This window comes from Vicia villosa, linkage group LG1 (assembly GCF_029867415.1).
Source record: "Vicia villosa cultivar HV-30 ecotype Madison, WI linkage group LG1, Vvil1.0, whole genome shotgun sequence".
In the NCBI taxonomy this organism is placed as follows: Eukaryota; Viridiplantae; Streptophyta; class Magnoliopsida; order Fabales; family Fabaceae; genus Vicia; species Vicia villosa.
Window position 1 is genome coordinate 224,445,471 of NC_081180.1, and position 72,089 is coordinate 224,517,559.

General features: G+C 35.1%; 2 protein-coding genes, 1 non-coding gene and 1 pseudogene across 3 annotated transcripts; 3 read left to right on the top strand and 1 right to left on the bottom strand.

The window, feature by feature from the left end:
- Window positions 1-19,730: 19,730 nt before the first annotated feature.
- Window positions 19,731-20,277, top strand: LOC131623087 (uncharacterized). The gene is made up of 2 exons (XM_058894113.1): window positions 19,731-19,849; window positions 19,998-20,277. Exons 1-2 carry the CDS (start codon window positions 19,758-19,760, stop codon window positions 20,245-20,247), a joined length of 342 nt encoding a protein of 113 aa, XP_058750096.1. The 5' UTR covers window positions 19,731-19,757; the 3' UTR covers window positions 20,248-20,277.
- A 1,185-nt stretch (window positions 20,278-21,462) lies between these two features.
- LOC131623095 (large ribosomal subunit protein bL34c-like) lies at window positions 21,463-23,381 on the bottom strand. The gene is made up of 2 exons (XM_058894119.1): window positions 23,163-23,381; window positions 21,463-21,853 (listed from the first exon to the last, which is right to left on the bottom strand). The coding sequence occupies exons 1-2, from the start codon at window positions 23,344-23,346 to the stop codon at window positions 21,600-21,602; spliced, it is 438 nt and encodes a 145-aa protein (XP_058750102.1). The 5' UTR covers window positions 23,347-23,381; the 3' UTR covers window positions 21,463-21,599.
- Window positions 23,382-23,462: 81 nt separating this feature from the next.
- Window positions 23,463-23,535, top strand: TRNAA-UGC (transfer RNA alanine (anticodon UGC)). The gene has a single exon. It is a non-coding gene; the product is annotated as a tRNA-Ala (tRNA).
- Window positions 23,536-31,492: 7,957 nt separating this feature from the next.
- On the top strand, window positions 31,493-34,371 carry LOC131595796 (uncharacterized; annotated as a pseudogene).
- The last annotated feature ends 37,718 nt before the right edge of the window (window positions 34,372-72,089 follow it).

Genomic DNA, 72,089 nt, shown 5'->3' on the forward strand with positions numbered 1-72,089 from the left:
TTTGTTGAGTTTATGCAAGAAACATACTTGCTGAATTTTTATGATGTTTGAATGCAAAAACCTTATGGTTGCATGATTTTGGTTGTTTACGAATTTGTTAAACTAATTTACTTTCCGCTGCAAATTAATAGGTTATTTTATACTCAGATAAACAAACAAGTTATTGTCGTCGGTTCGTCCGTACGTGCTATGTATTTTATGAAAAATTTGACAGGTGTATGTTTTGTTTCTTGGTTGAAAATGTGACATCTCTATTGATGAACTCTGATTTTATTTAATTATCCGTTGGGTAGAAAATGGGTGTTATATTAGTGGTATCAGAGCAAGTCGTTCCGTCCGACCAAGTCATCGAGTCAGTCGTCGTGTCTAACAATCGAGTATTGTTATTTGTGAGATCTGACTGTTGTTTTGTTGCAGTTTTTAGTTGAAATAGCTGGAAGGAATGATGCTGCGATTGCTGCTGCTCTGCAAGCTATGGCTAATGCAATGGAGAATCAGCCTAACCCTGCTGGGGATGCTGGAACTCGCAGCTTGGCAACGTTCCAGCGAGAGAAGCCGCCTACCTTCAAGGGTAAGCATGATCCTGATGGTGCACTAGACTGGTTGAAAGAAATTGACCGAATCTTTTGTGTGATGGATTGCACACCAGATCAGAAGGTTCGTTATGGGACTCATATGTTGGCAGTCGAAGCTGATGACTGGTGGCTAGAGACCTGTCCAATATTAGAAGCTGCAGGTGAAGAGATTACTTGGGATGTGTTCCGTAGAGAATTCCTGGGGAAGTATTATCCGGAAAGTGTCTGTGGCAAGAAGGAGATTGAGTACCTTGAGCTGAAGCAAGGGAATATGTCGATTACTGAATATACTGCAAACTGCTGAGTTCTCTAGATGTGTGAAATTTGAGAACGGGTTGAAATCTGACATCAAGAAAGCAATTGGGTATCAGAGAATCCGCAACTTGGATTCGTTGGTTGAAAGCTGTAGGATTTATGAAGAAGATAGCACTGCTCATTATAAGCTGATGAATGAGAGGAGAGGTAAGTCACATCAGAATCGTGGCAAGCCTTATGATCCTCTAGTTGGTAGAGGAAAACAGAGACCAAATGATAACAAAAGGACTAGTAGGGGGGATGCTCCTGTTGGTATTGTTTGTCATAATTGTGGAAAACCTGGTCACAAGAGTAATGTGTGCAGAACTGGTGTTGTGAAATGTTACCGATGCGGTGAACCAGGACATATTGCTATTGACTGCAAGCGTAAGGGAGTGGTTTGTTTCAATTATGGTGAAGAAGGACATACGCGTGACAAATGCCAGAAGCCGAAGAAGAATCAGACCAGTGGGACAGTGTTTGATTTAGCTGGGAATCAAGCTTCTAGTGATGACAGACTCATTCAAGGTACTTGTTTCATTAATAGCACTCCTTTACTTTCTATTGTTGATACTGGTGCTTCACAATAATGACTTCTTTAATTTAAAAACATGTTCTAGAGACTTAGAGTCTTCAAAACCAGGAGGTTGATGGACATAGACTTCTTCATCTATATAACCATTTAAAAAGGCACTCTTAACATCCATCTGATATAGAGTGATGTTGTTTTGAGTGGCAAAAGAAATTAATAAGCGAATAGATTCTAACCTGGCCACTGGTGCAAAGGTTTCGGTATAGTCAATACCTTCTTGCTGACTATAGCCCTGAGCAACCAGTCTGGCTTTGTTTCTCAGTACTTCTCCTTTTTTGCTTAGCTTGTTTCTGAAGACCCACTTAGTTTCAATGATGTTAAATCCTTATGGTCTTGGAACCAGATCCCAAACATCATTCCTTGTAAACTGATTTTGTTATTCTTGCATGGCAATTATCCAGTCAGCATCTTCCAGAGCTTGATCAACAGAAGTTGGCTCGATCAGAGATATTAGACCAAATTGACATTCAGCATTGTTCTTAGGGAATGCTCTTGTTCTGATGGGATCATCTTTCTTTCCAATGATAACATCTTCTGAGTGAGCAGAATTGAGTCTAGAAGATCTTCTAATTGTTGGCTCTTCAGAAATTCTGAGATTCTCTAATGAAGCAACAACTTGATCTTCTGAAACTTTGCTGCTGAGTTCTTCATGATCTGAATTAGAGATTTCTATATCTACAAAATTCTCAAACTGCTTTGGCTTTTCAAGACCAAGCTTATCATCAAATCTGATATTCATTGATTCTTCAACAATCAATGTTTCAGTATTGTATACTCTGTAGCCTTTTGAGTGTTCAGAATATCCAAGAAGGAAACACTTCTATGCCTTAGAATCAAACTTATGCAGATGATCTTTAGTATTCAGAATATAGCATACGCATCCAAATGGATGGAAATATGAAATGTTGGGCTTTCTGTTCTTCCACAATTCATAAGGAGTCTTATTAAGAATAGGTCTTAAGGAGATTCTATTCTGAATATAACATGCAGTGTTAATTGCTTCTGCCCAAAAATGCTTAGCCATATTGGTTTCATTGATCATGGTTCTGGCCATTTCTTGTAGAGTCCTATTCTTTCGTTCTACAACTCCATTTTGCTGTGGAGTTCTAGGACAAGAGAAATCATGGGCAATACCATTTTCTTTGAAATAAATCTCAAAGAATCTGTTCTCAAATTCACCACCATGATCACTTCTAACCTTTATGATTTTACACTCTTTCTCAAATTGGATCCGAGTGCAAAAGTCAAAGAACACGGTATGTGACTCATCCTTGTGTTTCAAGAACTTTACCCACGTCCATCTGCTATAGTCGTCTACAATGACTAATCCATATTTATTCCCCCTGATTGATGCTTTTTTTACTGGGCCAAAATGTAACACCCCCTTACTAACCCCGCGGCAATTTAAACAAGTATCCAGAGTACATGAGAATAAGGGTGCCACAATTCATAATAAATAAACATCATTCACTCATGTCATGCATTCACTGAGGTAATCATCATAAATTAAAACGTTTCATGTTAACACAACGGAAATTAAATCAAACGGACTTAGTTTAACATCTTTAAAACTTATCCTTCAAAACATCAAAACATAACTAGAGTTATCAAACATAAACTCTAAACATCGTGTCCCCAGTGTTACAACTATCAGAGCATGACACCTGACGCTAACTAAATAACTGACTCATGAGCTAATCCTCACCGAGTCGAACAGCCGCTATCCTCAATCTGAAAATGATAACATGTAAGGGTGAGTCTCATCATAATTAACAAATGTTATAAGGTTATAAAGCAGTGACACATCACAGTTGAATTATTCACCCAATTGTTTCATAAACAGACATTCAAAACAAGTATCATCATCACAAACAAACAACCGACACATCATCAAATTTACAACACTAGAATACATCCAATCATGTTATAAAATTATGCATATGTATGAACTGACACTATGCATGTGGTACCAACCTCATCAAAAGGGAATAATCCATGACCGATCCAACATCATCAAGATACGGCCCTGCCAGCACAGATTCCACACAATGGGAATCATGCCCTTCACTGATCCAACACATCATCATGGATACAATATCATCAATGAACATGAATGAATGCAACATATACAATATACTTATACCATCATCATCATCATCAATATCATCATCATCATCGAATATGTTCATATATATTAACATCATTCAATCACAATTCCCTCATCATCATATAGAAAACATACACGTATTTACACCAATCATCATCATCAATAAGAAAATAGCATACATGTATTTTCATCATTCTAAAACCAATCACTCATCATCAAATAGATTATGTTATAAGGTTCGTTTAGCTCGAAACGGCACATCAAACGGACCAACAGTTAAAAAGTTATGCATCGTTAAACTTTTTAAAATGTCCCAAACATCAACAGCACACGGCGCCATCTTGGTTCGCGACGCGAATTGAGCATCTCAAAAATCCCTGGCTCTCTGCCAAGCTATTCGCGGCGCAAACATCTGCACGCGGTGCGAAGCGAGAAAAAGTTACGCCTTCGCGGTGCCAACACGGGTACGCGGCGCGACCTGTGCGTATCACAACTTCTAGGCATTTTGCCCATCTGTTCGCGGCGCAACCTACGTACGCGGCGTGAAACGGTAACTTTTGAAACCCCAACCTGCAGAAAACAACATTCTACACATTCCAAACTCACTCAATTAATACTAGTACGAACTTACGAAAATGGAATGCACAAACAACACGAAATACACCTCATAATACACTAATTACGCATTAATTGAGACCATAACAACACAAACATCATGGATTCAAACATAGGGATCAAACGTCATACAATTTGACTAAATCCCTAAATCTATCATATGACTCAATCGACCCGAATTCTACATCTATTCAGTATTATCAACCCCTAACCCGATAATAGATGATAATCAGATAAGTCCCCCCCTTACCTTAGCCAAATTCTTGAATTGGTTCCTCTTCCTCTTTGGTTCTCCTTCAGTTCTTCAGTTCCTCTTCTCACAGCTTCTGGTTTTCACGTTCTAATTTTCCTCCTCCTCTTGTTTTCCCTTATTTTATGAAAAACATAAAATAAAAATGGGCTCCTACACAATTACACCCCCACCTTACTAATTCCACCGCATGGCCCGATAACTTAACATTTTATATTTTTCCACATAATTCGATAAAATGTTAATTTCCAATTATTAATTTAAAACTTGATTAAATTAATTAAATAAGAATTTTCTGGATGTTACACAAAAAGGTCAATGTGCAGAAGTTCTAGCGGCCTAGAGGAAGAGACAACATTCTTAGACTTGAATGCATGTTTTGAAAACTTCCCTTTCTAATATGCTTCGCAAAGAGCATATGATTTGTATTTCAGATTAGGGAGTCCTCTGACGAGATTAAGTTTGTTAATCTGAGAAATCTTTCTCAAACTAGCATGACCTAATCTTCTGTGCCAGACCCACTGCTCCTCACTAACAGAAAGAAGTCAAGTAACCTTTTGATTCTGAAGATCTGTAAGATCAAGCTTATAAATGTTGTTCTTTCTCTTGCTTGTAAATAGAATTGAGCCATCCTTCTGACTAATAGCTTTACAAGACTTTTGATTAAAGATTATGTCATAACCATTGTCACTTAATTAACTTATAGACAATAAGTGATGAGCTAATCCATCTACTAGCAGAACATTAGTTATAGAGGGAGAATTACCAATGCTTATGGTTCCAGAGCCAATTATCATGCCATTCTGGTTCCCTCCAAACTTTACTTCTCCAGCATATTTAAGCACTAAGTCTTGGAACATAGACCTTTTTCCCGTCATGTGTCGCGGGCACCCAGAGTCCAGGTACCATGACATGTTTTCCTTTTTCTTCTTTGCTGCCAAGGATATCTGCAACAGGAATTTGGAGGATAGAAAAACACTTAGAAAGGGGGGGTTTGAATAAGTGTGACTTTAAAAACTCTTAAGATAAAAACAATTGCACAATGATTTTTGAATGCAGTCACCATAGGACCCCATCTTCTTGGCAAGCTTTTGATGATTTTCTTGACGTGATCAGCCTTTGTGTATCCCTTGTCAATAACTCTTAATCCAGCAGTTAGAGTTTGAAATCTTGAGAACATTGTTTCAATGTTTTCATCATCCTCCATCTTGAAGGCTTCATATTTCTGGATTAAAGCAAAAGCTTTAGTCTCCTTGACTTGGGCATTTCCTTTATGAGTCATTTTCAATGATTCATATATGTCATGGGAAGTTTCCCTGTTAGATATCTTTTCATATTCAGCGTGAGAGATAGCATTCAGCAAAACAGTTCTTGACTTGTGATGATTTTTGAATTGCTTCTTTTGATCATCACTCATTTCTTTTCTTGTCAGCTTTACTCCACTAGCTTTCACAGGATGTTTGTAACCATCCACCAAAAGATCCCATAAGTCACCATCTAATCCAAGAAAGTAACTTTCGAGTTTATCTTTGTAATATTCAAAGTTTTCACCATCGAAAACTGGTGGTCTAGTGTAGCCATTGTTACCATTTCCATTGTATTGCTTAGTAGAGCCAGATGTAGATGTAGGTGGTGGAGTTTCAACCATCTTGACTTAGTGTTTTTCTCTTCCTGAATCTTTTCTAAACACGGTTAAGTGCTTGCACCTTAGAACCGGCGCTCTGATGCCAATTGAAGGATAGAAAAACACTTAGAAGGGGGGGGGGTTGAATAAGTGTGACTTTAAAAACTCAGTCAACGTAGCCTGTCATCTTGTACTTGCTTCTGATTTGATCTTTGTAGATACAACGTTTGAATTAATCAGAGTCAAACAGCTTGGTGCAGAGCATCTTCTTGTCTTTTGACTTTGAAGTGCTTCTAGCGTGATACCATAAGAACTTCAGTGCTTCTGCTTCTAAACTCAAGTTCTTCTGATGCTTCAATAGACCATGTTCTGATTCTGCTTGACCATCTTCGGATGTCTTGCGAGAGCATGTTCTGATGTTGCATACTTGAACCTTCTGAGTCAGTGCTTCTTGCGCTGAATTGTGCATACTCTTTATATATTTCTTGAAATGGAAAATGCATAGGATTAGAGTACCACATTGCCTTATACAAAATTCATATACATTGTTATCATCAAAACTAAGAATATTGATCTGAAAAATTCTTGTTCTAACAATCTCCCCCTTTTTGATGATGACAAAAACATATATAATTGATATGAATTTGCAATCAGAATATCATATGACCAAAGACAATTACATAGTTATAGCATAAGCATATAACCATAGTGTATGAATATGTCTCCCCCTAATATTAACAATCTCCCCCTGAGATTAACAATCTCCCCCTGAAATAAATACCGAAAGAATTTATAAATAAAAGACTTCCTTGAGTATTTTCCATTTCATTCGAGACGTTCACATTTGCCTAGAACTTCAGAACATTCAGAGCTTCTCCTTCTTGCTTCCATAGGACAGCTTCAGAGCTTTGAATTTCTTCTTGAATCATAGCATGCTTGATTGTATCAAAACATTCTTGAATGTATTAGAGCATCATCAGAGCATCTTTACATTCTGAAATGTTTCAAAGAAAACTAGACGACAAAAGTCAGAGCATGAATGAATCAGAACATTCTTTTAAGAAAGAACATGTATCAGAGCAATGCTAAAAAATATTAGAGAAAACTTTGATAAGTTCTTAAAAGAAATATGTATCAGAACATATGAGAGATAAGAATGTGTTAGAGCATATTCTGTCACGAGAATATCAGAACATTCTTCCTTCTTGCTTCTGATTTTGAAGCTTCACAGCACTAAGCTTGCTTCAAATTCCAAGAACATGCTTCTTTATAGAATTGCTTTTCCCCATGTATTTGCTTCTGATGTTGAGCTTTTTCAGAATATCTTCAATCCTGCAAAAAAATCTCAAAGACATAGAACTTGCAAATAATGTTAGGAATGTTGAAACTTAATCCCAGTAACTGATATAGTAAACCAAATCAATTATCATGTTTCTCCCCCTTTTTGTCATAACATCAAAAAGCATTTAAAATATTCAGATGAAAAACAATATGAGTGAAGAAGATAATATTTCATTGATTCAATAAAATATCAGAAGTACAAAAGATAGAAGCAGATGCAAGAAACAGATGCAAGAAATAAGAAAACAACTAAGACCAAGAAACAATACGACTAGCCTAGCTTAGAAACTATTTTGGCTAGAAGCTTTTGAATCTCATAAGTGCTTTCTGACCGCGTCTTCATGAATGAGCGAAACTCATTGTGAGTATCCTCATGCTTATCCAAACAAGAAGCAAGATCAACTTGATTCTTTTGAAGAGCCTTCATGGCATTCACCAGAAATAAAAGGTTCATCAGAAGAAGCTTCACAACTATCATTAAAAGGAGTAGCATGCTCAACACCAGCATCTATCATGAGAACATCATCTTGATTTTCCTGAACAGGAAGTATATCAGCAGGATGATTCTCAGCATCAGCTTCTGACATAGAATCATCTTCAGCATATTCTGGAACAGGGATATCAGAATCAGAATTATCAAGATCCTGAAGGATCTCAGCCAGATTCCTTAGAGGTGTGGGAGCAGCAACTTCTGATGGGTATTCAACAGCTGGATATACCATATCTGGTGCTTTCTCTGAGGGATTCTCCCTTAGCTAGTTGAACAATGACTGAAAGTCTCTAGTCAGAACAATGAATTGAGGCTTCCATACAACCAATGCAAGGCATGGTTCATATTCAAGCTCATCTACAAACTTCTTTTCCTCAAGACAATACCTGCACTTGAGAGGACTGATCCAGAATTCTTCAAAGGGCCTGATAAATCTAAGAGGACCTAGAGCTTCTGCTTCACACGCCTTCTGAAGCTTCAGAAACTCAGAGTTCATCTTTCTTCTGAAGGTCCTCCAGAGATTTCTTAAAGCAACATCATCCATCCGGGCCTGATGTGCTTCCTTCAAGGCTTCTAACCCTGTCTGCATCTTTAGTTTTAACAATTCAAAACATACACCAACAGAAAATTCCCGGCGGGATTTGAGTCTGGTGATGGCAGAATCTGGGTGTAGAATGAAGTAAGGAGCAGATTCTCTATCAAGAGAGAAGGATGATTCTGCTTCATTCTCAGATTCTAACACAACCAGCTCAGGTTCAGGACGAGGTTTTGGTGTGAAGTTGCAGTCACGAAACAATTGTTCTAATGAATCAGAATTTGGAGGTTCTGATGCAATGGGATTATTTTGGGTAGGGGACAAAATAGGTTCATAGTTTAAGTGAGGAGGAGGTTAAGAAGTGGAGATATTTGTATGAGGGGGAAGGAGAGTTTGAAGGGGTTAAACATCAAGAATGGTTTCAGAAACAGGGTGGTCAGAAACAATAAGGGTTTTGGGTGAAGAATGAGGGGTGAGAACTTTGGTGGTTGATGGTGATTTAGTGGAGGCTATTTATGGTTGAATATCTGGTTGAGAAGGTATAGGAACTTCTGTTGGTACATAATTTGAACTTAAAACTGATACAGAGTTAGGTTCAGAAATATGAATACCTGAAGAGCTTCTCTTCTGTAGCCTCTCAGAATCAGCTTCCATAGTCTTTCGCTTCTTCTTCTCATAAACATCCTTTACCTTTTCTAGAGAAATTTCTCTCTTTCTGACAGCTTCCTTATTTTCCTCTTCCTTATTCACTTCTTCTTGATTCACTTCTTCTTCTGATATCTTTTCTACTTCAACAACTTTCTTTTTCTTCTTCTTATTTTTCTTCTTCTTCTTCTCTATGTCCTTCTCATCATTCTTCTCATCATTTCTTTCTTTTCATTCTTAGCTTTCTTCTTCTTCTTTCTTCTCTCAACATCTTCTTGTTCTTCTTTTTCATTTTCAACAATAACCACTTCATCAACTTCAGCAGTAGCTTCTTCTTGATTTCTCCTCTCTTGACTGATAGAAGGAAGATCTAGCATGCGCTTTGTTCTTCTTTCCTGATGATGATCAGCTTCTGGGACAACTTTTGATACTTTAGTCTTGTAAGTAGGAAATCGACTTACTCCAGTAGGAGCATCAATAGCACCACCTTCCCTGAGAACTTTAAGATAGTGAACCTTAACTTCTGGTAGTTCATTTCTGAAAAACATTTTGAACTCAGCTAGCACATGACCTCTTCTGTTTCTAACTCTTGGAATAGGTTGAGGAGCATTTCCAATAACTTGAATAAGATTCATCTTCCTCAAGGTATTTTCATTCAAGAAACTTCCAGTGATAGTAACAGGATCCTTGATAACTACAGCAGCTTCCAGTTGTTCAACCATCTTGGTTTAAACCAGAAGATTGGTAATGATTCTCCCAAAGGGAATAACATTTCCTTTCTTCGTTCTGTTCACATCTCTAGTATCTCTTACAGCATTCCACATATGATTGAAAATGTTGTAAGGAACATCAACCTTCTTCTGCGTCCCAATACAATACATGATGTATTGCTGGTCTTTATTGACGAAGTTGGATGAGCAGGTCGCTTTCCTGTGATAGAAACAACCTAGAAGATTCTTAGTCTAGACTTTGTAAATGTCCTTCAAATCATTGACATTCTTGGTTTTCATCACATCTGGATATAGTTCAGCAAGAACATCATCCCAGTTTGCTCTACGAGAAAGTTCAAAAGCACCAACAGGATCTCTCAAGTCAAACAACATTCTCAATAGTTCTTCAGTGATTGAGAAGAATCTTCCATGAAAAAAAGAAACTATCGCTTTAGGAATGACGAAAGCATAAGCCCAGAATTCCTTTACCAGTTCAGGGTAAACTGGTCTACAGAATTCAAGAAATAAGGATTGCCATTTCTGGAAGACCATATTATCTTTGATGTGAATTCCATGTTCTTCAAGATTATCAACGTCAACCATCAACACACAAATCACCTCTAACTCATCCCGAGGAATCGAGCAAGTGACTGGTGGAATAAAAGATTGTTCTTCTTCTTGTTGATGTTGTTGAGAAGAGGAACCGGCGTATTGAGATGAAGAAGCAGCCATTTGCACACAACTGAGATTTCTAGGTTTCTTCTTGTGTTTAGGTTTAGGGTTAGATAAAATGGCGAACAAATTGCAGAAATACATACAAGGAGAGAGAGAAAATGAATGTGTAAAAAAAGAGAGAATGATATGATGAGATGTGTTTATATAGATACGGATTTGAAAACAAAATGCAATGAAATTATGAGAATGAACAGTTACAGAATCAATAAAATCAAATGCATTTAATGATGAAATGACGTTAGGAGGGATAACGTGAAATTTGAAATGATTTGCACAGTTACCTAGGGCGGCGTCTCATCAGTTGCACGCATGCTTGTCCAAATAGAGGGAACACGTGTTCAACTTCTGGAAAAGCTGGTGACAGCTGTTTTGCTTTAACTTTGATTCTGAAAGAGTTAGAACTTATCATCTTCTCATTCTGATCATAAGTCCGTACTGATTTTCTTCAGAAAAGATCTTGTTCTGATGGGATATTCTTTCTTTCCAAGAATGACATCTTCTGAGTGAGCCGAGTTGAGTCTAGAAGATCTTCTGACTGTTTGCTCTTCAGAAATTCTGAGATTCTCTAAAGAAGCAGCAAATTGATCTTCTGATCCTTTGCTTCTGGGTTCTTCGGCTTCTTATACTTTGCTTCTTGGTTCTTCAGCTTTTGAAATTGAGATATCTATATCTGCAAAGTTCTCAAACTGCTTTGGCTTTTCAAGACCAAGCTTATCATCAAATCTGATATTGATTGATTCTTCAACAATCAATGTTTCAGTATTGTATACTCTGTATCCTTTAGAGCGTTTAGAATATCCAAGAAGGAAACACTTCTGTGCCTTAGAATCAAACTTAATCAGATGATCTTTATTATTCAGAATAAAACAAACACATCCAAAAGGATGAAAATATGAAATATTGGGCTTTCTGTTCTTCCACAATTCATAAGGAGTCTTATTAAGAATAGGTCTTATAGAGATTCTATTCTGAATATAACATGCAGTGTTTATTGCTTTTGCCCAGAAATGCTTAGCCATATTGGTTTCGTTGATCATGGTTCTGGCCATTTCTTGTAGGGTCCTATTCTTTCGCTCTACAACTCCATTTTGCTGTGGAGTTCTAGGGCAAGAGAAATCATGGGCAATACCATTTTCTTTGAAGTAAACCTCAAAGAATCTGTTCTCAAATTCACCACCATGATCACTTCTGACCTTTATGATTTTACACTCTTTCTCAGATTGGATCTGAGTGCAGAATTCAAAGAACACTGAATGAGACTTATCCTTGTGTTTCAAGAACTTTACCCATGTCCAGCGACTATAATCATCTACGATGACTAATCCATATTTCTTCCTTATGACAGATGTTGTTTTGACTGGGCCAAACAGATCAATGTATAGAAGTTCTAGCGGCCTAGAGGAAGAGATAACATTCTTAGACTTGCTTGTAAATAGGATTGAGCCATCCTTCTGACTTACAGCCTTACAAGACTATTGATCAAATATTATTTCATAACCATTGTCACTTAATTGACTTATGGACAATAAGTTATGAGCTAATCTATCTACCAGAAGAACATTAGTTATAGAAGGAGAGTTACCAGTACTTATGGTTCCTGAGCCAATTATCTTGCCCTTCTGATCTCCTCCAAACTTAATTTCTCCAACAGATTTAAGCACCAGGTCTTGGAACATAGACCTTTTCCCGTCATGTGCCGCGAGCACCCAGAGTCCGGGTACCATGACATGTTTTGCTTTGTCTTCTTTGCAGCCAAGGATATCTGCAACAGGAATAATCTTTTCCTTAGGTACCCACATTTTCTTGGATCCTTTCTTGTTAGTTCTCCTCAAGTTCTAATTGAAATTGGGTTTAGCATGATAATCAACAGGAGGTAAATCGTGATATTCCTTAGGTTGAGCAACATGATATTTTCTAGGTTGTGTCACATGCTTCTTAGTGTGTGTAATGTGAAAGCTTTTAGCATGTGATGTGAGCCTAATATCATGGGAGTGACCATACTTGAACTGATCATACAATGGCTTATATGTTATTTTCATATCATCTACAGGTTCAAGTTTGTATGGGGTATCACCCTCATAGCCTATGCCAACTTTCTTGTTTCCACTAACAACATATATCATAGAGGCAAGTTGACTTCTTCCAATACCTCTAGATAAGAACTTCCTAAAGCTCAAGTCATATTCTTTACGACTATGGTTCAGACTAGGAATAGACTTTTCTGAGTCAGAAGGAGATCCAACATCTTTGGATAATTTTAAAACTTTTTCCTTCAGTTCGGAATTTTCTACTTCCAGCTTCTTAGTTTCAGATTCAAATAGCTTTTTCAGATTTTTGAATTTGATACTAAGATGAGCCTTGAGTTCCAGAAGTTCTATTAAACTAGAAACTAACTCTTCTCTAGATAGTTCAAAAAATACCTCTTCAGAATCTAATTCTGATGTAGATTCTGATCCATCATCAACTGTGGCCATCAGCGCAATGTTTGCCTACTCGCCTTCAGAGTCTGATTCTGATTCTGATGAATCTGAATCATCCCAAGTTGCCATAAGACCTTTCTTCTTATGAAACTTCTTTTTGGGCTTTTCCTTCTGAAGCTTTGGACTCTCTCTCTTAATGTCCTGGCTCATTGCACTCAAAGCATGTGACCTTCTTCTTGTCATATCTTCTGCTTCCAGAAGATTCTCCTTTTTCAAGCTTCTTAGAACTTTTGAAGTTCTTGAACTTCCTATGCTTGCTTTTCCAGAGTTGATTTACCCTTCTGGAGATCATGGACAGTTCATCTTCTTCTTCTGATTCTGATTCTTCAGAATCTTCTTCTTCAGCCTGAAATGCGTTAGTACATTTTTTATAATTAGATTTTAACGCAATAGACTTACCTTTCTTCTGAGGTTTATCAGCATCCAGCTCTATTTCATGACTCCTCAGAGCACTGATCAACTCTTCAAGAGAGACTTCATTCAGGTTCTTGGCAATTTTGAATGCAGTCACCATAGGACCCCATCTTCTTGGCAAGCTTTTGATGATTTTCTTGACGTGATCAGCCTTTGTGTATCCCTTGTCAATAACTCTTAATCCAGCAGTTAGAGTTTGAAATCTTGAGAACATTGTTTCAATGTTTTCATCATCCTCCATCTTGAAGGCTTCATATTTCTGGATTAAAGCAAAAGCTTTAGTCTCCTTGACTTGGGCATTTCCTTTATGAGTCATTTTCAATGATTCATATATGTCATGGGAAGTTTCCCTGTTAGATATCTTTTCATATTCAGCGTGAGAGATAGCATTCAGCAAAACAGTTCTTGACTTGTGATGATTTTTGAATTGCTTCTTTTGATCATCACTCATTTCTTTTCTTGTCAGCTTTACTCCACTAGCTTTCACAGGATGTTTGTAACCATCCACCAAAAGATCCCATAAGTCACCATCTAATCCAAGAAAGTAACTTTCGAGTTTATCTTTGTAATATTCAAAGTTTTCACCATCGAAAACTGGTGGTCTAGTGTAGCCATTGTTACCATTTCCATTGTATTGCTTAGTAGAGCCAGATGTAGATGTAGGTGGTGGAGTTTCAACCATCTTGACTTAGTGTTTTTCTCTTCCTGAATCTTTTCTAAACACGGTTAAGTGCTTGCACCTTAGAACCGGCGCTCTGATGCCAATTGAAGGATAGAAAAACACTTAGAAGGGGGGGGGTTGAATAAGTGTGACTTTAAAAACTCTTAAGATAAAAACAATTGCACAATGATTTTTGTCCTAGTTCGTTGTTAACGAAACTACTCCAGTCCACCCCCTTAGAGTGATTTACCTCACCTGAGGATTTAATCCACTAATCAACCTTGATTACAATGGTTTTCCACTAAGATACCCTCTAAGTCTTCTAGAGTATTTTGATCACACCTTGATCATTCTAGGAACCTTTTACAAATTAATGTAAACAAATTCTTTCAAGAGTATTACAATGCTTCTTAATTAGCTATAATCACAACTGTGATATTTATCTTAAGTTCTAAGCTTAAATCTCACTAAGATATTACAAATGAAGTGAGGTTGAAGATGAAGTTTGATAGCTTTTGATTCACGAGCGTTTCAGCAAGATTGAAAGAGTTGTTCGTAAATTCGTTAACCTTGCTTCTGATCAGAACTTCACTACTTATAGGCGTTTTGAAAAGATGACCGTTGGGAGCATTTAATGCTTTGCGTGATCCATACAGCATTGCATTTAATGTTTCACTCTTTTGTCAACTACCTCGAGCCTTGCTTTTCCTGCTTTAAATGACTTTGCTTTTAATAGCTTCTAACGTTCCTTTTGTCAGTCAGCGTAGCCTGTCATCTTGTACTTGCTTCTGATATGATCTTTGTAGATACAACGTTTGAATTAATCAGAGTCAAACAGCTTGGTGCAGAGCATCTTCTTGTCTTCTGACTTTGAAGTGCTTCTAGCGTGATACCATAAGAACTTCAGTGCTTCTGCTTCTGAACTCAAGTTCTTCTGATGCTTCAATAGACCATGTTCTGATTCTGCTTGACCATCTTCTGATGTCTTGCGAGAGCATGTTCTGATGTTGCATACTTGAACCTTCTGAGTCAGTGCTTCTTGCCCTGAATTGTGCATACTCTTTATATATTTTCTGAAACGGAAATTGCATAGGATTAGAGTACCACATTGTCTTATACAAAATTCATATACATTGTTATCATCAAAACTAAGAATATTGATCAGAACAATTCTTGTTCTAACATAATTATCTTCTCCTTAGGTACCCATATTCTTTTGGGTCATTTTTGGTTAGTCTTCCTCAAGTTCTGATTGAACCGAGGCTTAGCACGAAAATTAACAGGAGGTACAGCTTGATATTCCCTATTCTAAATAACATGATATTTTCTAGGATGTGTATCATGCTTCTTGGTGTGTGTTATGTGGAAACTCTTAGCATGTGATGTGAGCCTAATATCATGGGAGTGGCCATACTTGAATTGATCATACAGAGGTTTGTATGTGATTTTCATCTCATCAACAGATTCAAGTTTATATGGGGTTTCACCCTCATATCCTATGCCAACTCTCTTGTTTCCACTAACTGCATATCTCATAGAGGCTAGCTGACTTCTGTCAATACCTCTAGATAGAAACTTTCTAAAACTCAAGTCATATTCCTTAAGAATATTGTTCATGCTTGGAATAGACTTTTCTGAACTAGAAGATGATTCAACATATTTGGATAATTTTAAAACATTTTCCTTAAGTTCAAAATTTTCTAATTCAAGCTTCTTAGTTTCAGATTCAAAAAGCTTCTTCAGCTTTTTGTATTTGATACTAAGCTGAGCCTTGATTTCCTGAAGTTCAGTTAGACTATAAACTAACTTTTCTCTAAAAAGTTCAGAGAATACCTCTTCAGAATCCGAGTCTGATGTAGATTCTGATTGTTCATCAATGGTGGCCATTAATGCTATGTTTGCTTGCTCATCTTCAGAGTCTGATTCTTGGTCAGAAGAATCTGATTCATCCCAAGTAACCATCAAGCCTTTCTTCTTTTCAAACTTCTTCTTGGGCTTTTCCCTCTGAAGCTTTGGACACTCATTCTTGTAATGTCCTGGCTCTTTGCATTCATAACACGTCACCTTCTTTTTGTCAGATCTTCTGTGTCCAGAAGATTATCCTCTTTCAGGCCTTTTGGAACTTCTGAAGTTCTTGAACTTTCTTTACTTACTCTTCCAGACTTGATTTACTCTTCTTGAGATCATATAAAGCTCATCTTCTTCTTCTTCTTCTTCTTCTTCTTCTTCTTCTTCTTCTTCTTCTTCTGATTCTGACTCTTCAGAATCTTCTTCTTCAGCCTGAAAAGCGTTAGTGCGTTTTTTATTATTAGATTTTAATACAATTGACTTACCTTTCTTTTGAGGTTCATTTGCATCCAGCTCTATTTCATGACTCCTCAGGGTACTGATTAGCTTTACAAGAGAGACTTCATTCAGATTCTTAGCAATCTTGAATGCAGTCACCATTGGGCCCTATCTTCTGCGCAAGCTTCTGATGATCTTCTTGACATGATCAGCCTTTGTATATCCCTTGTCAAGCACTCTTAATCCAGCAGTCAGAGTCTGGAATCTTAAGAATATTGCTTCAATGTTTTCATCTTCCTCCATCTTGAAAGCTTCATACTTCTGGATTAAAGCAAGAGCTTTTGTCTCCTTGACTTGGGCATTACCTTCATGAGTCATCTTCAAGGATTCAAAGATGTCATAAGTAGTTTCTCTATTTGATATTTTCTCATATTCAGCATGAGAAATAGAATTCAGCAGAATAGTCCTTGACTTGTGATGATTTTTGAATTGTTTCTTTTGGTCATCACTCATTTCTTGTCTTGACATCTTTACTCCACGAGAATTTACAGGATGTCTGTAACCATCCAAGACTAGATCCCATAAGTCACCATCTTAACCAAGAAAGTAACTTTCTACTCTATCTTTCTAGTACTCAAAGTTTTCACCATCAAAAACTGGTGGTCTAGTGTAGCCATTTAAACCACTGTTTCCATTACCATTGTTGTTTTGTTAAGTAGGAACAGATGTAGATGTTGTATCTCCCATGTTGACTTTGTATTTTTCTCCCTAAAACTTTTGTCTAACACGGTTAAGTGCTTGCACCTAGAACCGGCGCTCTGATGCCAATTGAAGGATAGAAAAACACTTAGAAAGTGGGGGTTTGAATAAGTGTGACTTTAAAAACTTGTAAGATAAAAACAATGAACACAATTATTTTTATCCTGGTTCGTTGTTAACGGAACTACTCCAGTCCACCCCCTTAGAGTGATTTACCTCAACTGAGGATTTAATCCACTAATCCAAGTGATTACAATGGTTATCCACTTAGAAAACTTCTATGTCTTCTAGTGTATACTGATCACAACTTGATCACTCTAGGAATTCACCACTTAGAAAACTTCTAAGTCTTCTAGAGTCTAAAGATCACAACTTGATCACTCTAGGAACCTTTTACAATCAATGTAAAATAATGTTTACAAGAGTAAGATTGCTTCTTATAAAGCTATAATCACAACTGTGATATTTCTATAATGTTCTAAGCTTAACACTCACTAAAATATTACAAGATTTTGTGAGGTTGAAGATGAAGTTCATGAGCTTTGATTTTGACAGCATTTTGGTATTTTGCGCAAGTGTTGTGTATACTGCTTCTGATTAGAACTTCAATATATAGGCGTTTTGAGAAGATGATTGTTGGGTTGCATTTAATGTTTCACACTTTTGTCAACTACCTCGAGCCATGCTTTTGCTGCTTTTACTGACTTTGCCTTTTGTAGCTTCTAACGTTCCTTTTTTTAGTCAGAGATTAGACTTAGTAGCATGTCATCTTGTACTTTCTTATGAACTCATATTATAGATAACAACGTTTGAATATCAGAGTCAAACAGCTTGGTGCAGAGCATCTTCTTGTCTTCCGACTTTGAAGAGCTTGAGCGTGATACCATTCAGAACTTCAGTGCTTCTGCTTTTGACTTCATGTTCTTCTGATGCTTCATAGTTCATGTTCTGATTCTTCTTGACCATCTTCTGATGTCTTTCCAGAGCATGTTCTGATGTAGCCATCCAGAACCTTTTGGGTCATAGCTTCTGAGCGATGATTTGTGCATACTCTTTATATATTTCCTGAAATGGAAAATGAAAAGGATTAGAGTACCACATTGTCTTATACAAAATTCATATATAATGTTATCATCAAAACATTGAATATTGATCAGAGCAAATCTTGTTCTAACAGCTGCTTCAATAGTTCATGGTGGTTTAGTTGATGAAGCAAACCTGTAAAAGTAGTTTTCTTTTTTTCTTCCACTATTTCATGTAGACCTACAGTGAGTTTGACTAAATAATGTCTAAATGAAAACAAAATAGGTTTTTTTTCAAACCAACCAATGAAGTGTATAATTGTTCTAACATGCCTTCATTGTATAATCCAATCATTTATTTTTCTTTTTTTGACTTTTTATCTTCTACCATTTACTCATCAAAGTTTGAAGTGAAAATACTATCCACGTTATAAGCTTCATTTTACCTGAGGTCCACCCATCATGGTGAAATCTTGGGTAGTTAAAATCTTGGTCATTGCCATATTGGGTGCATTTACCTTAGCAAGCATTGTGAGTTACTTAAGAAATTAAATATTAAATTTCAGAAAGATCTTTCTGGAAAATATCATTTTCTCTATCCTTTTTTATTCAGAAAAGAACTTATATCTTCCTGTGCGTGAAACTTTGAAGATATTGTTGAATGGTTGGTTTTTACATATCTTAGCTTATATGAATTGATTTTGCGTATCTTGCTCCATAACACTACAGATATCTAGAGCATCATTGGTACCAAAGTCAAGCTACATTGCCAAGCCTACTTCCTCGTGGCTTGATGATTTCCTTGTATGGGTATCACCTGAAGCTTTTACTTGCTGTCAGAAATTCACAAGTGAATCATATTGTCCACCTAATGATCAAGTTTGTTCTTCTCATATGTTTGAATATAAAACTCGCGTGCAGCTTGCTTGATTTTTCTTCTCTTCTACAAACTTTGAAACTATATTCATGGACATGGTATTTGTACGTGTTTCCGCATCATGTTTTTTTTTCTTCTTTTTCCTGCCTAATTTTCTAATTGCAACTATTGTTTGAAGTATTAATCTGATAAGATATTGCTCCCTGTACAATCATAATAGTAATTATATGTCCAAATTTGTTTGATTAGAGTTGACAAATGGGAACTCCTGCAGGTTATGCAGAAAAGAACTCTAGCAGTAGTAAGTCCATTGCTGGTACTGGTAGAGATGAGATGAGGCCAACAGGTGAAGAATTTGTCTGATCTTCTTTTGCTTCTTTTAATTTTATTGTATAAATGACTAGGGATGCAACCTTCTGAGGTGCATAAGTTAAATCCAGAAAGAGAAAGTGGCATCTGGAATTGATATATTTTTTCCTTTTATCCTGAAAGAGCTGAAGACAAACCTAGTAGTTCGAGTACAAGGCCAAAATAAGGTGATTCCTTTGCTTCTTTTTGTATAAATGATACAGTAATCTTGAGGAGCATCTAAAATAAAATCCAGAAAGAATAAGTTTCATTTGTATTTGATTGATTTGTTTCTTCAATAACTTTTTGTTGCTTGGAATGGTATTGGCTTTTCACTATGATGCATAAGTACGGATACGGTATATTAAAAAATGAGGACGCCAACTATGAATATGAGATGATGTGGGATGTAGAAGGCTCAATGCATCTTATAAAGAAACCTTTGAAGACATCCTCTTCAAATTCTAATGAAAGAAGCTTAGGAGAAAGGTAAACTTATCACATGTCATCATTGGTTAAAAATAGCTTATACATAAGCACTTATATAGTAAGTTGATTATCTAAATAGGCAACAACTCTGATAAATATTGGAGAAATAAACCTAATACATCTCCCTGTGTTTTTTATCGTCTGGCAGGGGTAATGTTGTAATGCGGCCAACTGCTAGAAAAAATACTGGTCAAGAAGGAGAATTCTCGATGAATATGGATATGGCTTCAAGCACCGGGCCTGATCCTCTAGCAAGAATACCTCCCAGAACAGGCAAATCAATGACAACAATTATAATCCAAAGATTACTACGCATGCTGCGAATGCTAATCGTTATTGTTGCAGTCAACGTTCCTCTTTACATGATGTTGCTATTCAAGGATTGGATTGACAAGTAAAGATGAGATTCATATGTGAGTTATAGCATTCAGGTTTTACATTAAGATTTTGTGGAGTATCGCAATCTCAATTTCAATTCCGTACCGCACAAGGCTAATTTCTTACATGTAATGGTGGAGGCTGCACTGTCTCTGCAACAGCAAAATCGCCTTCAACATCAGAGACATTTGGTTAGGAACCTGTCTCTGTGGATTTACATTATGGCCAGCTTCTCCCGATTACATTTAAAAGTCGTTACATGTTATCGAGTTTTTAATATCTCGATAAAGTTGTTTCCTTTTCACCATTTCATCTGTTAAACACAATTTGTGTTAGAATATAGAATCAGTAAATATGTTGAATTAATTTCTTTTACTCTAAGAGTAACATATCATTTGCAAAGAATTCATATTTTCTCAATTTTGTTGATCAATCTTGATTCTAGATGGAATTATTCTTCTGATCTTTTGGATAATTCGCCCCTGTCCCTTTTTGCTGGCTGAGTCTGTTGTGATTTTGGTTCTTACCTATGACATTCTCATTCATTACATAACCCACATCATTAAAACTACTCTTGTCTTCGATGTGTAGAGATGGACAAGTGTGAATGTTAGAATCCAAACTCTCTAAAATTACCTGCGGATTTTCCTGCGGATTCAAAGTGTGTTGCGGATTTACCTGCGTATATTTTCTGCGGATTTAGATGCGGAATTTGCTGCCGAAAATATTACCCACGAAGGTTTTAGCTGGGGACGAAAAACCGCATGAAAATTTGCAGGTAATGTGTTTCCTGCGGATTTTTAGCTAAAATCCACATGTAAATCCGCAGGAAATTCGAGTATTTCTAATAGTGTTTGCCTTAAATAAATAAGTTTATTGATAATTAACTATTGAATTATTTAGCACTCATCTTTTGGAGTAATTAACTACTAAATTATTTAGTACTCATATTTTGGAGTAATTAACTACTAAATTATTTAGTACTCATCTTTTGTAGTAAAATTCAGACCGAGCAGAGTAGATTCCTCTATAACATACATGGTTCATATTTATATGCTAAAACAGTAATTACCTACATAACTGAGATTTTAATGATTGTAAGAAAAAGAACGTAAACTTGAAAAAGAAAGTAAAAGAGTAGTAAAATGAAAGACGAGTAAAAGAATTTAGAAGATAGTATTTTGAAAGATAAATTTGTTAAAAATACAAAGAACATAAAAGATTGTGAAAAGATATTTTGTAGAATGTGTTCAAAGGTTGATATTTAGTCGAACTCGGATCAAAATGTAGCATGTGTTACAAAAATTGAAATGCAGACAAGTTTTAGAATCAATACATGTAAATAGAAGAATTCTTAGGCCCTTTTTTGTGACTATTTGCCCCTATTATGGTGGGTCTTGGTGCAAAGGACTTTTCGTCCTTTGGCACGTCGTCGCTTTAAGATAGCTCTTCCACTTGTTGTGCTCATTCGTATGCGGAAGCCATGAACGCGTGCCAGTGATTTCCGTGATCTACTTCTCTTTGTTAGATTAAGAGCCTGCCTTCCTGCTGCTACAATAACCAGGCGGCGACTACTTTGTTTTCTTAATCCAACATTAGATGTCAAATTTGATCTCAATGACAAACCTGTCAACATTCAGAAATAAGTTGAAATCAAGTCAATCAATTGTAAAGGCAATGATTATATTGTATCAAACACCTCCGTCAAAGCGAGTTCGATATACACGTTAACGATATGTAAATCAATTAGTATTAGAAACGCACATACTTTACAGAAAGTAGAGAAATGAGTTTCATCGTCCTAATTAAAAGCATTGTTGTACTCATTCAACATCTTAGAGAATAAATGGAGGCATACTAATACTACAACATTCAAACTGGTTCAATTCACTAAGAGGATTGGTCACTAATGTAAATTTTTTTCTATAAATCAACCTTAAGAAAAGAATTAACTACATGACTAGCATAACGACTTGCATTCAATGTAGTCAAGCACACGACCATAAGTAAGATCGGCCAGCTTGTAAAAGATCGTAAAACTCGGATCGCTAGTACAACACGTAAGATCCTACCAAGGGGAAAAATGGTAATTTCATACATATATACACACACATAAATTTAATGTAGTGTAGTCAGGCATGAAATCTTAATTAGGATTTGTCGGCTTGTGAAAGATCGTAAAATTCAGATTGATAGCACAGCTCGTGAGATCCTACCGAAGGAAAAAAAATGGTAATTTCATACATATATACACAACACAAAAACATGAAAGTTATAATACAGACACACACAAAAAGCCCCGGCAAGAAAGATCTTACTATCCAGCACTCGATCTGACTATAATACTTGCATTCATGACAGATCTTATCCACTTACAACCCAACCCGAGTTTCCATAACAAAAGTAGAACCATAAACTTCCAATAATCCTTAAGACAAAATTTCACTTGAAAAACCCAGAAATGAAACATTCATCACATACATTAAACCCCTACTCAAAACAAATTCAACCAAACCCAACAACAAAAACATTTTTTTTGTAGACAGACTACCGATTACATACCTAGCACACAAACATATCAATTATCAATCAACCATGATAAATATTACACTGTACTTAAGCCCAAAACTGCAAAATTAACCATACAATACAAGCATGCTTATAGTTAAACAACAATCTAACACTTTAACATGTTTGTGTAAAATCTAGTTTACCCAATCTCATTGTTTCCTTTCCAACATAAACCCCTTAACCTAGTGTCAGTTAGGTTTACAACAACAAGAATTTACTCCAAATAACAAAACTCAACACTATAAAAAAAAAACAATAAATAAATAAAAAACTCAAAAACCAAAGAATTTACAGAACTATCATTGCGGAACAAAGTAATTTCAAGCACAAAAACAAGAAATTAGGTTTGAAATGGAAGAAGTACCTGAAAGGGAGGAAGAATGGAACGAGAGAGAGGCAGCGAAGGAGCAATGAAGCAATGGAGAGCGAACGTTGGAGGAATTGAGACAGAGGGAAGTTGATTTTGAAGCGGTGAGAGTGGAAGAAGATGAGTAGGTTGGTGCTCTCAGTCGCATGGATAAGAGAGGAGAAACCGATAACGAAGCCATTATCCACTTTTTTTCTGTTCTATCTGCCAAGTGCGTTGTGTTCGCCTTTTAAACAAACGAGAACCGTTGTTGTGATTTTTGGGATTTGTAAATTTGAGAATAAAAGTTTGCAAGATGGGGATGTAGCTCAAATGGTAGAGCGCTCGCTTTGCATGCGAGAGGTACAGGGTTCGATACCCTGCATCTCCACTTTTTCAATTTTCTCTTCTTTGCTATCTCACCATATTTTTCTGCCACGTGTTTCACAGATTATGGTGACAGTGAGAAAATACAGCGTTTATAGATAGACTATACAATACAAATGAGTTAGGTTTTTCATAACTAATTAATTATTCTTTCTGCTTTTTTATTAAAAGTTGTTTTGAAAAGAAAAAAGTTGTAAAAAATATAAGTCGTTTAATATTAATATTTTTAAATATTTATTATTCTTTCTTCTTTTTATTATTTAAATTTATTTTTTGTTACAATTAATAAATGGAAATTTTTTAAAGTAATTTATAATCTTTCTTTTTCACACAACAATGATTACATTTTTTATTTCGTGTGAAATTTCAAAACGACACATTAAAAACAGGTAGTATCTAACTAAATGCATTTATTCTAGTGATTTCTCTTCTAAATTGAACACTACTACACAAAACACAATAATATATTTATTTTTTTGAAATATTGGTATTCGGTATTGCGAGCGACTAATTTAAGGTATTTAATCTCACCATCCACTTGTACAATATTCGTTTAAAGTCAGAGTAAAGCGTTGTATGAATTGACCCAACACAAGAATTGTTTGCACCTAACGAGATTCACGTTGTATGGACTGACCCAACACTGTAATTGTTTGCACCTAGCGGGATTCAAATTTAAAACCTTGAGAGGAGCACACTCTCAGGACACGAGGCTCAACCACTAGACCAACTCTTGGGATTACACGATAATATATTTTAACACAAGAACAAAATAACTTAATCCAAACTAGACAAGTCACACATGCCAAGTTTCTCAGGAACTCGAGTTTCAAAAGTATGGTCATGATCTCTATAATTTGATCCTTTGAGATGCAAAGGATATTTTTGTTTCACAAATAAGGTGTGTTCATGTGGATATTTGTTTTAATGTTCTTGACATAAGAATGACTCGATTTTGGTGTACCAAACTCTTAGTGCTTATCGAGTCCATATAATGCTTTTTTTAATCTTCACATTTTTGGTGGGTTAGATTCTCTAAAATTTTCTAAGCTTTTATTGGAATGATTTAGATTTTCTCTTTGTGTATCTATTATAGCTTCTACCAAACAAACACATTTCTTCTTCTTTCGAAGAATCTTCATTGGTATTTGAAATTATGTTGTTTAAATCTCATATGTCCTAAGAGATGTCGAGACAATGGTCTCTAAACAACACACAATGACAAGGTATAAAATAGTGCAGAAACTTAAAAGAACACAAGTAATTGTTCACCCAGTTAGGTATATAAAATTACACACTCTGGGGGTTACCAATCCAGGGATAAGTCCACAATGATAGTATCAGTTTGAAGTACTATGTAAACAACCTCTGGTTTACTGCCTTCTCGCCTAATCACTACCCGTGTTATACTTCTTTCTAAGACTCGCCTAGGTATGAGACCCTTCTCAATCCCCCTCAATCACAACCGTGATAATCAATTAAAAAACTTGCTTAAAAGCCTTCTCAATCCCCCTCAAGACACACTTGCATGACACAGTCACTCAATGCTTAAAAGCTTATGAATGAACACAAAGCTTACAACTCAAAAACCCAGTCTTACTCTTCTACAAGATGATATTAAAGAGGCTCATAATTCACAAGACTACACAAACCCTAATACAAACTACAATGTAAGTTCCACACTACAACTAGGTTTGTCGATTTCTATTTTAAAAAATCTTCTAGATTAGCCTTGGGCTTCAAATCGTAGCCGGGCACTCCAGAAAAATCTCCAAAATCTTCTCCATGAAGATAGGGCTCAAATCATTAGTTTCCTAAATATTCTCCATATTTAGAAACTAATCATATATCTCGAAAACATAGACAATTTATTATCCCTAAATCAAGTGCCATGTAGGATTGCATAATATTTCAAAATATTTTGCATCTGTAACTAAAAACAGACTTCAACAGATCCAGTTGTACTATACAGTCACAATGTCGGATGATCCTGTATAGGACATCTTCTTCGATATGTCTCTTCGGTTGAAGTGGATATAACATCTTGTTCAACATGTTCCCATAAGTTAGTTTTATCAAACATAATACCAACCATAAAATAGAGAATTAACAATCTCCTCATTTGGCTCATTTTGGCTAAAACAACTTAGTGCCCTTTGCACACAAAAATTGGGGAACACCTAAAGTTTGAAAATAAATCAAACATAATAATTCTCAGCCCTGTAGAGAAAAAATCACACAGTAGAGATACCATGATCAGATATGCAGCAGAAAAACAAACATGTAAAACATGTTAGTAGTCAGTGGGATCTGCACACAACAAAGTTTAGAGAAGCAGTTTCTCATCCAGTCAGTATGATGTCAAGATATTTTTTCGAACATCTCTTCACACATGCCGTTCCAGCCATTCTTCAAATCTGCTAAGGAAAATCAGGACTCTCCCCCTTAGAGCAAGTCATCAGCAACATAAGAGAAAACAATTTTCCCCCTTAGTCGGTGGTTAGTGGTTAGTGCACACAACACATATTACTCTCCCTTTTTAGCCATAATATGACAAAGCAAAGGCAAGTAACTAACCAACAAAGAAAACCACACAAGTAAGTTAGCATAAAGCATAAAATGCTAAACAAATCCTGGGCCAACACCAGTAAGCTACACTAAAATTCCTGGATCAAACGGATAACCTTGCTGATAGCAAGTGACCATCCACACAGAGTGTTTAAGGAAGACTATTGTAACGCCCCGAATTTAATTAATTGGTTAATTAAGTTATTAAAGGATTTAAATATTGGGTTTAGTCGAATTTGGATGGTCGGTATTATTTTAAGAGGCGTATTTGGATTTATTAAGTTAAAGTCGAATTATAGTCGGATAGTTGGAAGAATAATATTAAGAATAATATTATTTATTTATTGAGATGTTTATTGAAATTTTCGCATTTTCGGACGATTTAGTCAAGATTATTCGGGATAGCGGATCGATATTTAATCGAAGATTTTAATATTTTTAGTATTAAAAATATTAATGAGTTAATGTTTAGCGTTTTGGGAATTTTCCGAGTAATTAAGATTAGACCGAAAATATGAGACATTGAGTAATAAGTTGGTATATTAAAATAATCGGATTTTATTTTAATGGTATTTAAGTGGAAGTATTATTTTTACATTAAGTGTAGAAATTAATTTGGGCTTATATTATGGTATCTTTTAGTATTAAGGGTGTATTTTTATTAGGTCCATTAGGAAGTGGTAACTAATAGTGGTATAATTTTGTCATTTTGAAAAATAGAAGCATAGTGGAAACCGTGAAAAGAAAAGAAAAAATAGAGAAAGGGGGTTAGGGGGGTTAGGGTTTTGAAGAAGAGAAGAAGGAGATCCAAAGTGTTGCTCTAAAATGTCATTTCTCTCCAATTTTCCATTGAGTCTTCTTAGAGTTTACTCAGTCCAAGGTAAGAGTGGATTCTTACTACCTAAATGGGAATATGATGGATTGTATGTGGGTTTAGGGTATAGATTGATCATTGTGTTGTGTTGAATTTGTTTTCTGTCAGTGCTTGAAATTGCAATTGGTTTTCTAATATTGATGTTGCTGTTCATTAATAATGGTTTCTGGAATTAAATAAATGCTTGGGACGGCCGCCGTAGCTCCCTGGGATGGCCGACGCTTGTGCCTGGGACGGTCGGCATTGGTGCCATTGACGTCCGGCAGGTAACCAAGACGGGCGACAGTTTTGTTTTGTCTCATATAATTCCATTAAATGCTGATACTTGTTCATATACATGTGCCTCCTGCCTCATTGTTTCATATTAGCTGAGCATATATATATATATATATATATATATATATATATATATATATATATATATATATATATATATATATATATATATATATATATATATATATATATATATATATATATATATATATATATATATATATAATATGGAATTGAAAGACCCCATAAGCCAAGTGTGTTTCCTTTCACACTATTTCCATTGTATCTTGTTATTTTGGTTTTTTTTATTTTCATTGTGCGTTGTTTGTTTGGTGGCTTTGCTGTTCCAATATATTACACTGTTTGATTTCCTATTTCTATACTTTTACTAAGGGTACAAATATGATAAAATGAGAGAATGATGCAATGGTAATTATGATATAATATATACAATTGAAAACAGTAGTGAATAAATGGTGAAACACTAGCAATTATAGAACAAAATGTAATTCAAAACAACCCTGTTTGACCAAAATAACTGTATTAAGCGGTATAATTAGTTGTCTGGAATTTTATGAAAATTTACGTGGTAGCTAAGTTTAATTATTAGGTTAATGTGGTGTTGATATTTTGTTGAAATTGTGTTGTTGTACGAACCGACCGAAATTGCGTGAATTTGAATATCCTTTATATTAAATGTTGGTTTTGGAACAGAAGATAGAAGATTGAATTGAAACTTAATATGATAGGATTATTAATTGGTTGATTTAATTAATAATTGAATAATATGAAGTACTTATTATACTTCCAAGTTGTTTTAGTTGATATAAGCTGATAGTTGACTGTTAATTCGAATGCTATGTATCATTGTTGAATGAAATACAAGTTGAAGTTTTAAGTTGATATGTGATACCCCAAGGTGTTATTTGAAATTTTTAAATACTCTGATTTCTCGCATTATAATTTTCGTATAAATGCTCAGGATAGAATTGGGGTGTTGCATTAGTGGTATCAGAGCAGGCTAGTCCGTCCGACCAGTGCTGTCTAATGTTGTCTATTTCTTTGTACACAATAAGTGTGCGGAACACTGTCGGTACTTGTTTACTTGCTAGTTGATTGTTTGTCGGAGTTGGTTTGAAGCTAAGTGGGGGAGAAGCTGTGCTTCTCGGATATGTTTAAGTTTGTAGGATGTTGGTATGCTGTTGATGGTGACGGTGCAAGTCTTATCGAAGTTTGGTGTTTCCTGAATCATAAGGTAGCAAAGATGATTGTTATAAGATGGACTTTAGAAATTTGTTATGTTCAGTATTGTTGAGGGACTTTGAAGTTGTTGTTTAAGTAGCCTTGCGTATGATGTTGACATAGGAGTAATGATTAAGTGACGAATTGTTGTATACCTTGTTGTGGAATATTAGTAAGTAATCATAGAAGTTGTTGAAGTGTTTGGACCATGATTCATAGTTGGAAATGCAAAGAGTATGATTCTGAGGATAAGAAGTGTCAGAAATGGTGTAAAGGAATTATGGCTGATGTTATCGTCAAAGGTGTATTAGTATGTAGTTGTAAGATGTCGATGTTAGCTTGTTCAGATGATTTTGGAAGTTATTAAATTTCAATGCTTTTGATGACTTGAGTGCAAGTTTAAAAGAAACACTATTATAGTTTAGTAACGATGGTTTGTACCCTATTATGGTTGTCCGCTATCTATTAACAAATTGAGGAACTGATCACCCTTAATCTCTTGTTGATAGTAGATGGAATTGTATTGGATGTTATAGACTTATCTTATTGTCTTAATGGTGCGTGAGATGATGGATGCTGAAGAAAGTCTGAAACTTGGTTGAAGCTTGTGAATCGTTTATGTTGATAAAAACTCTAATGAAGGGCGGTGAATTAAGATGGATGATTAGAGTTGCGCAGTTGGAGCATGATGTGCCAGATGTATTGTGTTTTCTTGTGAATAGGATTTAAATATTAGATTTAGTCAAATTTGGATGGTCGGTATTATTTTAAGAGGCGTATTTGGATTTATTAAGTTAAAGTCGGATTTTAGTCGAATAGTCGGAAGAATAATAATAAGAATAATATTATTTATTTATTGAGATGTTTATTGAAATTTTCGCATTTTGGGACGATTTAGTCGGTATTAGTTCGGGATAGCAGATCGATATTTAATCGAAGATTTTAATATTTTTAGTATTAAAAATATTAATGAGTTAATGTTTAGCGTTTTGGGAATTTTCCGAGTAATTAAGATTAGACCGGAAATATGAGACATTGAGTAATAAGTCGGTATATTAAAATAATCGAATTTTATTTTAATGGTATTTAAGTGGAAGTATTATTTTTACATTAAGTGTAAAAATTAATTTGGGCTTATAGTACGGTATCTTTTAGTATTAAGGGTGTATTTTTATTAGGCCCATTAGGAAGTGGTAACTAATAGTGGTATAATTTTGTCATTTTGAAAAATAGAAGCATAGTGAAAACCGTGAAAAGAAAAAAAAAAGAAATAGAGAAAGAGGGTAGGGTTGTGAAGAGGAGAAGAAGGAGACCCAAAGTGTTACTCTAAAGTGTCATTTTTCTCCAATAATCCGTTGAGTCTTCTTAGAGCTGCACTCAATCCAAGGTAAGGGGGGATTCTTACTACCTAAATGGGAATATAATGGATTGTATGTGGGTTTAGGGTATAGATTGATCATTGTGTTGTGTTGAATTTGTTTTCTGTCAGTGCTTGAAATTGCAATTGGTTTTCTAATGTTGATGTTGTTGTTCATTAATAATGGTTTCTGGAATTAAATAAATGCTTGGGACGACCACCGTAGCTCCTTGGGATGGCCGCCGATTATGCCTGGGACGGTCGGCATTGGTGCCATTGACGTCTGACAGGTAACCAAGACGGGCGGCATTTTTGTTTTGTCTCATATAATTCTATTAAATGCTGATACTTGTTCATATATAAGTGCCTCATGTCTCATTGTTTCATATTAGCTGAGCATATATATATATATATATATATATATATATATATATATATATATATATATATATATATATATATATAATGGAATTGAAACACCCCTTAAGCTAAGTGTTTTTCCTTTCGCACTATTTTCATTATATCTTGTTATTTTAGTTTTTCTTATTTTCATTGTGTGATGTTTATTTGGTGGCTTTCTGTTCCAATATATTACACAGTTTTATTTCCTATTTCTATACTTTTACTAAGGGTACAAATATGATAAAATGAGAGTATGATGCAATGGTAATTATGAGATGATATATACAATTGAAAACAGTAGTGAATAAATGGTGAAACAGTAGCAATTATAGAACAAAATGTAATTCAAAACAACCTCGTTTGACCGAAATAACTTAATTAAGCGGTATAATTAGTTGTCCGGAATTTGATGAAAATTTATGTGGTAGCTAAGTTTAATTAGTAGGTTAATGTGGTGGTGATATTTTGTTGAAATTGTGCTATTCTACGAACCGACTGAAATTGTGTGGATTTGAATATCCTTTATATTAAATGTTGGTTTTGGAATAGAAGATAGAAGATTGAATTGAAACTTAATATGATAGGATTATTAATTGGTTGATTTAATTAATAGTTGAATAATATGAAATACTTATTATACTTCCAATTTGTTTGAGTTGAGATAAGCTGATAGTTGACTGTTAATTCGAATGCTATGTATCATTGTTGAATTAAACACAAGTTGAAGTTTTAAGTTGATATGTGATACCCCAAGGTGTTATTTTAAATTTTTAAATACTCTGATTTCTCGCATTATAATTTCTGCATAAATGCTCGGGGTAGAATTGGGGTGTTACAACTATATTTTCCCATATTAATGATGCATTAACTTCTTTAGGGGAGAGACAATGTTTCAGTCTCCTTTCTCTCTCTTTGATTTTTGACTGCCTCCTAGTTAGTAATTGCTATAATTCTTCGCACACACAAACGCCCAATTTTCTTCTTATTTGTTCAAACTGAACTGCATCCAAAGACTTTGTAAAAGTATCAGCAAGCAGGTTTTCTATTTTTTCACGTGCTCAAGGGTTATGACTTTGTATTCAACACAGGGCCGACCATAAGCAGGCGCAACATGCCCTGTAGCGCTGGGCCCCCAATTTACTTAGGCTCCATTTTTTTTACTGTAGTTAGGTAAAGACAAAAATATAATAAAGTATTAAATATAAAATCTGAAACACTTTATTCTGCCTGCCCTAAAAAATTGGAAACCAAACCCACTTCCACCGAAACAGAAATTGAAGGATAATCTACCACCGAAACTGGAAACGAAACGAAATGAAACCCACTTCTACCACTGAAATTGAAAGTTAATCTCCATAGCATAGGTTAGAATCTTCTGTAAGTTACTTTTGTTTGTTTTTTTAAATTATAGCCCTTATGTTGTATTAATTTCTAACAATGAAAAGCTGTGCTTGTGGTTGTGTTGTTCTTTAAGTTTAACATTTTATTCTCTAATTTCTTAAACTAATTGGAGAAAGAAACTGAAACATACATTGTTCTTTAATTTTATTTTAACTTTTTTTAGTATTAATGTTTAATTTTATTTTAGAATGAAACATAATTTTTGGTATTAATTTTTAATAATTTATTGTAGGAACATAATTTCACTACGGGACTACTAGTAGATCGGTTGTTGGTAAATATTGCGGAGTCGATCATCGGCGGACACAAGAGACATATTGCGATATTTCAGGTTTTTTTACCATGCCTCCTAAGAATAGAAAGTATGAATGTGGAAATGATAAGCGTAAGAAAAAGAAAAAAATTGAAGAGTTAATTCAATCTCAAGCAGGAGCTCTTGAAAAATTCTTGATAAAAGAACCACAAATTTCAAATGAAAGTCATTATGTTGATAATATTGATGTTGAAATTATTGATAGTGTGCTCATTGAAGATGATAATGTTGATAGTGTGCAAATTGAAAAGGATAATGTTGATAGTGTGCAAATTGAAAATGATAATGTTGATAGTGTGCAAATTGAAAATGATAATGTTGATAGTGTTGAAGTGAATAATGATGATGATAATGTTGATTATGATATATTTGATCCAAGAAATTGGGAGCGCCTTCCACCTAAATTGATTGATTTATTGGTTGCAAAAGGTCCTAAAAGAGATAATTCCATTGTGAAGGGTCCTAGAGATAATTTGAATAGACGCTTTACAGCTAATTTGTATACTAGAGCTTTAGCAAATGGTGAGATGTGTGATAGAGATTGGCTTGTTTATTCGAAAGAGCTTGATAGAGTATTTTGTTTTTGTTGTAAAGTTTTCAAAAATGGGATTGGTAGGGGACTATTAGCAAATGAGGGTTATAGTGATTGGTCACATGTTGGTGCAAGAATTAAAGAGCATGAGTTAGGCATGGAACATGTTAAGAATATGACTACTTGGTATGAGTATCGTCAAAGGCTGCAAAAATTTCAAACTATTGATAAAATGACTCAAAGATTAATTGAGAAAGAAAAGGATCACTGGAAAAAAGTTTTAAAAAGAGTTATTTCAATAGTGAAATTTCTTGCTAAACATAATTTGGACTTTCGTGGTTCTAAAGAGAAATTGTACAAAGATAGCAATGGCAACTTTTTGGGTTTGATTGAAATGTTGGCTGAATTTGACCCAATTATCCAAGAACATGTTAGACGTGTTACATCTCAAAAAGTTCATGTTCATTATCTTGGGCATAGAATACAAAATGAATTGATTGCATTGCTTGGTTCTACAATTAAAACTGAAATCATTAGTAAAATCAAACAAGCTAAGTATTTCTCAGTGATACTAGATTGTACTCCTGATGTTAATCACCAAGAGCAAATGTCTTTGATAATAAGATATGTGAATGTTTCTTCAACCTCTGTTAGCATTGAGGAATCATTTTTAGGATTTTTAAAAGTGAATGATACAACTGGTCAAGGCTTTTTGATGTTTTACAAAATGAATTGAAAGAACTTGGTCTCGACCTATTTGATGTGAGAGGACAAGGGTACGATAATGGGTCAAATATGAAAGGAAAGCATCAAGGTGTACAAAAGAGATTTTTAGACGTTAACCCGAGAGCCTTCTATACTCCTTGTGGTTGTCATAGTCCTAATTTGGCATTGTGTGATATGGCTAACTCTTGTAATAAAGCTAGGAATTTTTTTGGAGTTGTTCAACGCATCTATGCAATTTTTGCCAATTCTACTAAGAGATGGCAAATTTTGAAAGATAATGTAAAAGGGTTGACTCCAAAATCGTTGTCATCCACTCGTTGGGAGAGTCGGGTAGAAAGTGTCAAAGCTATAAGAACACAAATGTCTGATTTTACAGAAGCTTTACTTGAAGTGCCAGAAAATGATCTCGATCCTAAAATACAAAATGAAGCCAAATCCTTAGCAACAAATGAGCTTGGTGATTTTGAGTTTTTGATGGCTATAATTATTTGGTTTGAAATATTATCTGCAATTAATTCTGTTAGTAAGCTTTTACAAGAAAAGGATATGCTTATTGATGTTGCTATGGAAAAAATAAAGGGATTGATTTTATTTTTTGAGGGATATAGAGAAACGGGTTTTTATAAGGCACTGATTAGTGCTAAGGAAATTGCGGTTGAATTGAATATCACCCCAACATTTCCTCAAAGGCGTATAATTAAAAGAAAAAGACAGTTTGATGAGAATTTGAGTACTCCAGCAGTCGAGCTATCTGAAGAGGAATCTTTTAGGGTTAATTATTTTCTTTACCTTGTTGATCAAGCTGTTGTTTCTTTGAATAAGAGATTTGAGCAATACCAAGAGTATGAAAGTACTTTTGGTTTCTTGTTTACTTCTCACAAGTTACAATCATTGGATGATGCAACTTTAAAGTCTTGTTGTAGTAACTTTGAAAGAGTATTGAAACATAATGAGCAATCTGATATTGATGGGAGTGAGTTTTTTGCGGAGTTAAAGTCGCTTAGAGAAATGTTTCCGGAAGAAATTATAAATCCTACCGATATATTATTATTTTTGAAAGGCTTGGATTGTTTTCCTAATACAGTTATTGCATATAGAATTTTATTGACTATTCCTATGATAGTTGCTTCTGCGGAGAGAAGTTTTTAAAAATTGAAGTTATTAAAGACTTACTTGCGGTCTACCATGTCACAAGAAAGACTTAATGGATTGGCATTGATAGCTGTTGAAAATGATCTTTTGGAGAGAGTAAAATATGAAGACTTAGTTGATGATTTTGCTTCAAAAAGTGTTAGGAGAAAGGCTCTTTTTAATTAGTTAGAAACTTTAAGTTGTATGAAATGTTATTTATAGATTAAACATTACTTTGAGTTTTTTGGAGCTCTATTTAGTTAATATATAACTATATTTTTGGTACGTCATTTTAATAATTAAATGTGAACTTTTTTCTTTAGGCCTATTTTTAAATTAGAACAGGGTCTCTGATTTGATTGGGCCGGCCCTGATTCAACAAGGTCTCTAATAAAATGATTCCTGATGTCAATGTGCTTAGTCTTACGATGTTGAATATGATTTTCGGAGATATTTATAGCACTTAAATTGTCACAGAATAATATCATAACATCTTGTATGACATTGTATTTAGACAGCATTTTCTTCATCCACACAACATTTTATCCAGAGGTACTCTTCATATCATTAGCACTTCCAGCCTAATTAGCATCATAATAAACCGATAACGTAGAGTTTGAGTTATGTGAATACACTATCCCATAGTCACATGTACCATTTACATACTTCAGAATCCTTTTGACTTGATTAAGATGACTTACCTTAGGTTCTGCTTAATATCTGGCACATACTCCAACAGCAAAAGTAATATCTAGTCTTCTTTTCGTAAGGTAGAGGAGGCTACCAATCATGCTTCTATACAGACTTTGATCAATGCTAACCCCTTTTTCATCCTTGGATAGCTTCAAATGTGTAGGAGCAGAAGTTCTTTTGTGACTGGCATTCTCTAACCCAAACTTCTTCACAATGTTCTTTGCATATTTTCCTTGGAAAAAATAAATAGAGTTTCCCATCTGCTTGATTTGTAACCCAAGAAAGTAAGTTAATTCACGCACCAGACTCATCTCAAACTCAGATTGCATTTGCTTGACAAAATGTTGGAGCATATCATCCGACATCCCGCCAAAATAATGTCTTTCACATAAATCCGAGCTACCATAAGTTTTCCATCCTTTTCTCTGACAAATAGTATTTTATCAATTCCACCCTTTTTATACCCGTGATGGACTATAAACTCTGTCAACCTTTCATACCAAGCTCTGGGAGCTTGTTTTAAACCATACAAAGCCTTCTTTAGTTTGAACACATGATCTGGAAAGGCAGGATCATCGAACCCTTTTGGTTGTCCAACATACACTTCTTCATTCAGATAGCCATTTAGGAAGGCACTCTTTACATCAATTTGAAACAAATTGAACTTTAAAATACATGCCACTCCAAGTAGTAACCTAATAGATTCCAGGCGAGCCACAGGAGAAAATGTTTCATCAAAGTCCACTCCCTCAATTTGAGTGTATCGTTGAGCAACAAGCATGACTTTATTTTTGGTAACAACACCTTGTTCATCCGACTTGTTCTTATACACCTATTTTGTCCCAATAACATTTGTTCCTTCAGGTCTTGGTACTAAGTCTCAAACCTCATTCCTCTTGATTTGCTCAAGTTCTTCTTGCAAAGCACTAATCCAGAACGCATCAGTCAGGGCTTCCTTGACGTTCTTTGGTTCAAATTTTGAAAAAAAGCAAGAGTTTGACATAACTTCTCTTGATCTGGTGGTAACTCCTTTATTCAGATCTCCTATGATAAGCTCCTTAGGATGATCTTTATGAATCCTGCTAGAGGGTCTTTTATCAGTTGTCTCAATGTCTTTGCGTTCAACATTTGCACTTGAGTCACCAACATTAACATCCAGAGGAAGGGATGTTTCAACATTATCCATAGGAGCAGATGTTTCAGCAATATCCATAGGAAAGGATGTTTCAACATCATCTGTGACATCAGCTTCTATTGTCGAGTCATCAACCACCACATTTGTGGACTCCATCATCACCTTAGTTCTTGTGTTGAACACTTTGTATGCCCTACTGTTGGTAGAGTATACCAAAATATTCCTTCATCACTTTTAGGTTCCATTTTCCTTATCTACCCACGATCAGCAAGAATATAGCATTTACTTCCAAATACATGGAAATATTTCATAGTTGGCTTCTTTCCTTTCCATAATTAATAGAGAGTGACAGAAGTTCCAGATCTGATAGTTACTCTGTTATGAATGTAATATGCAGTGTTCATGGCTTCAACCCAAAAATAATATGAATGTTTCTTAGCATGAAGCATGACCCTTACACATTCTTGGATAGTCCTATTTTTGCATTCCACCACCCCCATTTTGTTGAGGAGTGATAGGTGATGAGAACTCATGACTAATCCCTTCAGCCGAACAGAACTCTTCAAATTTGTTGTTCTCAAATTCCCTCCCATGGTCACTTCTAATTCTGACCATATTGCATCATTTCTCTTTTTGGATCCTTTGACATAGTTCTTTGAAAACTTCAAATACATTAGACTTTTCTCTAATAAAACTCACCCAGGTGTATCTTGAGAAATCGTCAACCACAACATATGCATATCTTTTTCCTCCAAGAGTCTCAACCTACATAGGTCCCATCAAATCCATGTGAAGTAACTCTAGAACCTTAGAAATGGTTGTCAGACGTTGAAGATTCTAATGGGACATTCTTATTTGCTTCCCAATTTGACATTCACCATATATCCTTTCTTCATCAATCTTCAGTCTCAGGATGCCTCTGACAGCTTCACTTGATAATACTCTCTTCACACCTTTCAAGTGCAAATGGCAAAGCTTTTGATGCCATAACTTGGCTTCATCCTCATTTGACATCAAACAAGTTTGCAAACTTTTAGTTTTTTAAGGACTCCATAAGTAACAGTTATCTTTTGATCTGATTCCCTTCATGATAACTCTACCTCCCCCATTTTTTACAAGGAAATCAGATTTAGTAAAGTTAACTTTGAGACCTTGGTCTTATAGTTGACTAATACATATCAAGTTTGTAGTTATCCCCTTAACAAGCAAAACGTTGTCAAGCATTAGTTGTCCTTCATGGTCCAACTTACCCACTGTGAAGTCAAGATTCTCCATCTAATGTGTTTTGATGAAGACAAAATACAAGTCAAATAATCATTTCAAAAAGTATGGAAAAAGCTTCAAGAACAATGTATCAATTCAAGTGTCCAAGTCTAATCATGAGCAAAAACTAGCACCAAATTATTTAAGATTAAAGTTGAAGACTAAACATGGATATTGATTGATAGAGGTACGAGCATGCAATTATATTGAAAATTTTAGTGCTCAAATTATTCTCCAAAAAATCACTTGCATGCATTGGTTATTTGTGTTCAAAATCACTTTCAAATATATATTTCTTATTATATTTGAACCATGTTAAATCACTTTCAAATATATTTTTTTATCATGTTTGAACCATGTTAAATCACTTTCAAATATAATCTATTGACTTGGATAAATCAATTAGATGTTGCATTAGGTTGGTTCAAATAATTAGACAAATTTATAATTCTTTCAAACATCCAGTTTTTGGTAAATTGTGGCATTTTGACCTGTCGTAACAACAAAAAACGCCACAATTTACAATGTTCTGAAACAGTACTTTTAAATTTGAGACTTGAAAAATGATGCGAACTTGTTAAGTCAAGTGGCCGTTTTAATTGACCTAAGAAGTACTGTACATAATTTAAAATTATGTTTTTTCATGAACCATTGTTATTCTAAACTATTGCAAACCTTCATGAAAATGTCTTAAAATTTACCATGTTTCATAGAGGTGTTGTGCACTTATAAATACATGAAATTTCAAATTAAAAATCACCTCTTCCATTGCAATTTAACATCACATTTTTCACTCAAATTTTTAAACAAGTGTTTTTGTTCTTAATATTTCATAAAGAATTTTCTGCATGTGTGTTCATAACATTCCAGAAAATTCATATCATTCTCATAAACACTTGAGCATTATATTGTCATTATAAATTGTTTGTTTGGAAGAGAATATCAACCCTAGTGATTGATATATGTTCATCAACTTTACTACTCAAATATTTTCCAAAAGTGTTTTATAATTGCTTGTTGTTCAGGATAGTTGGAAACAAGAGAGTAGAAAGGAAATGATTGTTTTTCTTGTTCTACTTGGTTTGTTGTATCTTGCTATCCAGGATTGTTGGAAGCAAGAAAGTCACTTTGAGAGGATTTTTCTCTTAGTGGACTTGTGTAAAACCCAAGAGGATTGTTCTTGGTCCAAAAGGATTGTTCTTGGTGTTTGTGTGGGTCTTGTACAAGTCACAAACAATAGTGAAATCTCTTTCATGTTGAAAGGGGACTGTAGTACTCTTGGATTGTGAGCGGAACCAGGATATATCCTTGTGTCATTTATTTTTCTACACTTCGTTGCTATCATAAATTTATCATATACTAGAAAAATAATCACCTTCATTGCATAAAACCAGAAAATTTTAAAGTACCTAATTCACCCCCTCTTAGGCGCACTCTGGAACTTACACCCACACCTTTTATTTCACCTTTTGATCCATCTCCAAAAGTGACATAGCTAGTAGAGTATGACTTAATATCTACCAACAATGTTAGCTAAGCTAACAAAAGGAGAATCCGACTAAAGCGGATAAATCAAAGAAAATGAACTGACTAAAGCAGAGCCCAAAAGATCGGGAGATGACCAAAACATAACCCACTCAAAAGACGTTAGCTAAGCTAACGATAGGAGATTCCGACTGAAGCAGATAAACCAAAGAGAAGGAGTTGACTGAAGCAGAACCCAAGAGAAAAGGTAACTAGTCACACATGACTAAACGAAATAATACCATAAGGATCACACGAAAGGTGGTAAAAATACCTAAAGATAAACATCGGAATCTGAGATAAACAACCACTACTAGAGATAAATTCTGCGAGAAATGTAGGTAATCAACCAAAATAAACCTATGCTTCAATGCATGTTTGAATTATTTTACTTTTGGGATAGATGCAATGCGAATGATGCATGAAAAGAGCGCTCTGTCGGGGAAGGACAAAAGTAACAAAGAAAGTGCTGGGGAGAAAATTCTGAAGCACCGATCCACTAGAGAGAAACAACTTGCCTACAACACACTGGTTGCAAAGTTAGAGAAGAAAATTGAAAAAATAAATTGCAAATTTTGGAGATGCCAATTAAAATTGGGCTTCACCGGGGAGAATGTCAAATACATTGACTGGAAAAGAAGAGAACCAAACTCTAACTTCCAAACCGTTATTCAAACTTGCTCGGAAAAAGAACCACTATTCATCATTGGGGATAAAGAAATCCACACCACTGGGGAAAGAGAAAACATCTGCACATAACTCTATCAAAAGCTTCATTGGGGAATACAATAATTTGTACACATCATAGAACAAAAACTCCACTAAGGATACAATTTTATTGGGGATGACGAATAACTGGTAACCATCCGCTACCAAAGAACGGGGAATTCTGAAATGAAGCAGAATCCAACACCAACCAGATTTCAAACTGGAGAATTAGGGATTTCGGAAGAACCCTTAATAGAACAGCAACCTGGGGAACAAAACAACTCGTGAACAACCTACGGGAGAAGATGATCTCCTTGAAAAAAACCTCAGTGGAAAATAATAATCTCAACATTACATTCCAAACATAACCTCAAACTATGGATGTACCAATCCCCTAAAACTAAGGTACAAACAAACGTGCCCCCAGGCAAAGATTGACAATCTTCAGATCCCACTTAAGTAAGCTGCACTCATAGTTGGATCCTTTCATATGGGTTGGCTCATAGAGAAGTCAACTAAAGTACATCTGTATGATTGGATTTTTTAGAGGGTGAGATGCTTCCTTTCAAATATCTTCAATACAAGATATAAGTCGAACAACACAATTAATTAGGACACTTTTAACATCTCCATTGAAGATTTGAACTTCAATTACTATGGGGTCATGAAAATCTTCATGGTGCTCTTTCACCAGGAAGGTAATATCTAGAATTTTCGGAAGACTTAAAATTTTTAAGTAGGACTTTAATGTGATGTACCTGTTGTCTAACATAGTGACTTCTAGATGAGTTGGATTCTGTCTCCTAATAACACTTTTGACTTTTAATTTGTTTTCTTTTTATTATTGATCGTATTTTTTAGTGCTCCATATGATTGTTGGATTTTTGCGATGTCACATCTTAGTCGGAGTCAATAGTTTTTATAATAATTACTATATACTTTCATTTTTTCTTTAAAGAAACATGTCTTTGTTTAGTTTAAAAGTTAAATAAAAATATTATGAGTATGTTTGATTTGGTTTAATAAAAATATTAAGGGCATGTTTGTTTCGGTTTTATAAAATTGTTTTTATTTTTTTAATTTTAAAATCATAAATTTATTTGATAGTCTAATGTTACAAAATTATTTTTAAAAACTATTTTATATTTAAGAATTTTGAAAATTAAAAAAATTAAAATAGATTTTAAAGATTTTGGTTTTTTAGTTTTAAAAATGGTAAAGAGAAAAAACAATAAAAAAGAATTTCTTTTTTTTTTTTAATCAAAGGGAAAAATATATTAATTCAAAAATCAAAACAAGTACTAGGTGATCAAAGAGATCCAACCCTCAAGGAGACCTATACCATAAGGCTAGCTATGTGTTTCCTAATATTCTTAGAATTCCAACCATTATACGCTATATAATCTATAATGTTGTCATATGTGTTTCTATTAGTATAATGGATAAAAACCACATAATTCCTATGAGCCCATATGTAACACCCCATTTCTATCCGGCAAATATATATAAATCAGAGTTTTCAAAATTTCTCAATAAATAAATGAGGCGTCACATAATCAAAACAAATCAACTCGTCGCATAAAGCGGATACATAGCACCTTTGAAACAGAATAACTTATTTTATTAAAACACAACGGAATCACTTAAACAAGTATTCAATAAAATATCTTCAGTTAACTTATCATTTTGTTCAACCAAGATAACACAATTAAACAACAACATCATGAATGACATAAATCATTCCCCCTAGAGTGCTACGTATCAGAGCGACAACCGACTCGAGTAACGGCAACTAAATCTTCATACTTGAATACCTGCACGTTGCCAATATAAAGGCAACGGCGAAATAAGAGAAAATGGTGAGATATAAAATCATATAAGTGGGTGTATGATAAATTACATGCTAGGATTCAGACATATAAAATCATCACATCGCAAGTATCAATAGCTACTATACACATCATACTTCTACAGTTCATTAGTCTCACATACTTTTCATCACACAACAAGTCATAATCATGTACATGATATCATCCAATAAATTTCACATATTCAAGTATACACAAGGTTTAGTAGTATAATACTCACAGGATTCAATACTATTTTATTTCAAATATATACACAATCCATCATTATCACATATTCACACATTTAACCAATTATGTATCAAAACATCTCCAATTTCAAATATTCACTTCTCATGTACACATAACAATCACATAAATGCATATATTCAAACATCACATAACTTCAATGTGACTCAATGCAAGACATGTGACTCTATGCATGTGGTACCCAATATGGACCCAAAGTTCCACCGCTTCCGATTCATATAGAATCTAGCCACGCTTCAGATCCGGACAAGATCGAAGCCACCAAATGTAAACATATAGTTTACCGCTTTTCGAATTCACTCTAGAATCCAAGCCACTTCTGATCCGGACAAGATCAAAGCTACTACGCATGTTTCCAATTAAGGATCAATGTAATCTACGTCTATTTCCATTCAAGGATCACCGTCTAATACCATATGAACCCACAGTTTCACCACTTCCACAATAAAGCCGACTATGCTATGAATGAATGTACAATTAACAACAATATATGCAATTAAGATTATCTCTTCAATCTTAAATTACCGCATACCACATTAATCCAAGTCTATGAATTATCCACCAATTTGTACACAACATTCACAACACATAGATATTATTCACATATAAAAGGCCAATTAATCCATTACGATTCACAAAATCCAATTAACACTAGTAACCATACTATCTCATGTTAATTCTCATTTTGCCAATTATATATGAACATACACTATCACATAATGATTAAGTCATTAAGTAATCATTCTCCACAATACATTTAAATAGCATACACTCACTCACACACCTCATGAGTATCATACCACATAACATATCAACAAATGTTATTCATAATTCATCGATTCATAACTCACATATACATAATTACATATTATTCACACAACAACATCAATTAATTCAATAAGTGCCAACCAATTATATCCTATCACATAGATAATAACATTGGCTTCCTAATGCTTCAAACGGCGCATAAAAGAAGTTACGTATCAAAAGATATGACATGACACGGTTAATTCAACTTCTTAATAAAAGCATATTATTGTTAATTCATCACAAGGCATCATCATTGACTCATACAGTTCGAATACATACAACTAATTGCATGTAGCATACAACATCATTATCAATTCATACTGATCAAGCACATACAAAAAAATATAAGTTATATTAAATTATTATCTAATGGTTTTCAATCCAATTTAATAAGATAGAAATTTATTTTAGCTTTCCAACGGTCCAAACGGCGCATCAAACGGACACCCGAGTCAAAAGTTATTGAATTTATAAGTTTTTCAAAATGCTGTCAAAACCAGAAAATTTGCTGTTACAGAAATACGGTCAAAAACCAGAAAACTGCTATTGCGAAAATACTGTCTGCTGTTGCCAAAATACTGTTTGCTGTTGCGAAAATACTACTTTTGATTTTAATCCACCCTCTTCAAGAATCTACAATATTCTCTTCTTTCTCTTCTATGCTCTCTTCTCCTTTATTCTTGTTCTCTTCATTATGACAACACCACTCTTAAAACCTCTAAAACCCTAATATAAAATCCAATTGGGCTTAGTGTTTAAATCCTCTCTTTATTTAATATCCTTCAAAATCAATTTAGGCCCAATAAGAGATATAACTCAAATAATCAATTATATCACTTATAATAATAATTCCTTCTATATAATAATTCCGACTTATAAATAATATTATTCTTAATATTATGTTTCGACTATCCGACTTCAATTTATATAATTCCAAATACGCCCTTAAATAACACCGACAATCCAAATTCGACTAAATCAAATATTTAAATCCTCCAATAATTTAATTAACCAATTTAATTAAATTCGGGGTGTTACACCATATACCATATAATGTTTCTATAAAAGCTAATTTGAGGATACTTGCCCTCCACCCTTTCCTAGAATTGAAATTGATAACCCTTCAAGCCAGCTGCCAGGGGTGTGCACTATCTCATGTCAGGTTAAAACCTTCTTCCAAGTGATCAAAGTGTGAGGAGAATCAAAGAACAGGTGACCAAGGGGTTCATCCATACTCTCACATAAACTGCACCTGCTATCCTGAATCATCTTGAACCAAAACAACCTGTCTTTAATGGCCAACTTCCCATGACAGACAAGCCAAGCCACATGAATGGCTCGAGGTCTAGCCATACTGCCTTTAAAAAGAAACCTCTAGGGGACCTGCAACCCATTCTCAGTAAGCACAATATAGATCTTCTTCATACTAAACTTACCTTTAACTAACATATCATTCCATACCTATTGGACTGTGTGCACCTGGTTTCTAAGCTCCAAAATATTCTTCATCACCCATGAAGCACTATTCACAATATTGGCTTCCATGAAATTATAATTTTTCAAATAAAGGCCATGGATCCACCTCACCCACAGAGAATCAGATTTGTTGCAAAGATTCCAAAGAAATTTGAACATACACACATTATTCCAAATGGTTAAGCTACAAATGTTCTGACCTCCTTGGTTTGTAGGGGAACACATTGTTTTCCAAGCTACAGGACTTTTCCTGCTGTTGTCCATCCTGCCAGTCCAGATAAACATCCTGCATAGAGAGTCAATTTTCTGCATAACAACCTGAGGGAGAGGCATGCATTGCATCCAGTACTAAGACATAGGTAAGATCCCACTTTTCATCAGCTGAATTCTACCAGCATAACTAAGTAATCTGGAAGTCCAGTGCTTAATCCTACTCGTGATTCTATCAATCAGGGGCATGTAATGATTAATATTCAGCTTCTTGCTAGTGATTGGGATTCCTAAGTATCGAAAAGGGAGTTGACCTTCATCAAACTTAGTAGCCTCAACCACCTGAGCCTTGGACAAGTTATCCATACCACCACAGAAAACCTTGCATTTCTTAGGGTTGATGATCAAGCCAATAGAGGCAGAAAAATGGTTGACAGTAGTAAGCAGCCTGGTGACAGAGTTAACTTCACCTCTACAAAATAAGAGCACATAATCAGCAAAGATGAGATTAGTGATGCCTAACTTCTCACACTTTCCATGGTGATTAAAGTTATAGTTCTCCCGTATAACATCCAATAAACGATTCAAATATTCCATTATTATCACAAAAAGCAAGGGGGGAGATAGGATCCCCTTGCCTCAAGCCCCTCCTAGCCTGCATAGGATCAGAAACATGGCTCTTAACATTGAAAACATAGCTTACAGTATTTTGTGCAGTCATCACCCAATGGATAAACTTCTTAGGTAAACGTATCTCACTTAGAACTTGTTCCAAAGCAAACCAATTAACCATATCATAAGCCTTTTGAAGGTCTAATTGGAGCATACACCTTGGAGTACCTCCCTTCGTAGTGTATCCCCTAAGTAACTCAAAAGCTAGCATTATATGGTTGTGAATATTTTGACCTAGAATAAAAGCAGCCTGATTACCTCCAATGATACTAGGTAGAACCTTACCCAGTCTTGCAGTCATGATTTTAGAGATGATTTTATAGACAACAGTACAGCCAGCTATTGGTCTATAGTCCTTGACATACTTAGCCTCACCAGTCTTTGGAATAAGAGTAACAATAGTCTTATTAAACTCCCTCAGAATTTTCCCCTACTCAAAGAACTCCTTCACTGCATCCATAACATCAAATTTTATCATTGGCCAACAAGTCTTAAAAAAAAGGGCTCCATAACCATCCACACCCGGGGATTTAAGGTTGCCAATGCCATTGAGGGCTTTCTCATTCTCCTCATGAGTGACATGCCTAACCAATAACTCTCCCTGATCCAAACTGACTTGTTTTCCTTTCCTCACAGCAGCAATGTTGATGTGGGTGATGTTGGTGGAAGCCTTCCTCGTAAGGTTCCTGTAGAAATTCAAGATCTCTTTTTCCATCTCAGGTTGAGAGTGGAGTATAGTACCATCCTCTTTCTAAACAAATTGGATACTCTTAGCATTCTGCCTGCTCTTGAGATAGGCATGGAAAAAGGTAGTGTTACTATCTCCCAATTTAAGCTAGTTAATCTTAGACCTTTGAAGCATACCCTTCTCCTCAAGGTTATTCCACTTAATAATATAATCAGTAAGGCCTTTAATTTTTTCATTAGTGTGTTTATCCATCATATTGTGTTTTAGCTCCTCATAAGCAACATCTAGATTGGATATTGCCTTCTCCAGATCCTGATGAATAGTAGACATGACTCTACTAAGCTTCCTGAACTTGGGCTTCAGACTAGTCAGCTTCTGCCAAAGAATTTCCATAGGTCTACCATGAGCAGGCATATTCCAACTGTCTCTAACAATCTCATTAAAATCCTCAAGCTCTATCCATCAATTGTTAAATCTGAACTGTTTCTTATTAGGGCTCATGTTCCCAATCTTACTAAGCAACTGAATAGCATGATCAGTAACATAGAGGGACAATACATTCAAGACCAGATCAACATTCTCTTGAAACCAATCTACATTGGCAATCAGTCTGTCAATACGAGAGTTGATGGGGTTTTTACTTTGCTTGTTGGACCAAGTGAAGAAAATCCTTTTGATGTCCATTTCATAAAGCTTGCCTTGAGTCAACATTTCAGAATAGTCAACATATTCTGCTTCAGTAATCAGCCTACCACCCATCCTATCTTTACTGGTAGCAACATTGTTGAAGTCCCCCACAGCACACCAAGGGCCTGGGTACCTGGTTGAGATAGCAGACATATCCCTCCATAGGATTTTTCTCTCCTTCAAGTGGTTCTGGGCATAAATTACAGTGAGCCAAAACCTGAACTTCCCCACTCTGTCATAAACTCCACAATGGATGAACTAGCTAGAGGCAGTAACACACCTCACATCCACTTTGTTCATGTCCCAGTGAATCCATACTCTTCCATTGGCATGATGGTCATAGTTATCAATATAGTTCCCCTTAAGGCGAAGTTTCTCTCTAACTTTAGCTGCCTTATTCCTTTTAACTCTAGTTTCAACCAAAAATGATGATATTAAGCCTAAGATTAAGGAGATGGGAGCTAATCTCCCTAAGTTTCCCAGCCTTATTCAGCCCCTAGTGTTCCAAGAGACTAACATGGACCTCTATCAAAGCCCTCTAGGTGGTAATTCAAAACTCATATGGACTGAAAGCCATTCAAACAATATACCACAATAGATGATTTATCAGAAATTGGGGTTTTACCTCTGTCTCTTGTAGTTCGATGCACCTGTGTCCAGGTATCATCATGTTCCTCAGCATTATGTGTTTGAGTCACCACCTTAGGGGTGTTAATAATCTCTGGTTCCTGCTTTGGCTCTGGCTACTTTGTTTTAGGTTTCCACACATTAACCTTAGTTGGTGCTCCACATTGATGACCCACCTGTTGACATTTTTCACAGAACTTTGGTTTCCATTCAAATTCAAGTTTCTGCTTAAACTTCCTTCCCAGCTTATCCTTGATAATAATTTCTTTAGGCAATTTCTTGGTGACATCCGCCTCTACCAAAATACGAGCATAAGACACCCTGAGCTTGTGTGTGGTGCATTCATCAGTGATAAGAGGAGCTCCAAGCACACTCCCAATCTTGTTAAGGCTTGAGGGACCCCACATTTTGAGAGGAAGATTTTGCAGCTTTATCCAAATTGACAATGTTCTAAGCAGATCTTTCTTCAGGTTGAAATAAGGATTCCATTCTTTCAAAAGGATAGGCATTCCCCTAAATGTGTAGGGACCTTTCATAAAAAATGCATCCATGTCATCATGTGACCTAAAACGAAGCAAGAAATATCCTTCATCATGGAAATTCAAATATTTTTATTAATGACAAATTTATAATATTGTACAATTTTAAAATATTTTTTAAAAATAAAATTATTAAATATGTTTTCTTTTATTTTTTTCTTCAAAACTATTTCATAAAGTGACGACTAGAGTGAGGGTTCAAGAAAGTGTCTCATCTATGAACTACTTAAAATATACTATTAGATTTATTTGATGGATTAAATTTTATTGAGAAAAAAAGAGAACACCTACGCATTGACAATTTTTTAAATAAACTAGTACTTAGACCCGTGCGATGCACGGATTAAATATTTTTAAAGTAAAAATAAATTTAAAAACACTTATAATTTATAAATTTTACTTATAGTAAGATTACTATTATATAGATAAAATGTCATAATATTATATATATATATATATATATATATATATATATATATATATATATATATATATATATACTACGATTTTTCCCGTCCATGATACTTTTTTAAATAAATCCATACAAAAATTCTTAATTGCTCAAACTATTTTTATAAACTATTCGAAAAGCATAAACATCAGTTGTCTAATCTGATATTTTCCCGTGTTGAAAATATTCTGTGAGGACAACAAAGTTACAAATCCTTTAATCTAAGGATGTGTTTGGTTGAGGGAAGAAGTTGAAAAGAGAGAAAGATGTGAGAAAGAGTATGAAAAGAGAGAAAATAAAATAGAGAAAATTTGATATATTGGTCGGTATAAAAGAAAAAAAAGAGATATAGAAAAGCAAGAAATGTCTAATTATATGAAAAAGACCTAAATATCATTTTATGCATTACATTAATTAATTTTTTTGATTAAATATTTATTTTTCTAATTTAATTAATTAATTTTTAAGTGATAATCTTGATAAATAAACTATTTGATTTTATTTTTAACTTTTTAATGTTAAATAATATTTCTTAATTAAGGTTTTATAAATGTTATTGTAAATAATATTTTCTTAATTAATATATTATATTTTGTATGTAATTTTAAAAAAATTTAAATTATTTGCAATTCTTAAAAAATATAATGTTATCCCATTAACATTTTAAAAAGAACACGTTGAATTCATAATTGTGAAAACAATTATTCATGTGATGTAGGATGATAGAAGTATCATCATAATAGGTCTGATCATTAGAAAGGAAGTAGTTCTAATACATGTTCAGAAAATGAAGATTTTCAAACAACAGGGACCATGATAGAAATAACAATAGATTAATATTTCATGTTAGTATTTTTCTTAAAATATTTCATGTATCTTATTATTAAAAGACAGAGAGCTTACACGAAAATATGTGTGTATGAGTGAGAGAGAGAGAGATGTACTTTATGGTTATCAATACGGAAAGAGTAAAGAACAATTTCAGTAAAGTTGTATCCACTCTATTGCACATTGAACATTCAATCTCTCTATTTAGAATCTTCTTCCTGAAATATAAAGTTATTTTGAGATTTGTTTACCTTTTTTATAAATTCACTTTATTTAATCAATTGTATTAATCTATTTTTAACCATATACATGTATTTATTTTTAATCTGTTTTTCCATTAACATAAAAATTGTTATGGAAAAATCAACTAAATTCATCTCTTGAAGATTACACTTTTAAAAAAAAAAAACAGTTATTTATATATGATTTTTTCTTTACCCACCTCCCTATGGGGTCACCCCAGCGAAAACCCCACTTTACCCCGCTTCGGAAATGCATTTCCGAAATATTTTTTTTCTAAATTTTTCCAGACTTCGGAAGTGCATTTCCGAAAAAATTCCAAAAATTTGGATTTTAATTAATTCGGAGATACATCTCCGAAAAAACAAAAAAAAATTAAAAATCCCAAAAATTAATTTTAGGATATTAATTAATTCACATATTATAATTTATAATTAATGAATAATAATAATTATATATTTTAATATAATTTATGAGTTATAAATAATAATTATTATATATTTATATTCTGATTCATATTTTAATATTTAAAATAATTTTAATTAATAAAACTAAAATAATTTCACTTACAAAATGAGTTATAATTTTTTATTTATATATTTATATATTTATAATAATTATTATATACTTACAAAAAAAATTAAAAAAATGAGTGTTTTAATTTATATATTTATATAATAATTATTATATATTTATATAATAATTATTATATATTTATAAAAATTATTATATATTTATATATTTATATAATAATTATTATATATTAATTATAAATATATTTATATATTTATATAATAATTATAAAAATTAAAAAAAATGAATATTTTAATTTATAATAATTATTATATATTTATATATTTCACTTACAAAATTAATAATAATTATTATATATTTATATATTTCTATTCTGATTCATAATTAAAAATGAGTTATAATTTTTTATTTAGTTTAAAAAAATTAAAAAAAGATTTTGTCTTAATTTTATTTAATGACTAAATTTTATATTTAACTCTATATAATTCAAAATTTACTTATGAAATTAAAATGTTTTTGATTTATATAAGTTAGTAAAATAATTTTTAACTTTAAAATTGTTTAGGAAATTTTGATTCACGTTGATTTTATTGATTCACCTTCATTTTATTGATTCACCTGGATTTTATACCTATTAATTGTATTGATTTACCTTTTGAATTCTTTCGGAATTGTATATCCGAAACATTCCAAGACCAATTTGTCTTGGAATATTTCGATATGCATCTCCGAAGACACTCCTCTCTCAAAAATGGGTGTTTTCGAAAATGCATCTCCGAAAACTCAAAAAATGAGGTGTTTTCGAAAATGCATCTCCGAAAACACCTTTTTTTCGTGTTTTCGGAAGTGCATTTCCGAAAACACCTTTTTTTTCAATAAAAATACATTTTCGGAAATGTATTTCCGAAACAATGAATATTTTGGTAAATTCGCCAGAGGTGACTAAGAAGGTTAGGAGGTGGGTAAAGAAATTTCCTTATATATTTAAGATTACAAAATTTCTTAAATTACAGAATTTTATCAAGGAAGTTTTGTATAAAGATAGATACATAAGTAAGGTGTTGTTTCACCTTGCAAAGCCAATTTTTTTTCCGTTTTTCAACTATTTAGCGGGGGTTCCAAATTACTACCGTACGTAGAATTATTTTCTAGGGCAGTAATTTACAGAGGTTAATAACTCCCTCCTTTTCAAAAACCCTGCAAAATTACCCCCACTAAATAATTGAAAAATAAAAAAAGAAAATTTAGTCTCGCACGGTAAGAGACATCACTCATAACTTAAGTAGTACTAATTTTCTTTGTCTTGAAAACTACATTATTTAAGGTTTGTAGAGACACTTCCTCAATACAAACAAAAAATAGTATTAATGGACACAATAAAAAATACAATATTGAGATTAATTTTATTAAACCAACTTTATTAATTATTGTTTTGTTTTGACTATATTAAATATAAAGTAAAATATAATATTTTAATAATACTAGTAAAAATCCTAAATTGAATAAAGAAATTTTTTTTTACATAAATATGAAGATGTGATATTTATTGTAAAAAAATATTTCCCATTCAATTGACATTCATTATAAAGAAAAAAGAATATTTGTTAAGAAATAAATAATTCTACAACAGTAGCATTTTAAAATTAGTAAATTGTTATAGCAATATAAAAATTTATATATTAAAAAAAAAATTCTTCCTTTTGTCGAAAAATGGCTTTTATTTAACTTCTATCTCTCCACATCTAATTATTTATTATAATAGTTTGTATTCAACATATTTATGTATTTAATTATTATTAACTTAATTCTAACAATTAAATTGTAAGAGTTCTAAATCATTCGTAGAAAGTGAAAATTTTAAGGAATTGGACATCACTAAATATTCATATAACTTTTTTCTTTAATTTTAGAATTAGTAATAATCCTTCTTTTTTAAGAGGATTAGTAATCAATCTTTTTTAAGCAACTTTGACTTTTACGTCTGTATTATTATAGAATAAAAACGTGAAAATAACTAGTACTTTTTACCCTTTTGTTAAAATAAGGATTATGTCATAGAAATCATAACTGTGGAACTGCCAGTTCTACTGTTATGGTCCCATTTCTATGATTAGCATCAATCTTAAAACTAATTATATTAAGCTATGATGCAAAGAAAAGAACATTTAATTACGTTCACTTATTAACTTGAGAGAATAGATATTATGATATCATGTAAATTAATTTTCACACCGACACTCTTGAAGGATGAGACGCATATGTTAGTGATGCTTGTTGCTTTAAAAATCGACAGTAAAACTACGATGATGGAGCTGACAATTGTGTGTGATTTTCTAAAAAAGTTTTCAGATGATATCAGTGAATTAACGCTTGAGCGCGAGGTGGAATTTGCTATTGACGTTGTGAAATATTGGATCGAACTCTAGTATGGTCGAAGGATAGCTTTTTGGTTCGACAGGATTAAGCATGAACTCGAAGGTTGTTCACATGCTTGCGTCGAAGATGCTAGAGTTGTTAGCATGTTAAATTAGGTTTAGTGTTTAAACTCTAATTTGTTAAGTTAACTTGTTTATTAAGTTGGCTTGTGTAATGGGCCTTGTGGAAAAAGCCCATTAGTTAGTATGTTAGGTTTTATTATAAATAGCATACTAATTTCTCATCATTGTTAAGTTGCAAATCCTATTTTAGGGTGAGAGAGGTTATTTGTTATTCTTGTAAACTTGTAATCTTGTTTTAAGAGAAAGTAAAAGAATAGCAGTTATAACCAATTCCTTGTGTTCTTCTTATCTTCCCTAATTCCCTATTATATTTGTTCTTGACATCGTTTTTCACAACAAATTGGTGCGGTGAGCATGGAGAAGGTGCCTTCAACAAAGTATGAGATTGAAAAGTTCACCGGAGTGAATGATTTGGGTCTGTGGTGCTTGAAGATGAAAGCCCTACTGGTTCAGCAGGGTTGCTTGGAAGCGTTGAAGGGAGAGGCAACCATGAATGCAGAATTGACGGCAGCGGAGAAGACGAATATGATCGAGAAAGTACACAGCGCAATTTTGTTGAGCCTTGGTGATAAGGTTCTCAGACAGGTACCAAAGGAGACGACGGCATCAGGGTTATGGGTGAAACTTGAAAGTTTGTATATGACCAAATCGCTGGTAAATCGACTCTACCTGAAGCAAGTTTTGTATTCATTCAAGATGATTGAAGACAAAGTGTTAGCTGAGCAGTTGGATATGTTCAACAAGCTGATTCTTGACCTTGAAAATATTGATGTGAAGATCGATGATGAAGATCAAGCGTTGTTACTATTGTGTTCTTTGCCTCGATCACATGCTCACTTCAAAGAAACTCTCTTGAACGGAAGGGAGTCCCTGGCCTTTGAAGAAGTTCAATCAGCCCTGTATTCTAAGGACTTCAACGAACAAAAAGAGCATAACCTTCAACTGTTGGTGAAGGTTTGGCCGTTAAAGGAAAATTCTTGCGAAAGGATGGTAAGTTCGACAAGAAGAAAGGCAAAAGTCAGCAGAAGTCTTATAGTGGTGAAGCATCTGGTATTCGATGCTATCATTGTAAGAAGGGGGGTCACACAAGAAAGGTGTATCCTGAACGCCTCAAAGATCATGGAGGTAAGGATAATGGTAATGCATCCATAGTTCAAGATGATTTTGAATCATCTGATGTCCTTGTGGTTTCGAGCAATGACTCTAGGAAGGAGTGTATTATGGATTCAGGTTGCACTTGGCACATGACTCCAAACAAAGACTTGTTCGAGGAATTATGTGATCAAGAGGTGGATCAGTACTGTTGGGAAACAATAAAGCTTGCAAAATTACAGGTGTTGGATCTGTAAGATTCAAGCTCCATGATGAGTCAATAAGGTTGTTGACTGAAGTCATGTATGTTCCTGATTTGAAGAGAAATCTACTCTCTTGGTGAATTCGACAAGAAAGGATATATTTTCCAAGGAGAGAAAAGTATCCTAAGAGTCATGAAAGGGTCGGAGGAAGTCTTGAGAGGCGTGAAGAAACAAGGCTTGTATACCCTTGAGGCTGAAGTTGTAAGTGGTTCGACAAATGTTGCATCCACGAAACCGTTGTCAAAGACAGAAATCTGGCACATGAGATTGGGCCATGTCAGTGAAAGGGGTCTGGTCGAATTAGGGAAACAAAATCTGCTTGGTGGAGAAAAAGTCGAAAAGTTGAAATTTTGTGAACCCTGTGTATTTTGGAGAGATTCAGATGCATGTTGACTAGTGCGGGGTTAAAGAAGGTGTTCTGGGCTAAGGCTGTTTCGACAACAACATATCTGATAAACAGATGTCCTTCGACAGCGTTAGATATGAAGACACCTGAAGAAGTTTGGTCGGGACATCCACCAGATCTCGACAAACTGAGAGTATTTGGCTGCGTAGCCTATGCTCATATTAGGCAAGACAAGGTCGAACCTAGAGCTCTGAAATGCATGTTCATGGGATACCCAGAAGGAGTCAAAGCTTATAGGCTATTGTGCCTAGAGCCAGGTCACAGGAGGTGTATCACCAGTCGAGATGTAGTTTTCAATGTAGCTGAAATGGCTTTTAAGAAAACTGATGATGATGATGATGATGGTCGAAGTTCAGAAAAGCTGGAACAGGTAGAGATTCCTGTTGAGGTGGAGCAAGTTGATGCGGAATTGCATATCCCTGATGAAGTCGAAGAAGAAGCAGAAGATGCTAAGGAAGTTGAGGAAACTGTCGATGACTACCTATTGTCAAGAGATAGGTCAAGAAGAGTCATCAAGCCACCTCAAAGACTTGGGTATGCAGATCTTATAGCTTATGCATTAACCTCTGCGAGTGAGGTTCTTGATGATGAACCTAGAGATTATAAGGAAGTTATGAGGAGTCGAAATAAGACTGAATGGCTGAAGGCCATGGATGATGAGATGAAATCTCTTCATGATAACCACACTTGGGAACTGATCAAGAAACCTGCTGGAGCCAGGTTAGTCAGCTGTAAATGGATTTTCAAAGTTAAGGAAGGAATTGAAGGAGTGACGTCGAAAAGATACAAGGCAAGGTTGGTCGCAAGGGGTTTCACTCAAAAAGAAGGTGTCGACTTCAATGATGTGTTTTCTCCTGTTGTGAAGCATAGGTCCATTCAAATGTTGCTTGCCATGGTGGCACAATTCGACCTTGAACTGGAACAAATGGATGTGAAGACTGCGTTCTTGTATGGTGATTTAGATGAAACGATCCTGATGAGGCAACCTGAAGGGTATGTCGAAAAGGGAAAGGAAGATTATGTGTGCAAGCTAAAGAGATCTTTATATGGGCTGAAACAATCTCCTCGAAAGTGGAATGGGAGATTCGACAAGTTCATGGCACACATAAGTTTCATTAGAAGTCAGTTCGACCACTTTGTTTACTTCAGATTTCGACCTGATAATTCATTTGTTATTTTGTTGCTTTATGTGGATGATATTCTCATAGCAAGCAACAATGTCGAAGATCTAATGAGGGTGAAGGTTGAACTCAATAAGGAGTTAGATATGAAGGATCTGGGATCCGCTTCCATGATTCTTGGAATTGACATTCGAAGAGATAGAAAGAAGTCGAAGTTATGCTTATCTCAAGAGGCATATCTACGAAAGATTCTCGAAAGGTTTGGTATGTCGAATTCAAAGCCAATTGTGACTCCGACAAACCCTTAATTCAAGCTGAGTATTAATCAGTATCCCAGTACTGATGTCGAAAGAGCCTATATGAATAGCATCCCATATGCTAATATAGTTGGTTCTTTGATGAATGTTATGGTCTGTACTAGACCCGACATAGCATATGCAATAAGTCTTGTAAGCAGGTACATGGAGAATCCTGGAAAGGCTCACTGACAAGTATTGAAGTGGATTTTAAGGTACATAAATGGGTCTCTGAACAGAGTCCTAATTTATGGTGGAGCCTTGGGTGAAGATAGTAAAGCAGCAATTGAAGGATATGTCGACTCTGATTATGCAGGTTGTATGGATTCCAGAAAATCTATTTCTGGATATGTTTTCACTATGTTTGGTACTGCAATTAGTTGGAAATGTGGTGTCGTTTTTTTTACCTCCCCATTTCACTTGGGAGGACGGCACGCTAGACCCTTCACGCGAAATTTGGAAGGAGAATGCGCCCGTGGTGGGATGAATTTTATTTCAGTTCTTCCTACGATATCACACGAACTTTCTTATTTGTCCTACGAGTAGGAAAGGGGAAAAAAGATCTCAACTAAACCCTAGGAGTTTGCTAAGTGTGGGGGTTCACCTAGACTAGAAATTCTGGAGTCCGGGAGGTCGGTTATACATAGGGAAGTGTTTAAACACCCTACATATCTGTAGTACTCTACAGGAACCTTCTCTGTGTCTAAATGTGTTTGTGCTGCTAATGATTATTGGGAAAGTTTCTCCTTTGTGTTAGGAGAAGGAATTAAATTGATTTTAAAAGACAGACAGACAGACAAACTGACTATTTTTGGTATTTTATTAGCTCGCTGAGATTCCTTGTGAACCTCATGCCTACATATCCCTAGTGGAAGTCAGAGCTTAATGTAGTTCGGGGAACTAACTAGGGAAATTAATTATTTTTGGGTGCCTTGCTTGAAGCTCAAGGTTGAAGCTTTGAATTAAATCTCTGTTTACAGTAAAGAGACATGAAATTATCTTTACAGAGAGGTATTTGTACTATTCTACCACAAACATTTTTGAAAGAGTGACAGAATAACTGGATTCATTTCATTAAGAGAGTGACCTTACTTGTGTGTTTGCAAGTATGCTAGTATCTCTTGAATGAAAGAAAGATGCTCGTCCAAATTAGGGAAAGTGTACAAGTCTGGGGATGTGCCAGAGCATGTCTTTCATAGTCCTAAATGGGAGACTTTGATTGAAATTGAAATGTGTAATGTTTGTTTTTTTGAATGTGGTAGAGTAGTAAAAATATCTCTCTATAGAGATAAGCTATGTCTATCTACTGTATAAAAGATTTGACTTTAGCTGGCTTGTATGAGGCCCAAGCTTGAGGCTTTTTGATTGATTTATTAATTATTATTGACTCTGGGAGATGACTCCATTGAGGATTAATTACAGGGTATTTTTGTGTTCTGTACAAAGCCCAGAATTGAGGCTGACGCTATTTGGAGAGTGTTTATTTTGATGGATTTTTATTTGGTGTTCTGTACAAAGCCCAGAATTGAGGCTGACTCTAGCTAGGGAAAACATTATTTTCTGCCTTGTACAAAGCCCAAGGTTGTGGCGGACTCTTAAGTAAACTGAGTGTGGATGACTCTATGGGGAAAAGATTCTAGGTGTTAGGAATCTTTGACAACATATGGTTTAATCTGCCTTGTACAAAGCCCAAGGTTGTGGCTACTGAATGATGAAGAACTCACTGGGGAGACTCTATTATCTGCCTTGTACAATGCCCAAGGTTGAGGCTGACTCTTGACAGGGGAGTTTTATTGTTTGGTGCCTTGTATGAAGCCCAAGGTTGAGGCTAACTGTTTTTGTTGGTTTTGACTCTACTGAGGAGATTTTATTTATTAAAAGACTGTTTTTTTTTTGAAGCTAACCCTTTCCAGGGATTTTGACTCAGCTGGTGAATTTGTCTGTTAAAAGACTGACTTTATCATGTTTTTGGAGGCTGACCCTTTCCAGGGGTTTTGACTCTTTTGGGGAAATTATCTCCTAAGAGAATGAATATTTGGTTTTGAAAGACTGATATTGGAGGCTAACCCTTTCCAGGGGTTTTGACATTTTAAACAGATTTTTATTAATTGACTTTGGAGGCTAACCCTTTCCAGGGATTTTTATTGAAAATGATGGCAGAAAGATTATCTAATGAGACTTCTTGTTTAAAGCCCAAGATGAAGGCTGACACTGACTGAGGATAAGCACACATAGATCCTAGACTCTACTAAGGAAGATTGATGAAGATAAGGGTGACAGAGACTGTCCATGTCTCTCATTCCAAAAGGTGTACTCAATGTGAAATTGAGACAAACTTAGCTTGTTTGAAGTCTGGTTTAAATTGGAAGAAACTCACCAGGGTATGTTAAGAGGTGACTAAAGACCTGTTCCTATGTTTATAAGAAACCTGATGGGTCCTTGTATACAAGCTCAAGAGGAAGCTGGAAATGCTTTTAAGAAGCCTGTGGGTCCTTGTACAAAGCCCAAGAGGAGGCTAATCGAGGGTCCTTGTTATAGCACAAGAGAAAGCTATGTAGTTTTGAACTTATTTTGGCTCTAAGCAAATGGGTAAGAGGTTTCACCGGGAATAATTCCTCTTTGGGTGGATGTGTCCTATTTTTTTGGATTCTAAGGTTTTTGCCAAGATGTTTCACCGGGAATAATTCATCTTGGGGGTTTGAACTACAGATCTCTAATTAGGAAAGAGCCTTCACCGGGAAGAAATTCTCAATCCTAGGTCATATTCCTATAATATATATATATAGTTTAATTGTCCTAGGGTTTATGTTAGAACAAGATTTGTTCTGATCAATTATCTTAGTTTTGATGATAACAATAATATGAATTTTGCTTAAGATAATATGGTACTCTAATCCAATGCAATTTCCTTTTCAGGAAATATATAAAGAGTATGCATAATTCAGCGCTCAGAAGCTTTGTCTCAAGGGTTCAGCATGCAACATCAGAACATGGTCTGGCAAGACATCAGAAGATGGTCGAAGCAGAATCAGAACATGGGTCTATGGAAGCATCAGAAGAACATGAGATCAGAAGCACTGAAGTTCTGATGGTATCACGCTCAGAAGCACTTCAAGGTCAGAAGATCAGAAGATGCTTTGCACCAAGCTGTTTGACTCTGATGATATTCAAACGTTGTATTCACAAACATCAGATCAGAAGGAAGTACAAGTGGCAAGCTACGCTGACTGACAAAAGGAACGTTAAAAGCTATTAAAGGCAACGTCAGTAGACACAGCGTGAACAAGGCTCGAGGTAGTTGACAAAAGCGTATAACATTAAATGCGATGCTGTACGGAACACGCAAAGCATTAAATGCACTCAACGGTCATCTTCTCCAACGCCTATAAATATGAAGTTCTGATGAGAAGCAAGGTTAACGATTCTGAACAAAACAACTCATATTAACTTGCTGAAACTCTGTTCTACTCAAAGCTCAGAATCTTCATCTTCATCAAAGCTCACTACATTGCTGTTGTAATATATTAGTGAGATTAAGCTTAAACGTTAAGAGAAATATCACAGTTTGTGATTATAGCTTTTAAGAAGCAATTGTAATACTCTTAGAATTGATTACATTAAGTTGTAAGGAACTAGAGTGATCGTGTGGATCAGAATACTCTAGGAAGTCTTAGAGGTTATCTAAGCAGGTTGTAACTAGAGTGATCGTGTGGATCAGAATACTCTAGAAAGTCTTAGAGGGTATCTAAGCAGTTGTTCCTGGAGTGATCAGTGTGTGATCAGAAGACTCTGGAAGACTTAGTTGCTAACTAAGTGGAGAACCATTGTAATCCGTGCGATTAGTGGATTAAATCCTCAATTGAGGTAAATCATCTCCGCGGGGGTGGACTGGAGTAGTTTAGTTAACAACGAACCAGGATAAAAATAACTGTGCAATTTATTTTTATCTGTCAAGTTTTTAAAGCTACACTTATTCAAACCCCCCCTTTCTAAGTGTTTTTCTATCCTTCAATTGGCATCAGAGCGCCGGTTCTAAGGTGCAAGCACTTAACCGTGTTTAGAAAAGATTCAGGAAGAGAAAAACGCTTCAGTAAAAGATGGCTGATGAAACTGCAAAGTCTACACCTACATCTGGCTCTGCTGAGCAACACAACGGTAACAATGGTTATACTAGACCGCCGGTATTTGATGGTGAAAACTTTGAATACTGGAAAGATAAACTGGAAAGTTACTTTCTTGGTCTAGATGGTGATCTATGGGATCTTCTGATGGATGGTTACAAACATCCAGTAAATGCCAGTGGCGTAAAGCTGACAAGGCAAGAAATGAGTGATGATCAGAAGAAGCTTTTCAGGAATCATCATAAATGCAGAACTGTTTTGCTGAATGCTATCTCTCATGCTGAGTATGAGAAGATATCTAACAGGGAAACGGCCTATGACATATATGAGTCCTTGAAAATGACTCATGAAGGAAATGCTCAAGTCAAGGAGACTAAAGCTCTCGCTTTAATCCAGAAGTATGAAGCCTTCAAGATGGAGGATGATGAAGACATTGAAAAGATGTTTTCAAGATTTCAAACTCTTACTGCTGGATTGAGAGTTCTTGACAAGGGATACACAAAGGCTGATCACGTAAAGAAGATCATCAGAAGCTTACCCAGAAGATGGGGTCCTATGGTGACTGCATTTAAGATTGCGAAGAATCTAAATGAAGTCTCTTTGGAAGAGCTGATCAGTGCCCTGAGGAGTCATGAAATTGAACTGGATGCAAACGAGCCTCAAAAGAAAGGTAAGTCTATTGCATTAAAATCCAATATCATGAAATGCACTAACGCTTTTCAGGCTAGAGAAGAAGATCCTGAAGAATCAGAATCTGAAGAAGAAGATGAACTGTCCTTGATCTCCAGAAGGCTAAATCAACTCTGGAAGAACAAGCAAAGGAAGTTCAGAGGCGTCAGAAGTTCAAAGAAATTTGAACGTGGAGAATCTTCTGATGACAGAAGATTTGACAAGAAGAAGGTCATGTGCTATGAATGCAATGAGCCTGGACACTTCAAGAATGAATGTCCAAAACTTCAGAAGGAAAATCCCAAGAAGAAGTTTCATAAGAAGAAAGGTCTTATGGCAACCTGGGATGAGTCAGAAGATGATTCAGACTCTGAAGATGAGCAGGCTAACTGTGCGCTGATGGCGACAGAAGATGACGGATCAGAATCTACATCAGAATCAGATTCTGAAGAGGTATTTTCTGAACTTACTAGAGATGAGTTAGTTTCCGGTCTAACAGAACTTCTGGAATTCAAGTCTCAGATTAGTCTCAAATACAAAAAGCTGAAAAAGCTATTTGAATTTGAAACAAAGAAGCTTGAGTTGGAGAATTCTGAATTAAAAGAAAAACTTTTAAAATTATCCAATAATGTTGGATCTCCTTCTGATTCAGAAAAATCCACTCCTAGTCTAAACCATATTCTGAAAGAATATGATTTAAGTTTCAGGAAGTTCTTATCTAGAAGTATTGGCAGAAGTCAGCTAGCTTCTATGATATATGCTGTGTCTGGAAACAAAAGAGTTGGCATTGGTTTTGAGGGTGAAACCCCATACAAACTTGAACCTGTTGATGAAATGAAATTCACATACAAGCCATTGTATGATCAGTTCAAGTATGGCCACTCCCATGATATTAGGCACACTTCACATGCTCAAAGTTTTCACATAACACACACTAAGAAGCATGTGACACAACCTAGGAAATATCATGAAACTCACATTAAGAATTATCATGCTGTTCCTCCTATTGCTTACAATGTTAAACCCAAGTTCAATCAGAACTTGAGAAAATCTAACAAGAAAGGACCCAGGAAAATGTGGGTACCTAAGGATAAGATTATTCCTATTGCAGATATCCTTGGCTGCAAAAAGGACAAAGCACAACATGTCGTGGTACCTGGACTCTGGATGCTCACGACACATGACAGGAAGAAGGTCTATGTTCCAAGACCTGGTGCTTAAGTCCGGAGGAGAAGTCAAGTTTGGAGGAGATCAGAAGGGCAAGATAATTGGCTCTGGAACTATAAAGTCTGGTAACTCTCCTTCCATTTCAAATGTACTTCTTGTAGAAGGATTAACACATAACCTCTTATCTATCAGTCAATTGAGTGACAATGGTTATGATATAATCTTTAATCAAAAGTCTTGCAAGGCTGTAAATCAGAAGGATGGCTCAATCCTATTTACAGGCAAGAGGAAGAATAACATTTATAAGACAGATCTGCAAGATCTTATGAGTCAGAAGGTGACTTGTCTTATGTCTGTTTCTGAAGAGCAGTGGGTCTGGCACAGAAGATTAGGTCATGCTAGTTTGAGAAAGATTTCTCAGATTAACAAACTGGATCTTGTTAGAGGACTCCCTAATCTGAAATTCAAATCAGATGCTCTTTGTGAAGCATGTCAGAAGGGCAAGTTCTCCAAACCTGCATTCAAGTCCAAGAATGTTGTTTCTACCTCAAGGCCATTAGAACTCTTGCACATTGATCTGTTTGGCCCAGTCAAAACAGCATCTGTCAGAGGGAAGAAATATGGATTAGTCATCGTAGATGATTATAGCCGCTGGACGTGGGTAAAATTCTTGAAACACAAGGATGAGTCTCATTCAGTGTTCTTTGATTTCTGCATTCAGATTCAATCTGAAAAAGAGTGTAAAATCATAAAGGTCAGAAGTGATCATGGTGGTGAATTTGAGAACAGATCCTTTGAAGAGTTCTTCAAAGAAAATGGTATTGCCCATGATTTCTCTTGTCCTAGAACTCCACAGCAAAATGGAGTTGTAGAACGAAAGAATAGGACTCTGCAAGAAATGGCCAGAACCATGATCAATGAAACCAATATGGCTAAGCATTTCTGGGCAGAAGCAATAAACACTGCATGCTATATTCAGAATAGAATCTCTATCAGACCTATTCTAAATAAGACTCCTTATGAATTGTGGAAGAATATAAAGCCCAACATTTCATATTTCCATCCTTTTGGATGTGTATGCTTTATTCTGAACACTAAAGATCATCTTGGTAAGTTTGATTCCAAAGCACAAAAATGTTTCCTTCTTGGATATTCTGAACGCTCAAAAGGCTACAGAGTATACAATACTGAAACATTGATTGTAGAAGAATCAATCAATATCAGGTTTGATGATAAGCTTGGTTCTGAAAAACCAAAGCAGTTTGATAATTTTGCAGATTGTGATATTGATATATCAGAAGTTGTTGAGCCAAGAAGCAACGCATCAGAAGCAGAGCTTCTCAGAAGCAAAGAATCTGAAGATCAAGTATCAGCTTCTCTGGAGAATCTAAGCATTTCTGAAGAACCATCTGTCAGAAGATCATCCAGACTCATTTCTGGTCATTCAGAAGATGTCATTCTTGGAAAGAAGGATGATCCAATCAGAACAAGAGCATTCCTTAAGAACAATGCAGACTGTCAATTAGGCCTTGTATCTTTGATCGAGCCAACTTCTGTTGATCATGCTCTAGAAGATCCAGACTGGATAATTGCTATGCAAGAAGAACTGAATCAGTTTACAAGGAATGATGTTTGGGATCTTGTTCCTAGACCAGATGGATTCAATATAATCGGTACAAAATGGGTCTTCAGAAACAAGCTCAGTGAGAAAGGTGAAGTGGTAAGGAACAAAGCCAGACTGGTGGCTCAGGGTTATAGTCAGCAAGAAGGGATTGACTATACAGAAACCTTTGCACCAGTGGCCAGGTTAGAATCTATTCGTCTATTAATTTCATTTGCCACTCAACATAACATCACTCTCTATCAGATGGATGTTAAGAGTGCCTTCTTAAATGGTTATATAGATGAAGAAGTTTATGTCCATCAACCTCCTGGTTTTGAAGACTCTATGTCTCCTAATCATGTTTTTAAACTAAAGAAATCGTTGTATGGATTGAAACAAGCTCCCAGAGCTTGGTATGAACGCTTAAGTTCTTTTCTTCTGGATAATGGTTTCACTAGAGGAAAAGTGGACACTACTCTCTTTTGTAAAACCTTTAAAAGGGATATTTTAATTTGTCAAATATATGTAGATGATATTATTTTTGGAACATCTAATGCTACACTTGGAAAGGAGTTTGCTGAGTCTATGCAGGCTGAGTTTGAAATGAGCATGATGGGAGAACTCAAGTATTTCCTTGGAATACAAATAAATCAAACATCAGAAGGAACGTATGTTCACCAAACCAAGTATGTGAAGGAACTTCTGAAGAAGTTTAATCTTCTAGACTGCAAAGAAGCCAAAACTCCTATGCATCCAACATGCATCCTAGGTAAGGATGAGGTAAGTAAGAAGGTAGATCAGAAGTTATACAGAGGTATGATTGGATCTCTTCTATATTTGACTGCTTCTAGACCTGACATTCTGTTCAGTGTTTGTTTGTGTGCTAGATTCCAATCAGATCCTAGAGAATCTCATTTAACTGCTGTTAAGAGAATTCTAAGGTATCTGAAAGGTACTACTAATGTTGGCTTAGTTTACAGAAAATCTAAAGAATACAACTTAGTAGGATTCTGCGATGCTGACTATGCTGGAGACAGAATTGAAAGAAAGAGTACTTCAGGAAGTTGCCAATTTCTTGGAAGTCATTTGATCTCCTGGTATAGCAAGAAGCAAGCAACTATTGCCCTATCAACAACAGAAGCAGAATATGTCGCTGCTGCTGGTTGCAGTACACAGATGCTCTGGATGAAGAGTCAGCTAGAAGATTATCAGATATATGAGAGTAACATTCCTATATTCTGTGATAATACTTCTGCTATATGTTTATCTAAGAATCCTATTCTTCATTCAAAAGCTAAACATATTGAGATTAAACATCATTTCATAAGGGACTATGTTCAGAAGGGTGTTATATCTTTAAACTTTGTGGATACAGACCATCAATGGGCTGATATCTTTACAAAACCCCTGGCTGAAGATAGGTTTAAGTTCATTCTGAAGAACATCAGTATGGATTTATGCCCAGAATGAGAAGATGAGAAGTTCTTATGTATGAGTATCTTCTGAAATGAAAGTGGATTATTTTTTTATCAGAAGTTCTGATTGAAATCTTTTAGAAATTATGATTCGGTTATTACTAACGTTTCATTGTCTAAGTTGATTCAGAACCTCTTTTAAAGCAAAACAGCTGTAACGTTCTATCTCGGATGGTAAACCTGTCTTTACTGTTCATGGATAAGCGCGCGTGCAGTTGAAGGGACGCCGACCATAGGTAACTGTGCTAGTCACCTCATTTGTCTTTATTATCTCTCCTCATGTCACATAACATTAAATGCTATCCATCATTTGTTTCATTTTATTTTCTTTTAAATACTCTTCAAACGCTTCTCCTTCCCTCTTATATTTTCTCTTTTACACTCTGTCTTTGTTTTCTTTCTCTATCTCTTTGCATTCCTCATCAAGTTTTCTCTCTCTCTCTCCTGTTTTTTTTCTCTTGCTCAAACAAAGCTTTTCTTTCTTTAAAAAATCCTAGTTCAAACCTAGCGTTCATCTTGAATCCTTTGTCTGGATCTCTTAATCATGCTCTAAGCCTGTTGAAGATCTATGACTCAAAGGCGGCAGATCTCTGCATATCTCGGGATGGCTCTCCTAATACCTCTCAAGTCAGACCTCTTCTTTGATGCTGTTATCAACTTTCATCCAAAGGCAGAAGACTTTCTTGAGTTATGGGAAGAGGTTAAGAATGATATTCTTAACTTCTATGTTAAGAGAAAGCCCCGTTTGCAACAGCAGTTCTCTGTCTGTGAACTGTCCCTCTCTTCCTCTTTGGTCTCTTGGATCTCTCCTACAGTGGAGGTTCTAGTCTGGAAAGACAAGAAGACCACAGGGATTCTTGATGGGTTGACACAGAATGTGTCTTGCTAGGGTTTTGTTTTTAATTTTTGTAGTCATTTCCTCTTGGGATGACTTTTTATGTATTTGCTAGGAATGTTTCTCATCTTGTTAAACATAAGAACCTTTTGTAATATCTTTTGATTATCAATGAAAAGTTTCTTTGTTTTTACATTCCAGTGATTTTATTTGTCGTTTTATTCATCTGAATTTTTTTTTAAATATTCTTTTTGATGTTATGACAAAAAGGGGGAGAAGATAAATGATAAATGATTTGATTAATCTATCAGTTGCTGGGTAAAGCTCCCACACATTTACTAACAAGAACTGCAAGTTCTATATGGTTTAAGTGTTTTGCAGGTATAAAGAAGTGAAGAGAATCTTCAAAGCAAACACAAGAAGCAAAACCATAAGAAGTGTTATTCTGTAAAAAGAATAAGCTCATGGAAACTGAAGCAAGCTAAGTGCTGTCAAGCTTCAGAAACAGAAGCAAGAAAGAAGAATAAATCAGAAGCACTGATAATAGAATTTGATCCATATTTGTCTATTTGCTCTGACAAAATTCTATTTGCTCTGATACATTATTTTAGCCTATATGGCTCTGATACATATCATGTGTTCTAATATACATTTTATGTTCTGACTCGTTCATGCTGACTTTTGTCGTTTAGTTTTTGTTCTGTAACATTTCAGGATGTAGAGATGCTCTGATGATGCTCTGGTACATTCAACAATGTTCTGATACAAATCTAGCATGAAGTGATGTTGGTAGAAATTCAAAGCTCTGAAGCTATCCGAGGGAAGCAGAAATCAGAAGCTGTGAATGTTCTAAAGATCCAGAAAACTCAAGTTCTGAAGCTGTCCTAAATGGAAGCAGAAATCAGAAGCTGTGAATGTTCTGAAGATCAAAGAAATTCAAGTTCTGAAGCTGTCCTAAATGGAAGCAGAAATCAGAAGCTGTGAATGTTCTGAAGATCAAAGAAATTCAAGTTCTGAAGCTGTCCTAGATGGAAGCAGGAATCAGAAGCTGTGAGTGTTCTAGGGATCTAAAGAAATTCTAGTTCTGAAGCTGTCCAATGGAAGCAGAAGTCAGAAGCTATGAATTCTCTGAAGACAGAAGCTTATGTGATCGTCTCTACCGAAATAATCAGGGAAGTCTTTTATTAAAGTTCTTCGAGTAATTATTTCAGGGGGAGATTATTTATCTCAGGGGGAGATTGTTAATCTCAGGGGGAGACATATTCATATGCTTATGCTATAGCTGTGTAATTTGTCTTTTGCCGTCTGCTCTTTCTGATCGCAAATTCATATCATTTATATATGTTTTTGTCATCATCAAAAAGGGGGAGATTGTTAGAACAAGATTTGTTCTGATCAATTATCTTAGTTTTGATGATAACAATAATATGAATTTTTCTTAAGATAATATGGTACTCTAATCCAATGCAATTTCCTTTTCAGGAAATATATAAAGAGTATGCATAATTCAGCGCTCAGAAGCTTTGTCTCAAGGGTTCAGCATGCAACATCAGAACATGGTCTGGCAAGACATCAGAAGATGGTCGAAGCAGAATCAGAACATGGGTCTATGGAAGCATCAGAAGAACATGAGATCAGAAGCACTGAAGTTCTGATGGTATCACGCTCAGAAGCACTTCAAGGTCAGAAGATCAGAAGATGCTTTGCACCAAGCTGTTTGACTCTGATGATATTCAAACGTTGTATTCACAAACATCAGATCAGAAGGAAGTACAAGTGGCAAGCTACGCTGACTGACAAAAGGAACGTTAAAAGCTATTAAAGGCAACGTCAGTAGACACAGCGTGAACAAGGCTCGAGGTAGTTGACAAAAGCGTATAACATTAAATGCGATGCTGTACGGAACACGCAAAGCATTAAATGCACTCAACGGTCATCTTCTCCAACGCCTATAAATATGAAGTTCTGATGAGAAGCAAGGTTAACGATTCTGAACAAAACAACTCATATTAACTTGCTGAAACTCTGTTCTACTCAAAGCTCAGAATCTTCATCTTCATCAAAGCTCACTACATTGCTGTTGTAATATATTAGTGAGATTAAGCTTAAACGTTAAGAGAAATATCACAGTTTGTGATTATAGCTTTTAAGAAGCAATTGTAATACTCTTAGAATTGATTACATTAAGTTGTAAGGAACTAGAGTGATCGTGTGGATCAGAATACTCTAGGAAGTCTTAGAGGTTATCTAAGCAGGTTGTAACTAGAGTGATCGTGTGGATCAGAATACTCTAGAAAGTCTTAGAGGGTATCTAAGCAGTTGTTCCTGGAGTGATCAGTGTGTGATCAGAAGACTCTGGAAGACTTAGTTGCTGACTAAGTGGAGAACCATTGTAATCCGTGCGATTAGTGGATTAAATCCTCAGTTGAGGTAAATCATCTCTGCGGGGGTGGACTGGAGTAGTTTAGTTAACAACGAACCAGGATAAAAATAACTGTGCAATTTATTTTTATCTGTCAAGTTTTTAAAGCTACACTTATTCAAACCCCCCCTTTCTAAGTGTTTTTCTATCCTTCAGTTTACACTCAAACGTAGTTCTAAACTAATATATATGCACAGTTTATATTTGACAGTAATTTAAATAAAGACTGTAAATTGAAAGCTTGTAAAGCCTAACCTGGATGGAGTGGAGGCCTTTGGGGAAGTATGTACAGAGCCTCAACAATATTTTTGTTGTTTTGTTGATAACAATTGAATATTTATTATAAACAGTTAAGGGTTTTGAAAATAGAAGAAGTGAAGATGGACAAAGGTCACATAGGTATCTGAAGAGTTTCACTGGGAATAATGCCCTTCAAATACCAGAAGAATGTTTTGAAAACAGAAAGAAGATTTTGAAAATACAGTTTTGAAAACAAGCTAAGAAGAGAAGGTGTTTGGGACTTACACTCTATTAGAGGCCCAGTACTTTACAGTACTGGTTACAAAAGCAGTTTGAAAATGATTTGAAATGGTATAAGGTTTTGTTGTTTGAAAACCTTAATCATCCGTTTAATCGGAGTCTGGTAATAACTTTGAAAATTGACAAAAGTCAACTTAATTAAGGTAAAGAATAAAGATCTATGCCTAATTAGGACTTAAACAAATAGGGTTTTATCATGAGCTTATTCACAAAATAGGTTAAAATAAAATGACAATATATATTTAAAGTATTTAAGAAAACACTTAAAAACATACTATTTTAAACCTAATTAAAATACATGAAATAAATAATATTTTTTATGATTTTTTTTGATTATTCACAAAATAGATATATTAAATGACAAGTGTGTGAAAAATGAAGTGAAAATAAATTAATTTGATAGGTTAAATAATTGGTTGAAGTTGTGAAGAAATCAAATGGAAAAAGTGGTAAAAAATAGGGTTTTGTCACCAACCAGGTTTGAACCCACGCCCTTTATGTTACCAGCCCAAAACAACACCACTGAGCCAACGCGCGCTTAGTGACAATGACACACACCCATTTGGTTATGTTTTAAAACAAGTGGTAAATCATTGAAAAATAAAAGAATCAAAAAGTCTGGGGCGAGGGGGATTCGAACCCCAGACTTGAGGCATGAGGAGACTAAGGGCGTATGTGAGGCCACTAGGGCAAACGATGAATTCGTTTGTAAAACGCATACTACTCAAAATAAAATAAACCCTGCCCTTGGATTTGAATTTTGCGCGCCACAGCCATGGTCGTCTTCTTCCTCAAGCTCTCAAATTCTCAAATTTCTAACTCTCTGGTTTCTCAACTAAATGGCATGATGTAAACATCAATTTTGCTCTAAATTTCCTCACGAACTCAGATATGTAACTAACATTTATTTATATTAGCTATAACTACCTAATTTCTCAGAGAACTCTAAGAACACATGAACCCTAAATTTGAAATTAAATGACAAACAAGATGAATAAATGAATGATGATAGAGGGTTTTTAATTCTCTGATGATGCTGAACAAGATAGAATCGAGCTATATCATAAAGAGTGCTTAAATTAAAGAGGTGGAGTTCAGAAACTTACCTCTGAAAATGGAGGTCGTGAGGATGATAGAGAGCAACTGGGCTTGTATGAATGATCCCAAAAGCTTCCTTGGGACTCAGTGATGCTAACTGAATGCTTGTTGTAACCTCAATCCTTCTGAATTGTTCTATGGACCTCCCTCGATTTGAGCTTCAAGTGAACATGGAGAGTGATGATTCTTGAGTTACAGATGAGCTGCAACCATCTGAACAGCTTCACTACCTCCTATGGAGCGTGCCTGGATGCTTGGCTCGATTGGAAACCTTCTGAATTGCACTATGGACCTTCAACTGCAACAACTTCAAAGTGAGAGCAACAATGGTGTTCCTCCACTTACAGAAATGATCCAGGTGCTTGGATCACCTCAAATGACCTCCCTTGAGATGTTAGAATGCTTACTTTCCAAAGATAAGCTCTGGTTTGAAGAAAACGATTCTTCTTGCCAAAGAACTTTGAAAAACAATAAGCATGAGAAGAGAAAGAGAAAGCAAGGAATATGGTTGCTTTGGTGTGTTTTTCTACTGAAGTATGCCCTCCTATTTATAGGCAAATGAATGCAGATCAATTGGCTGTGGTGAGCTTGCTTAATGAAAGAAGTTTGGTTTCTTAGCCAAGAAGAAATTTTGAAAAGATCCTAAATGCAATGATGCATTTTCGGGCTAGCTTCCCCTATCCATTGATTCTATCTGATCTTGGGGAACATTTCAGATGCAAAGTGAGCTCTAATTGGTTGGTGAGAAGATTCCTTGGGTGATTCATCAATTTGCCATAAATTCACAAATGTAATCATTACATAATCACATGTTCTTGTTTTAGGAATCTTCTTCAATTATCATGGCATGGTGAAAATGAATGCATGGTATGTTTTCAGATGTGTTATGGGTCGTGTAGCATCCTTATTTGAGGTCATGTGCACAAAATTTCAAAGTTCCAAAATGATGCATGACCTATAATTTCACTTCATGAGGCCAACTTTGAACAAGCATAACTCTTAGCTCAAAATGAATTTGGAGAAGGTTGAACACAATTTGGAAAGCCCTAAACATCTACTTCAAATCATTAGTTTGGAGTTTCTTCAAAATCCTTTGGCAAATTTGTGAAAAATGAGGCCAAAGTTGGAAGAAAACTAGGTTAAAACACTTAGAAAAATTTCTAAGTGTTTATGACCTAAAACTCCAAAATTTCCAAAACTCTTAAATGATTGATCTTTTGAAAAAAGTTCCTTTGTAAGATGTTGTTTTATTTTGCAAGATCTACAACTTTCATGTTGGAAGTTTTTGAGTTGTGTAGGTGAAATTTTGAGTTCCCACAGTGCCCTCAAAAACCCTAATTCCCGACTTTTTGCTCCTTGGTGAATCTCTTTGAATTTCTTTGGTCAAATGACTTTAATATCCATATATTGATGATATTGATCTTTGAAAGTCATGGTTTGACCAAAAATCTTAAAAGTCAAAGGTGAACCCATATAGTTGACTTTTTCCTGATAAAGTGAAAATTTGGACTTTTGTGTAGAATCAAGATCTTCTCCTCAAATGAGTGATGTAAATGGGTTATATTGAGGTAGTAGAGGTTCTTGAATCATGTCTTGAGTTTTGGATCCATGCCTCTGATTAAAAGTCAACTATCCTGGTGAATTAGGTCAAAAACCCTAATTGTCGACCATATGAAAATAATGACTGTAGACTTTGAATTGAGGTGTGATGTCCAGTGGATCTTGTCATATGAGCTATTTGAAGATGATTGATGTCTTTGAATGATCCCCTGGGGCTTTTTAGGGTCTCCCAAAGGTGATCCCTGATTTTAGTCCTTGATAGGCTAAAAAAACCCTAGTCTGGTGACCTGAGTAAACCTGTACTCAGATGACTGGGTGTCTAATCAATCATAGGTGAAATAATGAAGCTCTTGAGTCTTATGATTGTATTAGAGACTAATCCTTCTATTGATTGATCCTTTGCTTGAGTTTTCTTGTTTTTGAGCATCCTCGATTAAATGCCAGATGAAGAAGTGACTGCTCTGGGTACTTGCTTTGACCTGATGAAAATCCTAAAGATATGTCATCTCAGGGGGGTCAAAAATTAGGGTATGACAGGAAAGCAACACTTTAGAAGGTTATTGCTCTATCAACCACTGAAGTGGAGTATGCTGCCCTAACTGGAGCTGTGAAAGAAGCATTGTGGCTTGAAGGTTTCGCAGAGGAGTTGAAACTTCAAGGTCGAGGTATCACTGTTAAATGTGATAGTCAAAGTGCAATACACCTGTCGAAGAATTCAGCCTATCATGAGCGAACTAAGCACATTGATGTGAGGCTGCATTTCATCAGAGAAGTAATCGAGCGTGGAGAAGTCCAAGTGCTGAAGGTTTCGACTGAGGACAATGTTGCTGATATGATCACAAAGACATTGCCGAGTTGCAAGTTTTTCCACTGTACGCAGTTGATAAAGCTGCATGAAGAAAGCTAGTTTGTTCCCTTGATGTTGTAGAGTTAGGTCCAAGGTGGAGATTTGTGAGATATTGGATCGAACTCTAGTATGTTCGAAGGGTAGCTTCTTGGTTCGACAGGATTAAGCATGAAGTCAAAGGTTGTTCACATGCTTGTGTCGAAGATGCTAGGGTTGTTAGCATGTTAAATTAGGTTTAGTGTTTAAACCCTAATTTGTTAAGTTAACTTGTTTATTAAGTTGGCTTGTGTAATGGGCCTTGTGGAAAAATCCCATTAGTTAGTATGTTAGGTTTTATTATAAATAGCATACTAGTCTCTCATCATTGCTAAGATGCAATTCCTTGTGTTCTTCTTATCTTCCCCAATTCCCTATTATATTTTATTCTTGACATCGTTTTTCACAACAGACGTAGTACCAGGTACGAGTCTGGTGTTAATGGCTCCATATATGATGTATGGTTCACAGTTGGGGGAACTGAAGAA

Bases quoted from the DNA above. Each gene is read 5' to 3' on its own strand.
- LOC131623087 (XM_058894113.1), top strand. From the start codon at position 19,758: ATGATGTGGGATGTAGAAGGCTCAATGCATCTTATAAAGAAACCTTTG. The intron at 19,850-19,997 runs GTAAACTTATCA...ATCGTCTGGCAG, and splicing joins GAAAGAAGCTTAGGAGAAAG to GGGTAATGTTGTAATGCGGC.
- LOC131623095 (XM_058894119.1), bottom strand. From the start codon at position 23,346: ATGGCTTCGTTATCGGTTTCTCCTCTCTTATCCATGCGACTGAGAGCA. The intron at 21,854-23,162 runs GTACTTCTTCCA...GAATGTTGACAG, and splicing joins CCATTCTTCCTCCCTTTCAG to GTTTGTCATTGAGATCAAAT.